We start from the raw sequence: 72,089 nt of genomic DNA, 5'->3' as shown, positions 1-72,089 counted from the left end.
ACTCACCACTGAACAAGGAAGGCACAGAGGACACATCTGGAAACGAGAGCACCGAACTAAAATCAAAAGTCAAAGTAAGGGGGCATCATTAGTTCTGAGATGAATGCTACGTGTGTATTTATAGGGTTATACTGTAAAGATAGTGTCAAAAGGATCATTTTCTTCACTGGTGTAGAATCGAGACAGAGAAAAGACTGTTCTGCTCCTGTCTTGTGTATGCACTTAATAGTATGTGGCCAGCCTGCCAGTGCACATTGGAAATATGCATTCCTTGCCAAAAAATTTTCAGTGTCATACACAAGAAGGGGCAGACGGAAACCACCTGAAATACTGTTTTTAATTATAACACAAATTTATGATCATGATTTATTAATGAAAAGAAGGGACTGGGTCACTCCTAAAACTCTCTAAAATAGGGGTGCCCACCAGTAGACCTTTAGACCTTTAGATCTCAATACACTGTCAACAAACAGTTTGTGTAAATCACCCTCCAATTTCATGCTTTTTATTCAAATATTTATTAGGTTAAGGTTTCATAAGAAATAGTTGTTTGTTAAATATAGCAATATACATTTTTTCATAAATCACTATTGTCATATTTTCTTTGGAATAGAATGCTAGCAATGTTTTTATGGATGTAGATCATAATGGTACAACATCACTAAAAGCAGACACTCCTGTTATAAAACTACATATAAATTCTTTATGTTCATGAACAAAGACTATTATTTCTACCCCACCCCAAGCAGAATCTTAACAAAAAGCAAGGCTGCAACAATCAGGAGGTTCTTGCTGTGCTGGGCCATGAACTGGGACATTGGAAACTGGGGCATACGGTCAAGAATATAGTTATTAGCCAGGTATGTATATTGAGTGAACAGAACAAAAGTTGTGTTTTATTATAGTATATGGCAGAAAATGCTAACTTTTAAGCAACTATTCAACCAATAACTGTTCAAATCATGACTCGCCTACTTTTTAGAGGTACAAGGAGCTGTCTCCAAACACAACCAACAAGCACTTTGCTTCCTGCCCCAACTTAGTAAGGGAGCTACTACAAGTTTAGTGTGACCGAGCCAATCAGAGATTCAGTTGTGCTAGCACAGAGACAATGCAAAAAGTCTACTACTAAACCTTTTTATTTAGAATTTTTTTTTAGGAAATATTTATATTGGAATCTATAATTATGTTGCCCTAGTTTATATGAAGGTGTTACTGGCTAAGCTTGCTGTAGCCATATAAGATGCCATTGTCTCTCAGGTTAACTGGCCACTGTTTGTTTTGTCATCTGCCATAGTCATTTTATTGTGTTATAATCTCTTTTTAAGAAGTAATAAGCAGGCAGGACCTGAAAGTAAGAGGGGTGGCAAGCATAATGGGGCCATAAATGGAACTCTGTAATTGGGAAAGACCCTGGGTTTTGTAATTATATTGTACTAAGTACTTCAAGCCACCACTTCAGATGCAGCTGTTATGTGAATAGTTTATTAATGCATTTTTCTTTGCCACAGGTGAACTCTTTTCTATGTTTTTTCCTTTTTGCCGTGCTCATCGGTCGTAAGGAACTGTTTGAAGCATTTGGATTTCACAACACTCAACCAACTCTTATAGGCCTAATGATAATTTTTCAGTTTATCTTCTCTCCTTACAATGAGGTAAGATACTTATTTTGGCAATAGGGGATTGACAGTGTCTTGGATTCTTGATAAAGGGTAGACATGTCTTAAACAAGTCGCAACACAAGAACAAAGTTATAACTTTAGCAGAGTAAACCCTGCTGTTTTCTGTGCTCCGTTCAAAATGGATTATTTTTGTTGCCATATATTGCTATTGTTTGAAGCAAAGCAAGGAAGTTGTTTTACCAGCTGTCTAAACAGAATAAGGAATACCTAGATTGGTTTTTGCCAAATCAGTGACATTGTTTACCTTATTTGCTAGTGACCATATGTCAATTGTGGTTACAGCTTGATCAATTTTCCTATTGCAATGACTTATGAACTAGACTTATTTCTGGACTACAATTGCCCATAAAATAATGTAATATTTAATGTAATAACATGTAATATACAGAGAAGTCATAAATATATTTATTCTATGCCTTTACTCCAATATTATGCATAAAACAAACGATTAGTGTTTTAATTGAAGGGCAATTAAAGTTCTTAGAAAACAACTTTTAGTGTATTGTTAATGTAGATTAGCTGTACTTAACAACAGTTAGGGAGATAGTCATTAAAGTCAATTTTTCTTGTTATACATTTAATGGGGAAAAACAAAATTTTATTGTAGAAAAAACCCCCCCTAAAATTTTTCCTGAAATATTAAACCACGATGGTGTTAAAATTCCGAATAAAAAAGTACTCCAACTCAGACCTGCCGAGTTCATGTAGAAGTCAATAGCAGATTTGCCATTGATATCCTGATCTGCTCTGGGTTTTGTTCAATAATCCGAAGATTTCGTCAGATCTGAAAAAGTTGCAGATTTCAAGCATCAAATCCAAAAAAGTCTAAGTTTTCAGCAACAGGGGGGGGAAGGTCTGTGCGGATTCGGTCGTAGTAGTTTTCAGAAAATAGAACTTTTTTCAGATTTTGCTAAATAACCCTTTTTAGGGTCAGGCCACACTGGGCGTTTTGGGGAGATTTGGTCGCCTGGCGACTAATCGCCTCGTTTTTGCGGCGACCAATCTCCCCAAACGCCTTCCCTGCGTCTGCGCCGGCTAAAATGAAAAAACACCGGCACTAATCACACGCGCATGTTCGGGCGACTTCGGAAAACGAACCGCGTGTGATTAGAGCTAGAAAAAAAAAATCAGAATGTAGTTGAGGTTGAATAAATACATACTTCCACCATGTTCAACCTTTTGCTCCTGTAATTCATACATACCTTCTAGATCACCTATTCCTCTATGATGGTGCATAAAAGGGGAAATTATTTCCTATATGCCAGTCTGCTGAAGCTCTGGGTGAACACTGAATTGCATTTATCAGCTGCCAGTGACCTTATATTTCTTCAGCTGGCAGTAACCTTAGGTTTCCTCAGTTGCTAGTCCTATAATATGGATGGCTTCTTGTCAGGCTTATGCTATGCTCCCATGAGCATTACCATGTATGATAAATAATCTAGCTGGCTTTCTAGCTGCTGCAGACTGGCTTTGTGTGCTTCAGCTAAGCTTTAAGTAGTCATAGACCCTGTTTTTCAGATTATACCTAATTTAGTCCAATTTAAGGGTAAAATTAAACTGCATGTTATATTATAAATTATTCTTGATATTATTATTCTGTCAGGTTGACCAATTGCAGTTATTCTAAACCCCCGTGACTAGGGTTGCCATCCGGCCGGTATTTTACCGGCCTAGCTGGTAAAACACCTGCCAAGGCCGGGGCTGGTATTACAAATTTACCGGCAATGTAGTTGCCGGTAATTTGTAATACCCTTAACAAAAGCCCTTGGCCCTCCAGTGGAAACTTACCTTTTCTTCATCATCTGGCCATCATGCGACATGTCCCTGTCCCCTTTTGTGGCATGTCCCCATGGCTCCACCCCTTTTGCATCATGGCCCGCCCCTTTATTTCCCTCCCCCATCGCTGGCCGGTAAAAATTTTTTGAAAAGATGGCAACCCTACCCCTGACACAACCTCGACACACCCTGTTGCTCTACATAGTTTTCTTCTTACCAACACATATAACTATTGCTACCCATTTTAAAGTTAAAAAACAGTATATAAAAGTGGCCTCAGAATAAATGCTATAACTAGTGATGTGCAGGTAACTAAGAGTTGACCTGACCCTAACCTGCAGCCCATAAATCCGGTGCAAATGTCTGCCTGAATCCACCCAACCTGGGACTTGAGGGTTTTGGGATGACCGGTACTTCACTAGGTATAAACCACTTAAAACCCTAAATCAGTTAGAAGATGCATTATTGACAAACCTCACATGATTCATCAGCAAAGATTGACTAATTTAAAGAAAGAAATCTTGATTTTGCATTTCAGATTGTTGATTTTTTTTTTCTTGCAGGTTCTTTCCTTCTGCCTAACAGTATTAAGTCGAAGATTTGAATTCCAGGCTGATGCATTCGCCAGGAATCTTGGAAAAGCGAAAGACTTGTATTCTGCTCTTATTAAATTAAATAAGGATAATTTAGGCTTTCCTGTATCAGACTGGCTATTTTCAATGTGGCATTATTCTCACCCCCCTTTACTTGAAAGACTGCAAGCCTTAAAAGTGGACAAACAAAACTGATAGTATTGCTGAAGGTTTACAATGTTTTCATCTGGAAGAAAATACTGCTGATTAATTTTATATTTTTTTCATTCCATGGAGTAAAATCATTTAATAAACGCTGTTATCAGCCTTTGAGAAACATTTTTAGAGACCTAGGAAGGAAAGTAAACTTGTACATGACTTTTTTCCTTAACAAAAAAGCAGAGGGTTTTAATTAAAGGAAAATGATTTTGTACCATGGAGCCATATTTTGCTTTTTTTCATACTGAAATCTTCAGTGTCTAGAAGTATGATTTGTAAACCATTGAATGAGGTTCACCTTATTGTTTCTTCCTGTGACTGTAAACAGGCATATTTTATTGTGCTTAATTTGGTGTGATAACTCTTTTATGTGTAACAGTGTGCAAGCCTTACGTGTTATCTTTAGATGAAGTGTCCTCTAAAGATGAATGGAAAAGTCAATAGATAAGGATGTTATTTTGCGTTGAACCTTAAAAGAAATCTTTGTTTTGTGCCTCTCTCTCTGTCAATAAAACATGTTTTGCTTTTGTAAAAATATGTAATATAATGATTTGAAATAATTATGGGTTCAAAGATAGTAAATTGGCAAAGCTGAAGTATTTTATGACAAAAGGAATAAAATAATTTGCAAGTATTAAGAAATTTAACAAAATATGCTGCTTTTCAGTTATTACATTCTTTAAAATTCATAAAATATAAGCCATGTAATATTAAAATTTTCCATGAGATGAATGTGTTCTAGAGACCCGGGACTCCTTAAAAATAATATAATAGCAGTGTATTTTTGAACCTTAGAAACAATGTTGCAGTGTAAATCTACCAAGAATGTTTTTCTTGGTCAATAGAAACTATTAGCAATGAAGATCTTCAAAAGAGTGGGTGATTGAAGGAGAAGGAAAGCTAAATAACTGAGGGAGGCAAGTTATTAGGCTTCCCCCTATTTTTCTATTCAGTCATCTGCTTAGGATTTGCTCTCCACTTATTCAAATAATGCACTGGCCCAGGGTACTGGTTAGTAGGTACCACAATCTTTCTTGGGCTTCCAGGCGGAGTACATTTACAGTACAGAACATATTTTGGGATTTCTGTATTGCACATGCACCCTACTAGAATGCACTCACAGGGCATGAAGAAGGAAGAAAGTGGTGGCATAGCAAGCTTTCAGAACATTTTAGTTCCTTTTTCAAGCTGATAACAATGAAGCTGTAGTGTTCTCTGGTATATATACAACATTCAGCTCAAAGGTATCACCTTTATACCACTTTATTTTTCATTTCAAAAGGGTTGCCCTGTAACATTTTGACTGGCTAACATGGTACAACAACTTTACCTAGTAGTTTGGTAACTGGCCAGGGGTATTCCCTAGTCTTTAAAAGAGGAAGCCCATGTACTGCCTTCTTTGGTCCCCACTTGCTAGAGGTGGTGCTGTATTGATGAGCCTGATGAGGAGGTAGGTCTCCTAGCAGTGAGTGCTAGAAAGTTTTGTAACCGCTAACTCTAGGAGTGAGAGACCGGATCAGGGTAGTTCATAGAGCAGCCAGAGGCTTTAATGAGTAGACCAGGAAGGGCAAGTATAGGGACACAAGTGGTTAGTTTAGGAACAGAAGAAAAGACCACTGTGACTAGTGCTGGGCAGAGCCACTATCAGGGGGGACAGTTCCGGGGCCCAGCAGTTTAATATGGGCCTGGCTTGCTGCACTTTCCGGATTAGCCCCCCCCTTAAGAGCGTACAGGACATTGCAGAAGAACGGAGCTGAAGCAGTGAAAAGACCAAAAGCCACAAAATGAACCATATTTGTCGAAGACAAACAAAGAAGCTGCCATTGCTGAGGACAAGGAAAAAGAACCTAAGGTAAATTCTACTGAACAGCAGTTTGTTTTTTTTTTTAAATTAAATCCCTGCCCACCAATGTTTTATTTTAATCCTTTATGGGCCCCTGTCCACCAATATTTTTTTTAATTTTCCTGGGGTCCCTGACCACCAATGGTATTTTACACTTATTAGGGGAGACCCTGGCCACCAATGAAGTTTTTTAAAAACTTTTATGGGGCACCCCTGACCACCAAATTTTTTTTTTACCTTGTAGGGGGACCCTGGACACCAAGAGGTTTTTTTTTAACTTTTATGGGGGCCCCTGAACACCAATTTTTTTTAACTTTTATGGGGGGCTCTAGCCACCAATGAAGTTGTTTTAGCTTTTATGAGGAGCCCCTGACCACCATTTTTTTACTTGTAGGGTGGACCCTAGCCACCAATGAGATCTTTAACATGTAGGGGGCAACCCTAGCCAGCAGGCAGTTTTTGTCTATCTTTTATGGAGGGCTCCTGACCACCAATTGTAATTTTTTAACTTAAAGGGTTTCCTGAAGATTGCTAGTCAAAGAAAAATATGACTGAAAAGGGTAACAGCTCAATAAAGCATGTCATTACAAACAACAGTCTGTCTTTATAGAGAACCATAACTAGACTGCCTCTTGCTGACTGGGAGAGGCCTTTAGGGCAGGACTACATGGTCGATTCCGCCTCGATCCGCCACGCTGCACAAAATTGCAGGCGTCACGTCGGATGCGACAGAAATAAGGTAAGTAATGCCAGTGTCGGATCGTGTCGCATTGTTGATGCAGCGTCTGCATCCGACAGTCGCGTCCCATCAGCGCTGCAACACAATCCGACAATTGAATTACTTACCTTATTTCCGTCCCATCCGACGTGACGCCTGCGAATTTGCGCATTGCGGCGGAATCGCCCGTGTAGTCCTGCCCTTATACTTAAAGCTCCCAGCATGCTTTGCATTCAAGTGGCATCACACATTTTAAAATGAAGCAAATATTACTTTTCACAATAATTATACATTTTTACAGATAGCTGTTCATAATAACTTATGAGTTTGTGCAAATTATACAAAAACTACATTTAAACCCAAAAACTAAATTAAAAAACCCCAAAACACTAATTTAAAGAAAGTTTACCAGCTATGCTAATACCAGTGCACAGCTGCCAATCATTAGGACACACCTTTGTGTTTTACCAAACTGAACAATTTGTATGGAAAAATCAAGCAAACATTTTTGACAATTGTGTTGGACAGATGAAAAGCACTGGAAGGAGATTTTTTTGTTGATGCTCCCCAGCAAGAGGTAGAAAAGACAGAAAAAAAAGTCTTGTCCTCCACATATACCTAAGAAGGTAATGTTTAAATAACATGACTGTCATAGGACTCCTTTCACTGATCTGTAAACACTCTTGAAACAGCAAGAATGCTATCAGAAGCATGTTAGTGTCTGAACCTTTGTGAAATAATTGATGTAATCAGCACCCACAAAGAGATTGAGAACCATTCGGTCAATAAAGAGTTATTTCGTTTTAAAAAACACTGGTGCCTGTTATTTGAAAGATCACGTTTTCTATATGTAAAACAGTGTGGTTAACTCTTTCTCCAACTGTACAGCAAGGGCCTACCTGAAATGAAAGAGTTGCATGTAATCTGTGCTCTACTGGTATTTGCAGGGAGTTGTACTTGTTCAGCCAAGTTCAAAGTAATCCCTCTGGGTAATTCAGAGTGTAAACAGTGGCATAACTTCAACAGAGCAGTTCTGCTAGCTGTGGGGGCTTGGAATGCAGGCCTGCTGTATTTTAGTGTCCCTAACAAGTGCACTGCATTACAAGTAAGCAAGCAAAAATATCTTTAAGGGGTGGTTCAAATGGAGCTCACTGACCCCATCTAAAAACAAATACTCTATAAAGCTACATATTTATTGTTATTGCTGCTTTTTATGTATGTATAACTTTATTTGTAAAGCGCTGTTAAGGAGCCGCAGCGCTGTACAATATATATATGTATATATATATTTATATAAGTATACATGGGGGAGACAAATCACATAATAAATATATACAGAATCATAGGACAAAGAGCTTAGGTGCTATGTTTTATCACTCAACTTTCTATTCAGGCTCTCTCCTATTTATATTCCAGTCTCTTATTTAAATCAATGCATGGTTGCCAGGGTAATTTTGACCCTAGCAACCAGATTACTGAAATTGCAAACTGGAGAACTGCCTAATAAAAAAGAAATAGCTCAAAAACTACAAATAAAAAAATGAGAACCAATTGCAAATTGTCTCAGAATATCACTCTCTACATCAAACTGAAAGTTAACTCAAAGGAGAACAACCAGCCCCAAAACATTATTTTTGCTGGGGAGCCCATTGGTTAAAGTTATGCCACTGAGTTTAAGATACATAATTTCCTAAATAATGTTTAATAAATATTATGCAACGTTATTAGAAACAGGCAGATGCATAACTCAATGGTGTAATTATAGGGGGAGCCAGGCCTGGACTAAGCTATGGAAAAGGCAAGTGCCATATACAGTGGAAGTAGACCCTGCGGCTGCAAGGGGGCCCAGGCCTGGACTTGCAATCTGTGGGTTCTGGCAAATGCCAGAGGGGCTGCAGTAAGTTGCCATAGACAGTCACTATTTATTGCGCTTGTCGGGGGCTGCTTGGGCCTCTGTGTACTTGGAATGCCAGGGCCTATTGTGAATTCCAGTCCGGACCAGAGGGAGCACCACGAGGCCTAAATAATGAGCGATTTCAACATAGATCAGGATCTCTGGATATGTTGGTTAGTAACATCGAGTTACTCCACTGAAATAGTACTGGAACAAGATAGAGCAGGCGCACAGGCACGGCAACCTCCTGAAGATAACGCCTGGTGCTCAGTAATAGAGGGTACGGCAACCTCCAAATTGAGTCAAGAACGGCACACAAGGCTTGCTTGCAGGGAAACCCTTGCTTTAATTTAAAAGTGCGGAAGTGCAACGTTTCGGGGACACGCCCCTTTCTCAAGCATGAAATAGGCCCTGGCATAGCAAGTACAAAGCGGCCCAAACAGCCCCCCACAGCCCACTAAATAGTGACTGGCTATGTAATTTTATAGTCCCTCTGGCTGCCCCGAGGGGAACAGATCCATTGACTGCAGTGAGTGAGGCACAGAGGAAAAGGGGGTCTGTATATAGAAAGATGATGGTTTAAAGTGTGTTACATAAATTTAAATATTTCGTAAAGAAGTTTAAACTATGTAATTACAACCAAATGTTGAATTGGAGTAAAAAAAGTGAAGGGATGCTATGCGGCCACATGTGCAGTGTGCTAAAATCAGCCCCTCCCACACTTATAAGACGCTTTATACACACTCTGAGCTGGATTACCCACTAGGCTTCATAGGCATGGGTCCCAGTGGCACAAAGTAGGCCACTGAAATGGTTGGGAAAACCCCACGTCCTGAAGGGCTTCTGAGGTCTGAAGGGACTGTGAGCCAACACTGCTGTAGCTCCCCAGTAGGATGGCAGGCCTGGGGTTAATGAAGTTCTCATTGCCATTTCTGTAGTGATCATACTGGCATGCCTGAAGTTAATTGAGTTCTCATGGCCAGCTTCTGCAGTGATCTTACTGGCAGGTCTAGGGTTAATGGAGTTCTCAAGGCAACGTCTGCAGTGATCTACTGGCATTTCTGGGGTTAATAATGTTCTCATGTCAATTTATGCAGTGCTGTTACTGGCAGGTCTGATGTTAATGGAGTTCTCGTTCATTTCTGCAGTGATCTTACTGGAAGGTCTGGGGTTAATGGGGTTCTGATGGCCAATTCTGCAGTGATCTTACATGCAAGTCTGGGGGCTAATGGAGTTCTCATTGTCAGTTTCTGCAGCAATCTTACTGGTAAGTTTGGGGTTCATGGAATGCTAATTGACCATTTCTGCAGTGGTCTTACTGGCAGGTCTGGGGTTAAAGTAGTTCTCGTGCCCATTGCAGCAGTGATCACTCTGGCAAGTCTGAAGTTAATGGAACTCTCATGGCCATTTCTGTAGTGCCCAGTAGAAGGGGGTTAGGGCTCTTACAGACGAGCGTTTGAAGCTGCGCTCCCCTGCGTTCCGTTTCTATGTGTTCAGCCGCAGGGGAGCGCAGGAGTAGACGCATTCAGTTTAGAAAAATGCAGCATGTTGCGTCTCAACCTGTGTTCGGCACCTACATGCGCCTGTGTGAGTACAGCCCCATTGAAAAAAACTGAATGCGTCTACTCCTGCGCTCCCCTGCGGCTGAACGCATAAAAACGGAACGCAGGGGAGCGCAGCTTCAAACGCTCGTCTGTAAGAGCCCTAAAGATTACCTTGCCTAGGGCCTCTATTTACATTTAATCTGGCTCTGTCCCTACTTTGATAAACCTCAACTGACACCACTTTCTGGTTTTTGCAATTTTATCAGAGCAAATGAAAGCTCCAGTACTACAATAAAATGGGATGCTATGTTACAGTAATAAAGAAGTGAAAGAATGTCATCCCTGTGCATCCTCAATTCCAGCACTAACAATAACAGTAAGCGATTGGGGGGGGGGAAAAAAAAAATAAAGTCCTCCCCGTCGGGGAATCGAACCCCGGTCTCCCGCGTGACAGGCGGGGATACTTACCACTATACTAACGAGGATTGGACAAAGTCGCTTTTATTTTCATGGCCTCCCATAGCCATTCAACAATAAAATGACTAATCGTCGGGTTCCCCTGTGTCATGAATTACGCAGTCTTCTATAAAGATGGGACATATTACTAACCCGCACAAAATAAGAAGGCTGCCGAAGCTTTACAGCGCTCTTTGTGCGCCCCCTAAGGACCTTTTATTTAAGACGCATCTCTTGCTGAAACTGTATCAGTAAATGTGTATTAGGAGTTCGCATGTTAGGAATGATTGCGCGTGGGATTTCCGCTTCGCTGCGCGGACGATCCGAATCATTAACATACAATAAGGTTCAAGATTCATACATATTTCAGCAACATCTTTATGAGAACAGTAGGAGAACTGACTGACGTGATAGGTAGCTATGTGGCCAATCAGGAGACGCGGGCTCATTGTTTCGTCATCTTAGTTCAGCCCCCTCGGGAACAGGAAGTAAAAGTGTAAAAGGAGGCGGAGGAATCGCATGCGTACAAAGCGTGTGTGGATCCAATGACATTGCTGTAGGTGAGTGTACGTTCTGGGGTACACCAAGTTGTGTATGTGTATGAAGCAGATACGTCTAGTTACAAAGTGGCCTCATAGCAGAATAACAGCTGAGCTTCAGCTGAAGGACTATATGGTATGGGCCAGGGAATTGTCATGAATTGGAGGGAGAGGGGGGTCTAAAAAGCAATGTATTGCGTGTGATATCAATTGTATGTATGTATGTATGTATGTATGTATGTATGTATGTATACATGTGTAGTGGTTGCCTTTACCTTCCTCTTGTTCAAGTTATGCAATGTTTAACGTTAATCCTGGTAAGGTCCATATCTCCAATAAGGAGCAGGTAACTTCATTTATACTTCAACTCAATTTATACTTCACTCAATAATTTCAAGGGCAGCAAAAGGCCCTAATAAATTTGATTCTTTTTGTCAGTTTTTATGCCTAAGTGCTGCTGTGGGAGCTTGCAAGATGGGTCACCAGGCAGTTACCCAGTTTTTGGACCTCCTTCTACCAGTTTCCCATCCCCATACATATACATACCGGTAATTCTCCTGGGGTTTTCCAGATTCTTCGTTGAATGTAATGTACATTAATCATTCAGTGACGTTAGATGAGCTTGAGCATTTAGTGACTTCCGAACATTGTGTGTATGCACAATTACATCATTTCTGACAATGAGCCTCCTGCAGTGACATTACTTCCTGTTACATCATTAGGGAATGCCAACATTTTCCAAATGATATTAAAATGATGTCATATACAAAGATGAACAGGCTGGTTACAAAAAAAAAACAAACGCTGCATCGGTGGCATAAAGTAGTAGTTTATTTTACTGCTTTAGGACAGAGTACCAGTTGTCTTGCGTATAGAGTAACATTTACCCAATGAGAACACCAGGCCATGACTGTGAAACTAGCAGTTTTGGCTTATATTCCATAAAGCTTTTAGGGACTCTGTTACTCAATATATTTATTCTTGGCATCAGGAACCACAGTGCTGAAGCAGAATAGAAGTGACGTATCATGTGATTTAGTATGTGACAAACACACCAAAGCCCCACAGACCTCTTGTTTTAATTGGTTGGTGTAACTGTAACTGGTGGCCCACTAGTTTTTTTCTAAGATCACTTCTGCGGAGCGCTCACCTCCCCAAACTTCACTTTTATTTTGTCAGGTGCTGTACTGTGAAACCCACTCTGTCCCCGGGTCACATCAATATCCAAATAATACCAGCAGCACACTGAATAGGGAATACAGTAACTGATGGCCTACTAGGTTTTTCCTATGACATATATAATAATATAATATAATTAGACTAATTAGAAGATAAAGCTCACCTAATGGTTGCACACAACAAGGATAGATCATCTATCCAGCCATTTCTCAGTGTGAAGGGCTCATTCATTCATGAGGTGAGATTGAACTCCCTGGTAACTTTTAATATCTTTCTAAATTAACACAATTGGTACATTATCCTGTATGTACAGTACTGTATGCAAACACAGAGATCTGAGTGATTTAAACAAGTTTCACTGGCCTTTAAAGTACAGCCAGTATACCTGCTGTACAGATCTAATGGATGAGCCTCACCTGATAAGGTATTTCATAAAAATAGATATTTTAGGAGTGAGACCTGACTGTCATAAACATTTCTGACAGTTCCAAAAGTATCTTTTTATCAATAGCCATGTTTATCACTGCATTTCTTTATCAAATGCTCTGTAATACTGAAATATAACCCTCTTTGATTTCACACTTCACCTTTTAAAAGCCATTGTTTTGACATTAATTTTTCCACAGTAATTTTGACTGAAAATAAGTTTGCAAATCTGAAGGTATCTGTGTGCTTTTAAACAGAAGTGCTAGCCATCCTTATTTCTTGGTAAACAAATTAATGTAACTGAAAAGTTATCCCAAGTTTCCTTTTTAGGATATCTACTGTTTGTAGTGTACAAATGAGGGTCTTCCTTATCTAAATGTGCTGCTTGTATATTTTTAAGAAAACTAGTTACTGATAGTGAAATGCATTTGTGCCTGTGTGCAAGTTCAAAAAAACATATATAAAGTTGAACTTTTATTTATATATATATATATATATATATATATATATATATATATATATATAAAATAAGTTTTATCTTGACAAATCCCAGTGTGCTTCAGCTTTCTACATGGATATACAGGTATATATATATATATATATATATATATATATATATATATATATATATATATATATATATATATATATATATATATATATATATACCTGTATATCCATGTAGAAAGCTGAAGCACACTGGGATTTGTCAAGATAAAACTTATTATATATATATATATAAAAGTTGTGCTCACCACTATTTTTTAAAACCATTAGGCGGGGGTGCAATGAGGCTGTGACCACAAAATACATATAGTCAAATACAAGAGTCCTCTGCACTCAACCCATTATCAATATATTTAAGACAGCGACATTTTGTGCATACTGCTACTAAAAAATGCCTTACCCTTTAAACAAAACAGGGATTGTTTGTCCATATATTGCAATATATTTAAGCTGGCCAACTACGTCAAAGTCATACCATATCTGGCCAGTCCTATGCTCAATTTTATCTGATTCATTAAGAATTCTATTGCTTCATTATACATTTTACAAAGGGACTAGGTTTTACCTGCAACTTACTTGCTGCTTTCAAAGTAAACCCCCATACTTGGCTGCCCTTTTATTAGACACCAGTGGGATCACCTGACTATAGCTGGGAGGGGTGGGAGCTACAACATGGAGCTGGTCACTGCTCCTGTATAACTATAACAAACAAGGGAAAGTTGTGCTCACCACTATTTTTTAAAACCATTAGGCGGGGGTGCAATGAGGGTGTGACCACAAAATACATATAGTCAAATACAAGAGTCCTCTGCACTCAACCCATTATCAATATATTTAAGACAGCGACATTTTGTGCATACTGCTACTAAAAAATGCCTTACCCTTTAAACAAAACAGGGATTGTTTGTCCATATATTGCAATATATATCGCTGTCTTAAATATATTGATAATGGGTTGAGTGCAGAGGACTCTTGTATTTGACTATATATATATATATATATATATATATATATATATATATATATATATATATATATATATATATATATATATATATATATATATATATATATATATATATATATATACATATACATAGAATGGATGCACAGTGTGTATTGAATAAACACGTTTGATTGAAGAAAACGGTGTGCTGGTCCATTCTATGCATATATAAAGACTTTGACCGAGCACCCGGCCTGGAGAAAAAAGTGGACAGAGTGCAGGTGTTTGTACTATAATATATATATATATATATATATATATATATATATATATATATAGTCCAGTAGATGAAAGCACTCACAGCTCCATTGTAAAGTTAAAGTTTAAAAGGTTTCTTTATTGAACCCACATCAGATCGTGATCTGATGTGGGTTCAATAAAGAAACCTTTTAAACTTTAACTTTACAATGGAGCTGTGAGTGCTTTCATCTACTGGACTTTATAACTTTTTGGTTAGCACCCAGCCTTGACGCAAATGAGTGGTGAGTGCAGTGACGGCAAGTATTTCTCTATATATATATATATATATATATATATATATATATATTTTTTTTTTTGCAATTTGAATTAATAACGAGATCTTTCATTAGAACTATTCATCTACTTTTTCCTGTGCAGTTATGTAGCCTGTTCCTTGCTTTTAATTACAGTCTCCATTTTTAATTGTATGCAGGGTCATTGTATAGAGCTGGCATAGTGCTGGGAGCAAACTTCAAGTAGCAAATTATTTTGGAGGTAACCCTCCAATAAACTGTTTGCCATGTGGCCTGTCCTGTGGGCAGCAGCGAGGACCTATGCTCCTTACATTACTTTTCCTGTGGCATTTGTAGTTGGAGCAGTTGGTTACCAACTAGAATGGTTCATTCGTGGGACCCCAGAGCATCCGGTGGAAGAACAGAGTATTCAAGAAAAAAGAGAGGAGAGGACTCTGCAAGAGACTATGGGAAAGGATGTTACACAGGTTATAAGTCTAAAGGAGAAGCTGGAATTCACACCAAAAGCTGTACTGAACCGCAATCGACAAGAGAAGAGTTAGGAATAGGTTTTTGGACCCTGCGAACCCATTTCTGCTTTTACTTGCAGCATGAAATGCATTATCTCTTGGGATGGATATAGTTTTGGAAAATATGAAACTGAAAAAATATAATTGCTGTGTGTGCAAGCCACTGTTCTTCTCTGTTTTGTTCAGCCTCGAACACTCTGCATGGATTTTTTTAGAGACTAATGCAGATTTTTATGGGTAGTGTGGATAGATTTTGGACCATATTAAACATTTAAAGTTAAAAAAAATATCCTGTTATGTTTCCATAGGAATTATTACACTTGGACTGACCCGAACAATATTTAACGTATCATACATATTCATCTATTAAACATGTAATTGCAGTAATGATTAGTTTTGCTTTATAGGGCATGCAAATACTGCAGTTACTGTAAAGTGGGATTGTATTATCACAGGTGTCTATATTTTTCCCTGAAAGCAATTTGATGTTGAATAGTGCAAATGTTGTAATTAAATTGGATGAAGGTTAAAGCATTGAAAATTGACTGCAAATACTTTAACACACACCCTGAGATAGATAAAGGGGACCTGTCGCCCACACACAATAAGCTGTGTAATAAAAGTCATTTGAAAATTAAACATGGAACTCAATTCTTTTCATTTATTATAATAACTATACCTGTTATAAATGTATTTAAAAATCTGAGCTGTCAGTCAGCTGTCAAATTCTAGATGTCACTGCACTTTTCTGGTCTATAATTGTCTAGCTGGTGCACAGGTATAGGAATTAGGTCCCCCGTTGTGGCTCATACACAGGATTTTGGGGAGATACAAAACTTGTCTTAACGGCAAAATGGTGCCTGCAAGCTTACTGTGACTGTGAACATGATAGAAAACAATTTGAAATAATTTCTTGAGTTGACAGGTCCCGTCAATAGATAAGTTAATATAGCCATCACAAAATTTGCATTTCTATAGGACACTTATTTGGTGTTTTTTTTGTTGCCTTATATTTAAGGCTATTGATTGCTTGGTGTGCTTTTTGTATCCTTTAAGGAGAACTCAAGCCCCCCCCCCTCCACTGGCCTCTATTGACCTGACACACTCCACTACCTGTTACAGGGATCCCCAACCTTTTTCACCAGTGAGCCACAGTCAAATGTAAGAAGGGTTGGGGAGCAACATAAGCATGAAAATAGTTCCTGAGGATGCCAACGAAGGGCTGTGATTGGCTATTTGGTAGCCCCTATGTGAACTGGCAGCCTACAGAAAGCTCTATTTGGCAATACAACTGTTTTTACGCAACCAAAAGTTTCCTCCAAGCCTGGAATTAAAAAGTAAGCAACTGCTTTGAAGCCACTGGGAGCAATATCCAAGGGGTTGGGGAGCAACATGTTGCTCACGAGCTACTGGTTGGGGATCACTGTGTTACAGTGTGCCTGTTTCTGAACTTGCCTTAGAATACAGAGTTACACAGCAGAGTTCACAGACACCATTTTCTGTCTGTTCTCTGTCAGTTAGTGGTTATGGAGTCAGCAAGAACATCTGCAGTTGAAGCTGATCCTAGACTTACCAAGCGCCTACAGGCTCTGTGTCTGCAAGGTGACATAAAAGAATCGGTAGATAAAGAAGAGGATATCTGTAAACTCTGCTGAGCTACCTTACATTTGTATGTAAGGTTCACACATAGGAGACTAATTGAGTGAAGATGTTGCATTTGTGGGGATTGAGTTCTCCTTTACCAATACAACAAAAATACCACATTAATCACTCGGCATGTTGTTCATGAGCATCTGGTTGGGGATCACTGCTCTAGAGTAGAACTGCTCTAGAGTTAGTTTTAAGTTAAGCATCTCTTTTGAAATCCTAACTAATAAGTCATATGCAGAGCAAGTATTTGCTTAGCTGGCTCATCATTTGGTTTCAAATGAGTAATTTTTGTCTCAAGCTCTACAAATTTTTTTTTCTCTCCCAAAAAAACACGGTTGTCTTTAGGATAATGTTAAGCAATTTCAGGCTTTATATTGTCATGTCAGTTCTGGGGAGTACGTCAGCCAAAATTAGTTTTGAAGTAGACAACTTAGATTTTTTTCCTGTTCTAATGAAAGTGAAAAAATGATTTATTTTCTTGCATAGTCTGCATATTAATGATCTTGGAACAACACTGTCAGTATGTGAGAAGTCTGCAAATTGTAGCACCTGCTTCTAAGCTTGTTTATATGATTGGGGGGGCGCATTAAAGGCATATTACACAACAGCAGTAAGTAGCCCATAGAATATCTATAGAAATCAGTCAAATCACCTGGACCAACTGGCTTTCTCAATTCAGTCACTCTCCCGGTCTAGAATCTGGACTTGGCAGTCTTCAAACGTGTGTCCTTTTTCTTTTGGTTGTAGGTAAACGGCTGAGTCCTGGCCAGAGGAGCTGGCTCTTCTGTGCTGCGCCATACGCTGGTGTAACTGTTGTTTGGTTTCCTCCACATACAAATCAGAGCACTCCTTACTGCACTGCATATACAATATTACTACTATAATATTCTTGTGCTTTGGGATTGGGTCTTTTGGGTGAACTAGTTGCTGGGTTTAAAGCAGATAGGGATGTGGTGTTTATTAAAAATACTTCTAATTTTTTCCGACACCCCAGCTACATATGGGAGGACTAAGTTCTTACTCCTGTCCTGTTTTCCACTTTCACCCGTAGTCTTGGTGTTATTGCATCTTTTTCTACCAGTTTTCACAAAGGCCCAATCTGGATACCCACACGTCTTCAGGGCCCCTCTGAGATGTTCCATCTCTTTCAACTTCGCCTCTGTGCTGGTGGGTATCTTGTCTGCTCTGTGATGTCGAATTTTGATAACCCCCAGTTTGTGATCTAGTGGCTGGTCGGAGTCAAACAGCAGGTACTGGTCTGTATGGGTAGGCTTCCTGTTGACCTCTATTTCCAGCTTTCCACCCTCTCTGACTAGTAACCAAAGAGTCCAAAAAAGCCAGTGTGTTATCTTGCACATCTTCTCGTGTAAACCTGATGTTGTGGTCCACTGTGTTTATGTATTCAGTGAAAGTCTGTTTGTGTACTTGAAATAGGTACTTAGGCATAGGTTCAGTAAGGGACATACTTGCTCTGGGTTAAGCTTTGTTCTGTTGTCAAGGTTGTTGTCTTTTAGCAACCGTTTTCTCACTATTTTAACTGTCTCTGCGATGGGAATGCACCTAAAAAGAGAAGTAACATCATAGTATACCATTGTTTCTTCTGTGCCTAAGAGTTCTGTATGGGATGCTCTGTATTTCCAACCAAAGGGGCTAGGATGTTGGCTAGGTATTTTGCCAAGTTGTTGGTCACAGAGTTAATGCTGCTGAAAATAGGTCTGAGAGGGGCCCCTTCCTTGTGTATCTTAGGGAGTCCATATATACATGGAGGGGTTTCCCCAAGGTAGAGGCGATGATATGTGGCCCATATCAATAGTTTTGTCTTCATTCAGCTTTTAAGAGGTCTATTACGGTTTTCTTGTAACTGTTGGTTGGGTCCCTTTATTAGGGCTTCATACGTGTTTTTGTCGCTTAGAAGTGAGGTCACCTTTGCATGGTAGTCTGATGTATTAAGTACAACTGTGCATCTTCCTTTATCTGCAGGCAGATTCTATTGTCTGCCACGTACAATGCTGTTTTGGAACCTTTCCATGGAAGGTTTAATAACACATCAAAGATCCAATCTTGCTAATACAATCAACACCTAATTTAATGACATCATTGTGGATTATGATAAACAGATTATGCCGATTGGAGCAACATTCCAGAGAATATATATCGAAGAAAGATCCTATTTACAAGTTATTCTGAATTGAGAAAGCCAGTTGGATGACTCGTGAAACGTCTTCAAGGAAAACTCAGCAAGTCCAGTTAATTTGACTTATTTCTACAGATATACCATGACCTGGATAAATGAGAATCTTCACAAATATATAGCCCATAGAAAAAAGTAATAACCATTCCACCACAGGGTTTCATGAGGATTAATTGAAGCTGTGAGGTGGCAAATTTAGAGGATCATTTTAGTTGCACTTGGTGTCAGGCATTTGCCTATTCTATAGTTTTTTAACCAAGGTTAGAATGGAGAGATAAGGATCCCTCTGAACACAGTATAAGTTTCCCAGGTTTTTACCTCCAGTAGTAAAAGTACTTTGCTGTTCAAAAAAACGTTATGAGAAATTACAATGTTTTCTATCCTATGGAAATATATTTAGACCACCAGATGGAACTATTGTAACAACATTTCATAATTTTTTGTCTTTTAATAGCAAGTAATACAAAATATTGTACAGTGAAATATAATAGATGTGACACACCTCCAGGCATACATATTAAATACATATGCTGGTATGGGACCTGTTATCCAGAATACTCAGGACCTGGGATTTTCTGGATAAAGGTTCTTTCCATAATTTGGATTGTCATACCTTTAGTCTACTCGAAAATCGTGTAAACATTAACTAAATCCAAAGATACAGGAAACATGTTACATATCTGGTGGGTCTGTGGAGAAATACAAAACTCCTGAAAGTCGACCCTTTCAGTGATTGTTGAATCCACCCAAAATAAGTTTGTTATGAAGCAATGCTACTAAACATAAACAATAATTTACCAACAAAGTCAATGGAAATGCAAACCTTTCAAATCTTAAATGCTTGCAGACTTCTGATTGCTAGAAACTGGAAAAAGCAAGAAATGCCAAGTATAATCCATTTTATAAACAAGTTAGAATATGAATTAGCAACACCAAGAGACATATTCAAAATGCATACCAACTTTAGAAAGTGCACATGAATATGCAATAATGCCAAATTAATCTGGAAACTAATCTGGAAAAGAGGCTATTTTACAAAGTTATTTATATTCTTTTATGTAATAACTTAGGGGGTTATTTAAAGTCTGTGCCAAAAACCTTTTTATTTTTTTACTATAAAATCTGAAAATCCGTTATTTCAGACCTGCCTAGGATGTATATAAGTCGATGGAAGAAGTCCCGAAGATATCCTGATCTGTGTTTTGTGTAATAATCCGAAGATCTTGTGGTCTTCAGGCAAAAATCCCCAAAAAAAAAATCAATAAATTTTTCGGGCGGAAAATACGAAAAATTCATATAATTAGAATTTGGGAAACTGTAAATAAGGGGAAATAACCCGTGCAGATTTGGTTGGAGTGTATTTCAAAAAATGAGATAAATTCGGGTTTTGAAAAATAACCTCCTAAATGTCATAGTTATTGTTCAAAATAACTTTTGGTCATTAAATATTTGTTTTGAAAAACGAATTAAAATGACAGTACAAAAAAAAAAGAATTTTGGGAGAAAAATCTGTATCTGATTTCCCTACACACAGATCCAGTGATGACCAACAATACTTTTGAACTTACATGTCAGATGGAAAGTATAGCGCGTCTGTAATAAAGTTTTCCTAAAACTACTACCTAAGAGAATATACCTGTACAGTGCTTTGTAATTATATACACAGTTAAGTGTGGAGTTGGTAGTGGCAGTATTCCATGGGTATCATTCAACAAACCTGAACAACTTGAAACAAAAAATCAAAATATTGGTCAAATACTTTTGCAAAGCACTGCATAATGAAGTGCTTTTCACTGCAGAATTGAAACAAGGACCGTGGTTCCAGGTTCCCAAGTTCTAATAGACTTTATTACTGCATAGCAAGCGTAATCTATAGTCTTTAATGTTCAGAGCAATTTGGTCACTGCAGTTTGCGTTACACAAAAGTAATGGGTTTGACCTCCGCATTTAAATTTTCTACTGGGCCTCGCACTGTGTTAATTTGCCATCATGCAAGCAATGTCTTCTCTTAGTGATATGTTTGACCTTGGCTCTTTGTGCGGTGAATTCAGTGTAGTGAGGAAACACTTGTTGCTTTCATCTGATAAGAACTGTAATAGGATTCTTGAGGAAACAACAAGCTGCTGACTCCTGCTTCCATTGTTACTTGCTGTTCTGAGACTAAACAGAGCCAGATGCTACTTACTAGTTACACAAGGATATATGAACACTTATTTAAATGAAATAGGCTTGTGTGTGTATATATATATATATATATATATATATATATATGTGTGTGTGTATATATTATATAATATATATATATATATATATATATATATATATATATATATATATATATATATATGGATTTTTTTCAGTATAGCTCAATATTATATAAATGATTGCAGTGTTTTTGATAATACTTCTAAAGATTTAGTAATAATATATGTTCAGCTTGACTATAACACTGAAGTATCATTTGCAACTTAGAAAACTAATCAGGTAGTTAGGCAACTGGCTACCTATTAGCAGATGTGTTGAATAAGAATTCTGTATCTGTACTTTTAGATAACATGTTTTATGCTGCTATGCTTGAAATTTGCAAAAAAAAAAAAAAAAAAAATCTGCTAGTGACCTTGTGGATATCACGTTGCCCTTCATATATAATAACTTTGAGGCAAAATAAAAAACAAATAAATAGCTCTTGATACTAGTAACAGTCTAGCTCCCAAAAAATCTTGCTTTAATTACAGTGCTTTCTATGGGAAAAGCTGCCCATTACACTGCAAAATCTACTTGTCTGTAGGGGCCAGTGATTGGCCACCCCTGCACTAACAACTAGTTGGGAGGCCCTTGCAGAACCATAAGAGAACTGCATTTTACTCCTGATGAGTTTTTGAAGCCAGTGCAATGCATATACATTATATGGCCAAGCCCCACGAGTGTTTTGTACAATGGCTAAATAAGTTCAGTTTCCTATTTGATCAGGCCACTATATTTGCTGTGTCTCCCACATGCCTTCTGGCAAACTTCAAGTGGTTTTGTACGTTTTTTTTCCCCAACAATAGCTTTCTTCTCTCCACTTTTCCATAAAGCTCAGCTTTGTGGTGCATCAGGGTTATACTTATGAATAGTTGTGGGTGGTCTTACCCCTCTCTGGATCTCTCCAGTTCCTTTAGAATTACCATTGGGCTGTCCGTTGCTTCTCTGACTAATGCGAAAATATTTACTAAATTTGACTTTTGCACTTTATAAAATAAAAATATATCAAACTCCCAAACCCAAATGCCCTTAATTTACAACTCCAAAAATTCAAATTTATTGAGTTGTTGCCAGAAAAACTGGAATTTTGGGGGTGGGGGGGGTGGGCTTAGACGTGCACTAACAGACTATAGAAGTAATTTACGACTGCGCAATTGCATTGTTTTTTCTCCCCAGAATTCCAGTGTTGCTGCAGTTGTAGCTGATGCTTTAATGTAATTGTGCTCACACTTCACAGTACGTAGGACAGAAAGTTTTCTGGTTGACATAATTTCTATTGTTCAGCACAAGAGTGATACGTGTGCCTCATTCCTTGGATGCAAGTGCACTGGACCCATTGCTGTATGGTGCTCAGGGAACCTTGGAGCTACCACCTGGTCTGGGGGTGTCAGTAGATGCAACTATGCTTGAATAGGAGGCAGGAAGGACTGTGTGTGTGCATAGAGTGCATTTTGATGCAAGTCCCTGTGTAACTGACTGAAAGGAAATTTGCACAACTGCTCTTGTGGACATTGACTCTTATGCATGTTTTCTGCTCGTATATTGTTCAAAGTTGGTGTATGAGACTTCGTAAAAGTTTTGGTTAAGAATATGCTTCTCAGTTTTTGACTAATTTTCAATTTAGACGTAGACATAACAGAATAACTTTGCAGACAGGCTGGAATTCTGAAATTCTTTTCCACTATTTATAGGGGGAAACTGATAGGCTACATAGAAGTATGTTAACCTACTGCATTTTTGTCAAAACAAAAGTGGTATCGCTTTTATGCCACTCTTGTTTTTTAGAATACAAGATTGTATTTCTCATTACACTTCTTGAAAGCAGTTTGTTTTGTTGCAGAGTATAGACAATGTTTGTTTTTGGAAAAGAGTACTTTAGCGGTTAACCTTTAAGTTAACTTTTAGTATGTTATAATGGCTAATTCTAAGCAACATTTCAACTGACCTTCATTTTTATAGTCTTTTAATTATTTGCCTTCTAACTGTTTCCAACTTTCAAATGGGGGGCCACTGACCCTTCTAAAAATGAATGCTCTGCAATGCTAGTTATTGCTACTTCTTATTATTCTTCTTTCTTTTCAGCCCTTCTCCTGTTCATATTCCAGTTTCGTATTCATAACAGTGCATGGTTGCTAGGATAGGATGATTTGGACCTAGCAACCAGATTGCTGAAATTGCAAATCGCAGAGCTACTAAATAAAAGGCTAAGTAACTTAAAAAACACAAGTAATAAAAACCAAATTGTCTCACTCTAATCATATTAAATGTTGATTTAAAAGAGGACAGCACATTCAGTCTGAAAATTGGAGAAAGGGCACAGGGTACACAGCAGGTAACAGGTAAGCTTCTTAATTTAAAAACAAGTTTTACCAGTGGAGGGCAATAGTATGTTACATTGTCATTACTTTAAAACACTTTACTTTTTTTAGTATTACTGTTCGTTTAACTTCAAAAACCACCCCCCCAAGCTGGATGAGAACTGAGGCTGGGAGGCTCCAGCTACAAACCTTCCTGTGTTGTGTTGATTTTTACATGTTGCATAATGATGCACATTTATTTCAGGTGTTCAGGTAATGTTGACAGTATAGCCATTTAAATGAGAACTAAACCCTAAAAACTAATATATTTTATATACTATCAAACAAAAACGGTGATCCCTTATCTAATTTTTTTATCCTGCGGTAGAAGCAGAGGTCTGACCTTAGTCAGTAAGAACTGTTAAATTAATAATAAGAAAAAGTACCCCACTTGCTTCAAACTCGCTCAGCAGTCTCAAGTTAAACTCCAACTACCTAATGAATATAACCTTGGATGCGTGCAAAGTTACTGATTACTTAGTGATAATCGTATAACTTAAGAAAAAAGTGCTTGTGCTATAATTTAACCTATTAAAATACCTATTGATTTAAAAAATTGATTTAATTTAATAATTTTACAAATGTAATATAGTTCATTCAATTGTATATAAGGATTTTTAAAAAAAATATTTTGTGATGATATGATCTTCGCTACAATCAATTATATTTCACACTAATTTGTATCCTTATGCAACAAGGTATCTAAATCTACAAGTTACAAATAAACCCCCCTCCAGTCAATTTAATTTACAATACTTTTAAAGTGCTTAAGTACTTTAAACAGTTAATAATGACTGGTAATCAGCATAAATTAATTCAAAACTTGACAATTAATTCATAAAGTTTAAAGTGCTTAATAGGGCTTTTCAATAAATTATAGTTGAGGTGATTAATTAAACAGAGACCGCAATAATTAGAATAAATATTAAAAAAACACACAATGCTTGAAAAGAGCTATATCCTCACAAGAGCCCGTGGATTTGTGGTTTTTAGGCTTATATAGCTCTTTTCAAGTCTAGGACTTAAGGTGGCCATAGATGCAAAGATCCGCTCGTTTGGCGATGTTGCCAAACGAGCAGATCTTTCCCCGATATGCCATTAACAGGCATGGCTATATCGGGGGTAATCTGATTGTTCGGCCGTATGGCCGGACGATCAGATTACGATGTGCCATGAGCTCCGGCGGGATCGGTCGGGTCAAAATCAAACCTGACCGATCGACCAAACGACTGATCTCCGCCAGGCGAAAGATGTCGGCACACGCCACACACGATCCGAAAATCGTACGAATCCTCGAATCGTACGATCCGATCTGTGTGTCTATGGCCACCTTTAGATTAAACAATCGAGACCACAGTCCCGGGTACTCTGCCTTTTTTGCCTTTGTGGTGTCCTAGGGATAGAAAAAACTTAGGTAGTAGATTTGGGACAACTCCACCTCCTCTTCTTTTCCATTTCTGACTTAATTTCTGAACCTGAGCATTATGTGTTTTTTAATATTTATTCTAATTATTGAGGTCTCTGTTTAATTACCTCAACTGTAATATATTGCAAAGCACTAATAAGCACTTTAAACTATATGAATTAATTGTCAAGTTTTGAATTAATGTACACCACTACATTGCAATTAGATACAAAGCTGGTTTATTCTACTCATGGTTCTTTTCTACAGTTGAGACAATATTTTACTGTATGGGTAATTGTAACACCCTGTTCTCCAGCTGTTGTATGCCAACATTATATTTTTTTTAATTATTTTATGTGCACCTAAAATAGCATCCCATCAAGCTGAAACTGCATTGTTTAACTATATGAAACAATTTAGTTTATCCTCCTATTGTTGGGAGAGTTGGCTATGCATGCTTTAGACATAAAAAAGGAATTTTATTAAAACACAGAAAATACAGTAGCATAAACAGCAGCATTGTGATGCTGGGAACAAAACATCAAGTCTTACACGGAAATAAAGTTTCTTGTTATTGTTGTGAATACAATTGGAAGCTGAGGGAACGGGTGCAGTTTCTGTGTAGCAGAGCTGGGCGTCTTCCTGGGTATAGGGAAACTGGCCCTTGGAAAGATATACTGTGAATGTGAGCAGCTGATTAACAAAGGAGAACTTTCTTATCTCTATTTCTGTTCTATAATGTCTTGACTTTTTCTTGTAAGGGCACAGGAAGAGCTTGTAAAGAAAGGTGCTTAGCAGAGGGAAGTTCTCTTGATTCAATTAGAAAATGGGATTCGGGAGGGAGGAAATGTCTCATATAACAGTATTGTGTGCTAGTTCAGGAAAAGAAGTGTTGTAGTATAGAATGGGGTTTGGTATAAATCATTTTAATTACACTACAATTTATTTCACTAGATCTTGGTAGGAAACAACCAAGGCCATTTTAATAAATAGGCTAAAGGGCCAATTTGTACAGGAACACAATCAGGGTTAGTCTGGGCCGGCGGGACATCGGGAAAAAAGATCCCCTCTCCCAATCCCCTGGCCCTACCAAAAAAAACAATTTACAGTGCCGCGCGGCTCCATCCTGCGCATGCGCGCCGTACGGCTCAGTTCGTTCATGCACATGGAGCTCCGGGGTTTGTAACCCAGTGGGTGGTGCGTGTGGCGACGCAGTTCCTAGGGCACCTTGTGGCTAATCTTGCCCTGGAAACCTGTTATATTTTCGGAGACTTTTTTTATGATGCCTTTGCGCAAATTACAGATTAACTTGTAGAAGTACTGTTGCCATTATCAAGGTTTGCTTCTTCAATTTATTGTAGACTGTTCAAAACAAATTTGGGATTGGTTTCTATTGGCAACTAATATACTGTTCTGTAAAATGGGAGTTCTACTGTATGTTTATTACTTTTTCAAAGAAACAATCAATTAGTATAGTACATCAACATAGATATCAAGACAATTCTATAACAAACATTCAACATAAACGAGGTAACTTACAACTTATCTCTCTTATCCAGAAAGCCCCCAAATTACGGAAAGGCTGTCTCCCATAGACTCCATTTTATCCAAATAATCCACATTTTTAAAAAGATTTCCTTTTTCTCTGTAGTAATGAAACAGTACCTTGTAGCTCAGGGGTGCCCAAAAGGTAGATTGTGATCTACCAGTAGACCTTTAGCTCGTGATCAGTAGATCTTAAGACACTTTCAACAAACAGCTTGTCTAAATCACTGTCCTTTTTCATGCTTTTCATTCAGATATTTATTATGTTACGGTTACGTAGAAATAGTTGTTTGTTAAATATAGCTATATAAATTCTCTCTAATCAATAAACTATTTAAGTAATATTTTCCATGGAACAGAATGCTAACAATGCTTTTATGGATGTAGATCATAATGGGACATCACTAAAAGTAGACCTCGCATTAGTAAAGTATGGGCACTCCTGTTGTAACTGATCCAAACTAAGATATAGTTAATCCTTATTGGAAGAAAAACCAGCCTATTGGGTTTATTTAATGTTTACATGATTTTCTAGTAGACTTAAAGTATGAAGATCCAAATTACGGAAATATCCTTAATCCCAAAAGCCCCAGGTCCCGAGCATTTTGGATAACAGTTCCCATACCTGTATAAAGAAGGGATAATTATAATAAAATTAAATACAATGTGAATGTTACCATTTTGTATTCCAGAGAATAGCAAATTGTTCCTTGAATTTATATACTAGTTGCCTCTCTTTATCCTGCAATAAGGCTTAAAGGGGAAGGAAACCTAGTCGGCGCAAACCCCCCATCCCGTTTGTTGCCCACCCTCCCTCCTCACCCCTGGCCTACCCGTCCCGCTGGGCAAATGCCCCTAACTTGTTACTTACCCTTCTGCGCATGTCCAGTCCAGGGAGTTCACAGACACTCCTGCTGTGAACGGCGTTTTGGCGCATGCGCAGTAGGATCATTTCGCCGGTACGGATCTACTGCGCATGCGCCAAAAGTCACGCACATGCGCAGTAGATCGTACCGGCGAAATGATCCTACTGCACATGCGCCGTTCAAAGCAGGAAGAAGATCGCGTGGAAGAAGATGGGACGGGTAGGCCTGGGGGGAGGAGGGAGGGTGGGCAACACACTGGAGGGGGGGTGGGGGGGTTTGCGCCGACTAGGTTTCCTTCCCCTTTAATAAACTGACCAGATTTTCATAAAGGTTTTTCTCATTTTCTGCTCTCTATTTCTATAATTAATTTATTCTTGCAAACAAAATTTATTCAAGTTAGTCAATATATTATCTAAAGGAAGAACCACTTTCTTTGACCCAGTATAGATATATTGATTCACAAGCAGAACCCATAATTACATGAAGGAATTTTTTTAATTTTTCAGAAATAAAGGTGTCCTTGTGCAATCTGAAGGTGGCCATAGATGTAACAATTACAATCTTTCTTGGAAAGGATCTTTCCAAGGAAGATCATTCATTTCAATACACACATCGTCAGATATACAGGTAGAAACATTCGAATTCTACCTGTATCTGACAACTCAGCACTAGCAATGGCCGAAGTGATGTTCTGTATCTTCAAAGGCACCTGATAAAAAATTTTCCGTCCAGCCTGATCGACAAACCAACCGATATCCAAATCTTCTGCCGATATTGGCTCATTTCCCACCATACACGCACCGAATATTGTACGAAAATTAGTTTCGTACGATATTATCTGTGCGTCTACGGCCAATTTAACACTCATGTATGCAATCCCTGATCTATAAAGACTTATCAATATTCACTGGATTATTTCAATACACTTAAACAAATAACCTGATACTCTTGTGACACTTATCGCTTGAGTCGTTATCAGCAGTATACAACAGTTCTTGCCTCCATAGTAAACATTACTCTTGGGGAGATGTATTGCAGGAATTGTAATTTGTTAATAAGAATGCCTGGGAGTGGGAGTTTTCAAGATAAGGGATCTTTCCTTAAATTTTGTTTTACTAAAAAATCATTTAAACGTTAATTAAAGTCAATGGGTTACTTTGTCTCTAAAAAGGATTAATTATATATTAGTATGGATCAAGTACAAGGTACTGTTTTATTATAACAGAGAAAAGGAAATCATGTTAAACCTATAAAAAGACATCTAACTTTATTGAACATAGATAGACTTTTTTTTTATTTGGATGAATTCTGAATCCGATACGAAGGATTTACTCCAATAACAAACCACAATGCACATATTAAATGGGTGGTTGACCTTTAAGTTAACTGTTACTACGTTATAGAATGAGTAATTCTTAGCAACTTTTCAATTTTTTCTTTATTATGATTTTTTATAGTTTTTTAACATTATTTGCCTCTTTCTTCTGATTCTTTCAACTAAAAGAAATTGCAAACTGGAGAGCTGCCGATTAAAAAAAGCGAAATAACCCAAAAAACACAAAAAATAAAATATGAAAACCAATTGCAAATCATCTCAGAATATCAGTATATTCTCCCTTTTAATAAAACTCAAAACCCCACCACATAGTCAAACCTATGGGCCTTATAAATGTCAGGTTGAAATTTATTTTAAATTGGAATTACATCAGGTTTCCTTGATCCACGGATAGTGTACATGCTACAAAAAACAATAAGTATTGCTCATGGGTATATCTCATGAGTTACTGCAATGCAAACACCTGTGTGCCATGGGCATAAGTGTAGGACAGAAGCTGCCAGAAGCAAAAATAATTTCCCTGGGACAGAGATCGTAGGTAAACCTCTGTCAGCTCCATTGTGATGTGGTAGGTTAATTGACAATAAGGAATTGGAGACACCCTCACAATGTTAAAGACAGTGTATTTCTCAAACACCAAAGATGGTTTTGTTTTGTTAAAAGCAGGGCTGCCATCACTAATCATAGGGATCCCATGTTACTTAGTTAGCAGTTCCATCCTCCCAGCAGCCCCCGTTATTAGCCCAGTGGTCTCCTGGGATCCCTGAGTGGTGGGCCTTTTCAACAAGTAAAATAGGGCCACAATGAAAATTAAAATTATGTTACCATGCACAACCACATTCCTGATCTACCCTGGTCACACCCCAGTTATCACCCTGGGGCTTTGTATTAGGACAAAGTAAGTCGTTTGAAGGGGAGAGAATCAGAATTACACGGATAAATTCATCGAGACTGCCCAAAGAGAGTGTGATTTGGGTCACTGAAGGGAACTAAAGAACATGACTTTCTATCAAGCCTGCTTGGCTGAAAAGCAGATTTACATACATAATTTTGCTTGTTCGTTATTTTGTGCTGACAAGTGAACACAGATTTATGTAGTGTTGGAAAAGTGAGAAACATTTATTTTACAAACTCTGACAAACTGGACATTGTGTTAATCTCTGCTAAAATTTGAAATTGTTTAACATTAATAAACTAGAAACAGATACAAAGTATAAGTACCAGCAGATACACTGGTATGCACTTTTCAGTCCATGAGAAGAACAGAAACTGGCTGTCAGATCATTCTCATCAAGCCTACAATAACATTTTATTTCTGCCATCTGTGTGACCTTTCCCAGGACATAAATGCGACAGGAACCTTTTTCTGTCTCATTTTACTGGCTTCCATTTCCCAGGGGAATGGCTTCTATTCTGCTGTCTACCAGATAATTGTATCCTGAAATATCCCATCAGTGTTTCAAGGCTGCAAAGATAGAATCATAGCATGTTGGGGAGAATATAATATTAGAAATGTTGGAAGTAGATGACAAGATGTTGGTCCAACCTGATGGTTAATCCATACCCATGTTGGAGCATCAGACTCACTTGGCAAACAAATGTTTTCTACAAAATGTTCTTACGCATAAAACCGAGCAACATTGTGTGGCCAGGCCCAGTGAAGTACTTACCTCCACTCTCAAGGCACCCCCAATATTAGGTAAGTCCCTTCTGCAGATATTAACCCTGCCTTCTCCACATAATAACTATTATCTTATAAGTCATTTTGGCACACATCAGTTCTGCTCATTTGTTTTTCCAGTTCCTTTTCATGAATGCAATATGAAGGACAGACAAATGTCTACACAGCACTTTATTATTATGTGTTATCTTTCAAATCAATGCTCTGACATATGAAACTAACAATGTAGCATACACTGAAAATAGAATCGCTTCAGGAAACAGCCACACAATGATAGAAGCAAACAATTTTTAATGGGCTGTTAAATTATTTGTGGATCTAAAGGCCCATGCACTTTAGTGTAAGATTTATTTTCCCCGCCCTGTATGTGGAATTGCATGTTGGCCCTTTGACTACAGTTTTTCTTTCTTCTTGTGGTAAAAGATCAATTTTTCTATTCACAGGGTGGTAGGGCCCCTCAGGTGTTGGGACCCAGTTGCACTGTCTGTGTCACTCCAGCATCTTCTGTAACCATGGTCCTGTGCATGAATTCTGGATCTACAAATGGAAATGATGTTTAACGTTTATTCATTTGAATACATACAGGTTCATTACAAGAGGGGTAACAGACCAGGGAAAGAGATGTGGAATGTTCTGTAGGGTCTTGACTGAAGCCCAGTCTTAATATATGTTTGATAGTTGTTCCACAGGTTTTCACTGACTCATTTACATTAGGTAAGGGTGCTGGAGAGCTAAAAGATGCAGCATTCCACCCCTTTGAGCCCATCCAGTTAGCAGCTGCAGCCCACTGGACATCATTTCCATAAGAAACAGGGTCAGATTGGCCATTATCTTTTCATATAAAGTCTCAAAACACAAATTACCATAATAAAAAATACCAATCACTAAGTATGAAAGTTGACATATTGTAGTAAGCTTTGTAGCAAAGTGTTTATTGAGAGACCACTACTACCTTTTAGGTTTATGGTGGACTTTCAGTGTACTGCTTTGCACAGGGTACTGTTTGCCCCTTACCATGGGAGAAGAATGTTAATTTAAGTTATGACTTTGTTTACATTGTCCCTTTAAGCTTTTATACTCTTTTTTTTCTTTTCTAATAATGATAGACATGACAGCTTTAGCTGCAACATTCACCTTGCCAGGTGACTGGACCCTATACATTACAAGTAAATACTGCCTGCAAGATCATCACAGCTAGGCAAAAGTGCATGTGTTGTGGGTAAGGAGGCAGTTACTGCCCCACCGTGTTTGGAAACTTTCCTCTGTTTTTCTTATCAGTTGTCAGCTTTTACAGTTGGTAGCTTGGAACAACTTTTAAGAAGAAAAAAGGCTGGCAGAAAGGACCCAGCAGGAAACAGCCTACCAGTTGTGAAAATAAAATAGAGCGCAGGGCATCACCTTAGCAAGAACAGACAACAAGGATCCTTATCTTTTGTGTTTGAAAAATGTTTCCAAGTCTCCCTTTGCACTTGTTATGAGCTGAACTGACCCATTTCCTGTATTATTGATTTGTTTTTCAGACTGTCTGTGCCAGAATAATCATGCAACTCATCTTCTTGCATACAGCACAGTGCCCTTCCTCCCTTGTAGGATCAATGGGCTTTATCACCCTCAAACTAGCTTCCACTCTAAGAAAACAAGGACGTACTTTTTTGCTTGTCTTGCAATTTTTAGGACTCACAAAGGAGGGGCAGGAGCCTAGATGAGAACTAATTCTACAACCAGAACACAGATCCTCCTCCTCTGTCCAGTGACCTGGGAAATCGCAATGATGATGTTTTGTGTTGCTTTTGGAAAGCCTGATGGTCCCATTTTCCCCCAGCTGTCTACACTTTTGAGGAAGCGCCAAAGTAGTTATAGGAAGTGTTTCATAGGTTCTGGTTGTATGTGTTTGTAGTGGGAGAGCCTCAAAGTCTTTAAAAACAAAAACAGTTTTAAACGATAGCATCCTATGCTTTGTAAAATACTGGCATACACTTGCTTTAAGGTTGATAATTCTGTATAATGTGCAATCTTTCTTTTAGGTAATCTCGATTTATGCACTATTCCTCAGCAGGGTGTATAATGATTTCCCCATGGATATTAAAGTGTATTCTCTGGGAATTTTTTCTTTGCACAATCAAGCTAATATCAATGTGGGTTCCCATCAGAGGAGTACCTTGTTTCCTCTGGGCCCCTCCGTAAAAAATCTTCTGGGGACCTGGCGTGCATGATGTAGCTGAAACCCCCTTCTACCCACCTAGCCACTTGTATGCTGTGCACCACAAAAGAGCGTGCAAGTGGTGAAAAAAGATTTTGGAGGGGCCCGGTGAATTTTAAAGTAGGTGAGGATTTCTATACAGCAGATCCCCTGTCCCCTAGACCCTCCTGCAACCATGGGGTCTGCTACCTCTATAGTTACACCAATGATTGCCATGTTGCTTGCCTAAGCTACATTATCCAAATGTATGATCACAGTGCAAATGATTTAGATCCACTTGGGGTCCTCTTTTACCCTAGACAAAAAACAATGCCTCTGCTAGGTCAGAAGTATGACAGCTCTCAAATATGTCAGCAAATATGCTGAGAAGGAATGTTTTGGGCTTACAGTAAGGGGCACATTTACTAAGCTCGAGTGAAGGATTCGAATGAAAAAAACTTCGAATTTCGAAGTATTTTTTTGGGTACTTTGACCATCAAATAGGCTACTACGACCTTCGATTCGAATGATTCGAACTAAACATTGTTCGACTATTTGACAATTCGATAGTCGAAGTACTGTCTCCTTAAAAAAAACTTTGACTACATACTTCAGTAGTTAAAACCTACCGAGGTACAATGTTAGCCTATGGGGACCTTCCCCATTACTTTTCTAAGCTTTTTTTGATCGAGGAAAAATCATTCGATCGATCGCTTAAAATCGTTCGAATTGTTATATTCGAAGGATTTTATCATTCCCCAACCCGGCAAACCTTAGTAACTGCGACCCTCCGACACCATTAAAGTTGTAGCCTTAACAAGCTGCTGGGGTCAGTGACCCCCATTTGAAAGCCGGAAAGAGTTAGAAGAAGATAAATCATCAAAAATAAACAATGAAGACCAATTGAAACATTGCTTAGAAATGGTCATTCCATAACATATGGAAGTTAACTTAAAGGTGAACCACCTCTTTAATTTTCCACTAATGTGGTCTATTGTGCTTTATGTTTTCCATAACTGATGTTTATTATAGAGAAACAGCTATATATGTCTTTAAAATAGTTATAGGTAATTTGGCAACTACAAGGTAAAATGGAGCATAAAATGTTCTGCTCCCTAGATAAAGATAGTTGTAATGAATAGTTGATGTGAAGTTCAAATGAAGTACAAATCAGGAAGCAAAAGGAAAGGCATGGAAGAACGAGATCAGAAGCTTTCTGGCCAAGGTAAATAATGTCAGTATAGGTAAGAAAACAAGGGTTGTTGCCTGCAGCATTATCTCTCACTCAGGGGAAAGCTGAAACTTTCCATCTAATCCCTGGCAACAAAAGGGAACTCAAGGCCACTTGGCAGTGGAGTTTGTGTTTACAGGACTGTATACTGTATGTGCTTTTGGATAGTACTTTTTAGAAGCTGGCACTGTATCTGTTTTGTCTATAGAAAACGAACATGAAACACTCTCACAAGTCGAGAAATGAGCTCAGCGCCCAAACTAGAAATACTTAAACACACAAAGATACCTACAATGTATGTGGCTGTAATTCATTAATATTCAAATATACCATTATATATATAAGGTATTTGGGGGCTTCAGTAGTGGACCACACTGAAGGGGCAATATAATGCAGGTCATTTAAAATATTTTACCTTAAAATTTCAGCTGTTTAACACAGTTGTGGGATCATTTTTACCTTTTATATTTCTGTTTCTTCTGTTTTTATTGCACTATTTTTAACTTTAATTACATTTTTCTGTTTGAACATTTTCTTTTCAGCTTGTCATTGTTTCTTTTGTCTGATTCCTCACATTTCTCACACTTTGTTTTCATTTCCAGTATACCATTTTCATATTTCTTGGTATGCCTTTTTCTGCTGCTTGTACCATGCCATTCTCAGTTCCCCATATTCCATGACATAGGCAGGGACAAATACCTGCCTTTTTCCCCCAAACTGGCCTAGGAATAACCAACTCGCTCACCATACATTTTATTTGTTGGAGTCTTTTTGTCCACAGCTTTATTGCACAACAGATTATTTAACAATAGATAACACATATATCAATAACAATTATATTAACAACATTATAAACATACAAATATGAACAGTGATATACCATTAACTTTTTAATCCTCTGCAAGGCCCCTGGCAATGGACCCAATTAGGTGCATGCAATCGTTAAGCCACCAGCCGCTTGTGCCTTCTAGCATGATGGGTACACAGGACTGCATGCTACCACCAATACAACATACCCTCCCAGAGACCACCGCTCTTAGAGAGGAACACCACCAACCAAGTTCCATTAACCAACTTGGTACTTGGTAAAAACTCCACTTAATTAACTCTCCCCATTGCCATGGACCCGCCGCCCGGCTGTGACAACGGGCTATTCCCTCTCATCACCTCTTGGTTAGTCCGCCCCATACTCACCATTCCACATCAACTTATCCTGTGCCCCACTAACCCAGGCCACAATTGTGACAACTAGCACAAAGGGTTAATACAAGGGAGGGAGGGTGGGACTCCTTTTCTTCTTCCAAAATGGATGCCCTCCTTAGCAGTTAGTGCTACACATCCCTTTACAATCCACCCCCCAACTACGTCACTAAACCCATTGCTAATCCCCTGCCAGGCAGCTTTGTCCCGTCCCTGTCATGCACCCTTTGCCAGCATGCACTGTCCTGGGTTTCACTTTCCTTTCCCTGTGCCACTCTCATTTTCCCTTTTTCACCATGTGCATAGCCTGTTTTTGTTACCCACTCCCTACCTGCTATTCTTTTCTTCCTGCCCCTCTCACTATGTATGTGTCAATCATTCCTCCCTCTATCCCCTACCCCATGTTCTACTATTTCTCCCTTATCCTTCCATTTGCCAGTCTTTTCTCCTTCTATGCCACAAGGCAAAATAACCCCCGATCTATCATATGCCCCAGCACCGGATTTAACTTTTGCAACTCCCGACCACCTCATTCAGTGTTTCTACACTGAATCAGTATTCACTGGATGTACGGTGGGTACTGATCAGATGCACATCCAGCGAGGGAAGATTTCTCTCTACTTAGCCATTTCAGTGTAGGTATGCTGATGTAGGTGTCAGGAAAGCAGCACTCCCAAAGAGGGCGGGCAGAAGAATGTTTGGGTATCTTTGCATTTTAGATTGAAGAGGCTTTATACATTTGTGTGTGCATGGTCCTTGCATAGTTGCACATATTAACAATGACACCCCATTTGACAAAGCCTTGGCCTATGTTTGGCAGTACTGTAAATTACATTTGTACCCCATAATGCTTCTGCACTTCTTGTTTGGAGTTTCATTAAATGATCCTCTATGTCCCTAAATATTTATGTTTTTCTTTATCCTGCCACCTCTCTTCCACTTCAGACTAGAACCTACGTTTTTTTCATTTGGTGGAAGATTAAATTATTCGGGCCCTTTGGGTCTCTGCCTATAGTTATGCTAGAAACATATTTTTCTCCCTGGCATGCACAGACCAGTGCGCCCAAGTACAAGATTCCTAGAATGGATCATTTGTCTAATCTTCGTACACTAGAGTCACTCATTTGTCTCATTTGTTTGGAGTTCCCAGGAAGTGGATAGAGTTTGGATAGATAATGGGTCTAGGAGGATATAATTCAGTGTGGCACAGACTACTGTCACATTTGTCTTCAACTGTTTTCAACTAACACAACAAGTAACATATGTACATTTGTCCTTTTCTTTAAATTGACAATAATTAAGAAACAATATTTGAAAAACATTTTATTGAAAAATGCTTAATAGACACAGAAGACATATAATATAACATTGACATTGCCTTATTCTGGATCAGTTAGCAGTTTATCAGGTTTTACTTGGGTAAAAGGCTGGGTATGTTTCCTTTTTTCAACCTCATCTACTGTGTAACAACAGTGGCAAAAATCTACACAGACCTTGAAAGAACAAATAGCTGTAAAATCTTTAAGCAGACAAGACGTACCTCTCACACATAGCAACTAACAAATTTGTGTAGAAATTATTATTATTATTAACTTCTACCTAAAGGAGAGTGTAAGCCTGAGGACCAAGGAGGCAACTTTCTTGCCAGTCTTGTAGAATGTACACTCAAAATAATGTATTTATTTATGGCTGAAAATTCACATTTTCCCACAAGGAATATTTCTCATCGACTGAGCTATTTTTGTTGTTCCACGCCTGTCTTTTAGCGAGAGCAAATGTCAACTACTGGATAATACTGTTAGGGATGTAACAGAAAAATGAGGGGCCAGATATTTTTTATAACTGTTAAGGCTAATTTGTTAAACGGAATGAAAAATATATCTTTATTTCATTTTTGAATGTTCAGTGTACAGGGAACAATGCACAAAGCTTATTCAAAATACATTAAATGAAAACTAAAATATATTGAATAAAATAGCTCATGTGTAAAACCCTGCTTCATGTAAATAAACCATTTTCATAAAAATATACTATTTTAGTAGTATGTGCTATTGGGTAATCATAAATAGAAAATTGCCATTTTAAAAAATAAGGGCCTTCCCCTGGGATCCTACAATTCACGGTGCACACAAAGAAACCAAACAAACCATACATGTTAGGTCACATGAGCCAATTAACAGACAAATTTCTGGCTTTTGCTCCCACACTTCTTCCTGTTACAGTTAGAGCTGCAGTATTTCTGGTCAGGCGATCTCTGAGGCAGCACACAGACCATCACAAAATGGTGGTTCAAGGCAAGAGATGTAAAGGGCAATATTTACTTAAATATATATACAGGTATGAGACCTATTATCCAGAATGCTAAAGGGCAATATTTACTTAAATATATATACAGGTATGAGACCTATTATCCAGAATGCTTGGGACCTGGGGTTTTCCAGATAACAGGTATTTCCATAATTTGGATCTTCATACCTTGTCTACTAGAAAATCATGTAATCATGAATTAAATCAATAGGCTTGGTTTGCTTCCAAAAAGGGTTAATTATTTTTATAAAAATTTGGATTATTTGATTATAATGGAGTCGATGGTAGACAGCCTTTGCATTATTCTGAACTTTCTGGATAGCGGGTTTCCGGATAATGGATCCCATACCTGTACCAGTTTGGCAATATGCTTTAATATGCCATTTAATTTGATATTAATCTTTGATATTTGATCTGTTGCTTAAGTATTCATTTTGTGGGTATAGTTTACCTTAAAGGACACATATTATCCAGAAAATTGTTGAACACGTGCCTAGGTTTAACAAAGAATAACTTCTGTAGCTTCTTTCAGAACCCGAGTTACATTTGTACAGAAAACATTGCCAAATATGTATTGATTTATAAATCCTTAATCCATAATATACATAAGTATTATACAGGTAAAGTACTTAATGCAGGGCCAAATTTGCTACCATGAATATACTTGGATTTTTTTTATAAAGCAAGTGCAATGTCTATAGTGTAAAATTGTGACTGCAAACTGCAGATTTTTCACCCAAAATGTGTGTAATTGTGGGCACCAACTAAACAGCTTGCATCATAAAGTCCACTGTGGCAAATAAATAAAGCACAAGTTGGGGCATTTATGTATGAATTGCATCACTTCCTACATGTGCTCCCAATAACAGCATTTGCATCTGATTTACTGAAATTGTCAGATACCTGTATAGATGTCACCCACTATGGGAGAACTGGTAACTGAAGGCTGGTGTCAGCTCCAGGTCTCTGTTGCATCATTTGGGACCTGTACTTTGCCCTTGTGCGGAATAACTAAGATGCATTTTGTATGAATGCAGTGAAATGTGCACAGTGTAAACACCTGACATTAAGGGGCCGATTCACTAACTTCGAGTGAAGGAAGTTAGTGCTACTCGACTATCGAATTGGCGTAAATTCGCCTGAGTAGAATGATTCGAATAGATCGAGCGCAAAAATGATGCGACTATTCGCCATTCGATAGTCGAAGTACTGGATCGAGCGCAAAAACGCTGCGACTATTCGCCCATTCGATAGTCGAAGTACTGTCTCTTTTAAAAATACTTCGACTGCCTACTTCGCCACCTAAAACCTACCGAATTGCTTTAAAAGCCTATGGGAAAGTCCCATAGGCTTGTTTTCCAAGTTTTTGATCGAATAAAAAGGCATTCAATCGAATGAAAATCCTTTGAGCGAATATTCGATCGAGCGCCTATTCGCCTGGCGAATATTCGCCAATTCGACTATTCACCAGCGCGTAAATTCACCCGCATTGTCTATTCGATTCTATTCCCCAGTCGAATTTCGAGGGATTTAACCCCTCGAAATTCGACCCTTGATGAATTTGCCCCTAAAGCACAATGCTTTTTTTTTTTTTCCTCCCAAATTTCAGGATAATTATATACGTGCCCACATGTCACTGTGCACCCTATTTCCTCAGCTTCGGGGGTCATTTACTCACTAAGGATCACTGTACAAAGTACAGTTTCAGGTGCCAATTGCCAAGTAAATTTGCCAAGTAAATTAACCACAATGCAGTGCTTCGTCATAATTCGAGCATAACTGCAATGTGTACTATGCAAGTGCCTTTAATGAATGGCTTTGTTCACACACAATCAGCCAACTTTGTGCAATCGCAACTGCGATTTTCTATTGGAATGGTGTCACTTCATGTGTGTGGCATTAATAACTGCATTAGCAGTTATTCACTTACTGTAAGTCACCTGCTGCGATTGACACAACCCATAAAGGAAACAGCGGAATTACCAGCATGTGCAGGTTGATATTAATTCCAGGTTTCCTAATGCCAATGGTCATAATTTATTAGTAGAGTTGGCTGAAGGGGTGCATTGGCGTTCACTGCAATTTAAAGCAGCGTCACAAGTACCTTTATTAATCGCATCAATGCATGCTCAATATTCTATAATAACCTAATCATGTCACAACTTTTTGTGTGAACCCTAATGTATGGGGGATGGGAGCAGGACATCTTAAGATAAAATCTTACGAATGAAATCTCTTTGACTGTACTCAAACAGTAAATGTAAATGGACAGTGTTATCTGTCTAGTTTGTTAGACATAAGAGCTCTCCATGCCCAATAAACACACACACAGCATATGCAAGAAAAGTTTGTAGTCAGGAGAAAGTAACAGTAACTGAATGTATAATAAACCTAAAATAGGTTTCAAAATGATCCTAAAAACTATTTGCTGAGCAACGTAGTGACACAATATAACAATAAAGATGTAGCTGGTCCTTTTTTTTAATCACTGAATATAAATTACAACTTATAAGCAACCTGTAAATGAAGAAAGGTTCAATAGAAAACCTGCCCCATATTTAGACTGAGAAAATAAATAGTGCAAACAGCTGCCTCAAACATATTGCTTCTTGGAAGCAGAACTACTGGCTCTGGTGGTGGGCTTTTCCACTGTTGAATGAGTTTTTGGAGATACAGGCATGAAGGCACTGAGGCTGTAATGTCCTAGAGCAGACTGGTCATTTAGTGCTAGCTGCTGCTCTGTGTTAAAGTTTGCCCAATTCTGCTCATTTGGCATCTTGTACTGTGGGTATGAGATATTCTCATTCATGGGAAGGTAAATATAGGTTTTGTCTTGGAATGGTGCTGTGGCCGTTTCTGATGTCTTTTCTGGATATGCATCTTCATTCTTGGTATATCGGTTGGCAGGGTTGTATGGTGAATATTTCTTCAAGGTATTGATCATGCTCTTACAAATTAGATGAATAAGCTCCAGTATATTGAGAAATAATGATATGAGAGACACCACTAACATGAAAACTATGAAAATAGTTTTTTCCATGGGCCGGGATACAAAACAGTCTACTTTGTGGGGACATGGTACTCTTTCACAGACATAAATTGGAATCATAACAAACCCATAAAGGTACCACTGGCCAAGAAGGAACCCAGCTTCAAATATGCTTTTGAAGATAACACTAGTTAGATAGGTACACATTAGGGCTCCTTTGATCTTGACTGTTCCATCTTCTTGGATATACAGTTTCAGTTTTTTCTTTTCTATAATAGCTATAGCCTGTTGAACTTGTTCTTTGTCATCCAAAGCCCTCAGTTGACTTTCCTTTTGCTTTAATTTTTCTTCTTTCCTTGAAAGATAGATTATATGGCCCAAGTAGAACAATGTGGGTGTACTGACAAATAGAAACTGAAGTACCCAATAACGAACATGAGATATGGGGAAGGCTTTGTCATAGCAAACATTGGTGCATCCAGGCTGTTCTGTATTACAGGTAAAATCAGACTGTTCATCTCCCCAAACAGACTCCCCCGCCAGACCTAAAATCAAGATTCGGAAGATGAAAAGCACCATAAGCCAGATCTTCCCAATCGATGTGGAGTGCTCTTGCACCTGATCCAACAGTTTTTCAAGAAACTCCCAGTCTCCCATACTGCTGTGATCTTAATATTTGATCTGTAAAACAGAATAAAATTATTTGTTAATCAGTATTACTTTCAGCTGTGTAATTGGTCCTTTACCTTCCATATGCTTCTTGATTAAAGAAGAACTAAAAAATTATATATCTTGTGCAAAACTACTAGCAGGAGCTAAATAAGCTTAATTTATCTGTACCTAAAGTGACTCTCAATGTTTTGCCTGCTGGGTTTTAAGGTGAACAGCTATTACACCCACATGCTGCAAGGCTCATTACAAAACAGCTCTGATTAATAGTCGTTACTATCTGTATGAATAATTGTACCTTGACTTTTATACTGTTTGCTACATTTACAGAGGTGCACCCGGGCCCACATCTCCTTGGGCCCTGCCAGAGCCAGGGGAAGTATTATTGTGGGCAACAACGCAAGGGGGAATTGGTCAGAGCATGTGCCAGGAGCAAGCTGCCGTGCGATCCTGCACCCAGGCCTGCTGATTGCTAGTTATGCCACTGTACCTTTATCTTAAAGGGGACCCGTCGCCCAAACCAAATTATTCCAAATCCTATTTTATCATGTTAGTCAAGCAAAATTAACTTTAATTACACTGTATACATTATTTGAATATTGTTTCCATCAGTCTGGGAACTCATAATTATAGCAACCAGGAAGGAGCCATTTTGTGGACATTGTTATTAAGACAAGCCTTGTATCATCTCAGAATCTTGTTTGTGCACCAGGGGACAGGGACCCAATGTCCATCCCCATGCCCTGGTTACACAATTAAATCGTTAAGAGAGCTGGGGGAATGCAGGGAGAGCAGTGACATCTAGGAAGTGCTGAATGGAAAGTGAAAGTAATTGTCTGCCCCGCCTCTATGCCACTGGCATAGAGGAGGGGCAGACAATATTTGATTGACAGCTGATATTTTTAAATGAGTTTACAACAGCTATGAATGCTTTAATAAAAAAAAGAAATTGGATTTCATATTTAATTTAAAAAGGACTTTTATTATACAGATTTTTATGTCTGGGTGACGGGTCCACTTTAAGTAAGATGAATTATTTTCTGTTCATTAAGGTCCCTGAATTGGGGTCTGTGCACAGCCAAAGTCACACAGGAGAATAGATTGCTCTCTGTCTGATACAGCTATCTAGGCTCTGGTGCTGGAAGAGGACAAAACAGTCCAGTGGGTGTACAGATAAGCTCTCTGCTGAAGTACAGACCGGCTCTTAGGCTAGGGACAGATGGGGCCAAAATCAGCCTGCTGAAATCTGCAAGCGAATTCCATGCCCCAGATTTTGGCAAAGAAGCATTTCGAGTCAAAATCCCCCAAGTGTGTTCATATCAGAGCCGTCATAAGGCTTCTGGGCGTGAACACAGAAAAGGATTCTGCTAGCGGTCAGGACTGAAATCATCCCCTATCTTGCCCTAGCCTTAAACGGGTCCTCCACCCAAAAACTGTTTTTTGCATCTTTCAATATACACTATACAAAATGTGTAATAATATTCTTGCCAGCGGCATTTCAGGAGCTGCTGCTGCACCCCCCTCCTGCTCCACACTTTTAGCGTCGGAGCGGGTTCTGGGAGGGGCAGCATCGCTAGTGTAGCGAGCGCTATTGCGCTTGCTGCACTAGCAAAGCAGAATTTCCGTATTAAAAAATGGACATTCGGCTCTTAAAGTTACCAGAGGTGGCTTTTTGCCGCCCCTGGTAACTGGCCGCTCCATGCCGCCTGAGGCAATATTCTCACCTTGTCTCATGGCACGAGCTTCCTGATTCTAGCTATTCCATTTACAAATAATTTGAATTTACTGGAAATGTTTATGTTATGTATTGTGTATTGTAAAGTTACTTTGAATTACATTTTCCTTCATTATTGTAAACAAAAATGGTTTTATCATCATTCTTGTAATGACACTAAACTATATCGCTCCTATATAGCTCCCCTTGAATAGTTATTTTGAATAAGTTCATTGTTCCACAGTTGTACTAAAGTAATTAATGCTGTTACATCAAATTTTCACCACATATTAAGAGAAAGGAGACAAAAACTCAAATCACTCTTAGATAAATCTAAGATAAGACTATGCCAAAGTAAATAAATAAATAAACATCACAAAAAAAATATCACTCTATCCTACAAAACATTTTATGGACTCCAACTCTTGCTCCTATATATATATATATATATATATATATATATATATATATATATATATATATATATATATATATATATATATATATATATATATATATATATTCGGAATTGAACCATATTATTTTGGAACATGTTCTGCCCAAGTCAGTTTATAATACTCAATATTTATCATACTGGGTGTATATTTATGTTTCACCATGTTTGTTTGAAATCCTATTTAATAAAAAAGACAAATCATAAAAAATAGGTTCATTTTAACCCATAGACATAAAAGAAACAACCAATACTGATGCTGACTTTACAGAAGAACTTTTTTTGCACTTGAACAAAATGTATTCCTTTTTAATACAAGCAACTTTTAAAGCGTCATGCTCACTGTATGCAGAACTGTCTTCTTTTTATACCAACTGCTGCTATTCTCATTAAAATGATCTACTTTCTCCCCTTCAATGTTCTGTATTAACATCTCCCTTTTTAGTTACTGTTACTGGTTGCAGCAAATAACAAGCAAATATTAATATATTTTACCGTACTCTTCCTGGGACAAGAAATGTGGGCAAAGGGGTTTCCTAATTATCAAGTCAGGTCAAAGTTTTTCTAGGCACTGCAGAAAAAGTGATCCAATTGTTTAAAGTTATTTCTCCAGTGGCTATCCATGCTATTTTAGATCCCACTCTTTATTCATAGATCATTGTTGGAGGAAGCAGATTATTGTGAGTGCAATAATACTAGATTATAATGGAGGGTTTATAACCCTTTAAAGTATTGGTTCCCAAACTGTGGGAATGGCTCCCATAGTTGAGACCAGATTTTTTGCTGTGTGGGTGCAAAGACCAGTTAGAATGAGATTTGTACATTCTCTGTTAGCTTTCCTATGTACCTACACTATATACTGTACCCCTAGAAGCCCAAGCCCCAATTGTCCAATATTTTATTGAAACAATTCTGTTTCATACATCTTTACATTTTTTAAGAGCTAAATGGGAGCCTGGCTAAGTATTAATCCCATAACTATGGCTTGGACTGAAAAATATTTTTTTAAAAAGATAACTGCATAGAGTCTGTTTCTGCTGGGCATGATAAACAAGTGTAGCTGGATAACTAGTATTTTGTAACAATTTAAGTGTCAAATTCATGGCTTTTTTTAATGCACTAGTGTTTCCAGGAAAAAAATTTATTTGACGAGTTACTGCATCCATTTGCCCCAACAAATTGTAGGAGTACTGCCCTCGCTCTACATAATAGACACAAATTTGTAAAATTGCGGGAGGCTGCATATATTATTCCCATTTTTGTGAAACTACAGGTGTGATAACAGAACCTGATTAAGCAGAAACAAAGTTTATTTCAGAATCAGCATATTTATATTATTGTTCTATAATGTATTAAGCAATAGGATGTCTGTGGCAAAAGAAGATAAAACATCCTGAAAAATAATTAAGACAAACGAAACATCCATTAATTAATTGATCTATCCATACAGTACTTTGTGTATTTATTAAAAATGTGTTAAATGTACCTGGCCTGTGCCCTGCAGATGCTGTCAAGATAATTAAGGCAGGGGTCCCCAGCTCAATCAAGGTTTCTTGTTTTTCATTTATGACATATGGAATTTGTTAAGCAGTGCTATTAAAGTATTGTTTTGCCTTTTTTATTAAGAAAAAAGTTTCCAGAGCATGAAGGGAAAGCAACACACAGATCTTCTTAACTTCTCCTCAGTGCTGGAAAAGGAGAATCTCAGAAGCCAATTCTACAAGGGATACCAGGCAATTAAGAACATTTCTGCCAGTAGAAATTAACCTAAAATAGTTAAATAAAAAGTTCAGTTGTAGGCTATTAGCATATGATGTGAGAAAAAACCCTGCGGCCTCTGCCAACCTGTGTTAGAGATTGCCACAGTCGTCTAGAGTGAAATCTTGCCACTCTGCATTAATTTCTATGGGATTTTTAAAGTATTAATCAATGGGTAAAAGTGAAAGTTCATCCTCTGATAACTATGTGTTTCAAAATCCCATAGAAATGAATGGAGACTGGCAGAATTTCACTCTAGAGGACTGCGGCGATGTCTAACTTCACTCTTTGATAAATACAGTATACCCCATTGTCTTCATTGACCACAGAGCTTATCCAGCTGATTAAAAATGTTTGCCAATGCAGGAAGATACTTCATATAAATGTTATTGCAGATGAAATGGTTGATGGTGGGCTTCTTTGTCCTGGTTTGCTCTAGGCAAATCCCTTTTTTGCCCATTTATTGCCCAGGGCAAGTGTTCTTATTACCTATTACTATAGATGTGTTTATATCTGCATATTTTCTAGCTGGGGCTTGTTTCTTAAATAATTTCATTATTCATCTAGGTTTTATGTTGTAACTTATTTACTGCATAATGACTATTTACAATTTTAATTAGATATTTTGTATTTTAGCGTAAAAAATATCGAAATACTGTGTATATATATGTGTGTGTGCGAATAAAACTTTATTTGACCAATCAACAATTCAACCCTCACAGGGGGTCTTTATCAAGATCTTGATCTGTTAGCACCAGGGCATTTTTCCCCATTAAGTGAGTGCATAAGGCAACCAATGGTATCCTTTATACAAACACACACACACATATATATATATATCTATATATATATATATATATATCTATATATATATCTATATATATATATATATATATAAAATTAACATTAAAAATATTCTAAAAAAAATATATTATATATCTTCAGGAAGCACTTTGATTAAAGCAATAGGTAGGGTGATCAAGGATTAATTTCAATTATGGAGAAAGCTTCACGAGTAACTTGAGATGCTTGATTTACTGCTCGGACATAGTTTTGAGCATCAATTGTGGGGTACAACCCACTTCTTTCTTTCAAATGGAACGTGATCCGTGTATGGATCATGATGAAAGGAACAATTACTGGTCCTAAAATTTCCATTTTCCCCAATGAAAAGTAGTCCATTGCAATTCTCAGCATTTTTGCACCCAAAAGACCTCTGATAAGATAATTCTTAAATTTAAGATTTGTTAAGAATTAGACACTCTGCAATTTTATACTCCACATTTAAAAAGCATTACATATTCAATAATCTCTTGTTTCTGCGGCTTGTTAGGTATGGATGTGCTGCGAATGACACCCTGAGGAGGTACCCCTTTGTAGTTACATTTCTTCTTCTAAAAAAAAAAAAAAAGTGCCTATTTCTGTATAAATACCAAACAGCCAAAGCCACAAGGAACCATAACTAATGCTGTGGCTGTGCCTTTAAAAATTCCTGCCAGTTGAAATGAGTTCTTTTCATACTGAATATTGTATTTTTCCCTTAACTATTTCTATACTAGCATCATTGTAATTGTTTCATATTACTATCCTTAAATGTACAACTCCTTGGTGAGTATTATCACTGCCTTGTTCGGTCAAAACAGTCATTTCAACAGCACTATTATTATGACTAAAGGACTGTTAATGTCTCTATAAAACTCCTACTAATGTTGTGGCATGAATATATATATATGAACATTTCTAAGAACAGATTGTAGTATAAATACTCACCCACAATAATCAAAGTCAGTCTTCTAGCTATTGGACCCCCCTAACCTGCATTGGCATTCCCCAAGAAATGTGTGTAGAGCTAGCTGTAATGCCAATCTTCGCTGGTAAAGCCATATAAATTCCGTATGTGCCAAGAGCTTTGTGATAAGAGATGCATTCAGATGTTGCCCTTTGCCTTTTCAAAAATATCCCACGGGGGAAAGAGGAAACAATGGGGCGGACTATGGGAGGTGCAGGATATTGGGGGTGTGCTTGGCTTGGAGAAACGTTTAACTTGTTTAGTGCCAGAATATTGAGCTGTGTACAGTAATACTTAACATAGATACTTAACATAGATGGGTGCAGATGTTGCTAAATCCTTTTTTTGAGAAGACACAGAATTTTACATACAACAAATATCCAGTGTTAAGCATAGCATTTTTATTGTGATTTGGATATACTTAATACACCAGTATAGAGGCACACAGTTACCAGATGTGAAAAAACAGGGACCTGCGCACTTGAAAAAAGGCTTTAGTTCCTCACATTTTTAGGAAATCTTTTTGTTCAACCCACTGAATTAAAGCTGAAAGTCTGCAGTTCTACTGCATCTGAGTTGTTTCATTTAAAATTCATTGCGGTAATGTACAGAACCAAAATTAGAAAACAGTTGCCTCTGTCCAAAGATTTATGGACCTAATTGTAAGTGCCTCTGAATCAGTGCAGGACAGCAACTCGCTCTCAGCGCCACTGACGTTTAACGTGATTTAATCACTGGATTTACTGCTGCTAATCCTAGAGATAATGACATGATTGGTGCAGTGTCGAAGTATCAGGTGTCTCTAACCACCTCCAAAGACCTGTCACCCAAAACACCTCAGACCCATGCCCTGAAATAAACACACTAGGAATCAAGGATGGATTTGAAAGGCAACAGCTTTATTAACACCATGGTAAAGAGGAACTGCTTTCCCGATATAATTGCCCATTATGTGTGAATGATGATGTGTAATCCTATGTAATAATCTATGTAAAGCACTGCAGGATAAACCAGAGTTATATACATAGGTAATAAAATAACATCATGGTATCCTTTGAGTGTGTTGGATCCTTACATGAGCTTGGAATTAAAGTATATTCCTTGTACCGGAGTGCCGTCCCCTTTTTCTTGGTGTTTAAATTGTAATCAGATGTCTGTGTTTAAAAAAACATTTATATTTATTTTTGGAAGTTTAGTGTGTGTCTGTTTGTTCATTTCTTTGAACCATTTTTAAATAAGTTCAGCTGAATGAGCTTATGTCAAAAAGAGGGGTATTTTTCCCTTCAACCTATCTTTCTACTACGCTGTAAGGTATGTGCAATACAACGTAATACTAGCTATCAGATGGTAAATAAAAAATTGCCCCCAAATTTACTGTACAAGAAAATGATCCTTAACATAATGCATCAGAACATGATACTTACCAACATTTGCCATAACAGTACTGGCAAATGGAATGGGTGGGGCTATCACCAAAATGACTTGGGGCAAATTCACTAAGCGCCGAAAATGCACTAGCAACGGCTTCGCCGGAAATATGCTGCACTGCACAAGGGTGAGCATTGTCAGCTTTTAAGTCCCAGCCAACAAACATACACCTGGGAATAATTACCTTCCTACACTGTCTTTTAGCATTTTAATTTTGTAGTGCATTTAAAATCAAGTCCCCTAGTAAACAATGTGACTGAGTAATAAGACCACGGTGCACTTCCTATTAACTCAGGGGCTATAGTGAAGGAGCATTTTAACCCCAGCCAATTAACATACATCTATAACTAATTCCCTGTTTTAAAGTTTGAATGTCAGCTATATACAATATTTGACTATGCACACAGGTAGCATAGGACAGGCAGAGTATAGCAGACAGGTAGCATAGGACAGGCAGAGAATGGCACACACAGGTAACTGTGCTACATACAGTGACACAATGCAGGTGCCCCTCCAGCAGTTCATATAAGGTGTGAAGAGGTGAACAATGTGGGCAATTTCAGGGTCTGAGGTGTGAACAGTACAGGATTTAAGGGATGTGAACAATGCAGGAGTTAGACAGTCCTGATATAAAGAATGGGGATCTAGCAAAGTATGATCACGCATACAACACATTTGTGGATGTGTATCATGGCTTGAATAAAGAAGGTGTCTGAGGACCTCAGAAAAAGAGCTTTTGATGCAGGACCGGGCCAAGTCGACCAGGCGCCCTAGGCAACCCATCGGCCACTGCACTACCCCCCAGATGAAGCCAAAATAGAACTTTTTGTCTTAAATGAGGAGCATTACATTTAGAGAAAGAAAAAAAACTGCATTCCAGCATAAGAATCCATTTGTGAAACATGGTGAGTTTTCTAGCTCAACAATGAATTGTGAACTATATCAGAGAATTCTAAAGGAAAATATCAAGACATCTGTTCGTGAACTGAATCTCAAGAGACAATGGGTCACGCAGCAAGACAAAGATCCTAAACACACAATTGGTTCTACCAATGAATAGTTGAAGAATAAAGTGAATGTTCTGGGATGGGCAAGTCAAAGTCCTGACCTTAATCCAACTGAAATGTTGTGAAAAGACCTAAAGCGAGTGGTAGCCCCCAATATGTAGGACTGATGAACAGTTACTGCAAACGCTTAGTTGCATTATTGCTACACAAAAAGGTCACACCATACACAGATATGTTATTGGATAATTTTTTTCAATAAATACAAGACCAAATATAATTTGTGTTTAGTTTTCTTTACTAGGTTCATGTACTTTTAGGACTTGTTTGAAAATCAGATGATGTTTTAAGTCACATTCATATAAAAATATCGGAAATTTTAAAGTGTTCACAAACTTTGAAGCACCACTAATTTTTAACTGTTGTGCAACTCCTCCCAGCCTCCTTTTTCACTGCATGCTCTAGATCAGGGGTCCCCAACCTTTTTTTACCTGTGAGCCATATTCAAGTGTAAAATAATGTTGGAGAGCAACATAAGCATGCAAAAGATCCCGGGGCTTCCAAATAAGGGCTGTGATTAGGTATTGGCAGCTCCTATGTGGACTTGCAGCCTACAGGAGGTTCTGTTTGGCAGTAGACATAGTTTATATGCAACTAAACCTTGCCTTTAAGGCAAGAATTCAAAAATAAGCACCTGCTTTGAGGCCACTGGGAGCAACATCCAAGGGATTGGAGAGCAACATGTTGCTCCTGAGCCACTGATTGGAGATCACTGCTCTAGATAATGTGATGTTGAGATGCTGTCTATGGAATGCTGAAGTATACTATTCTTGGTGACAAGCACAGCTAAGCTATTTGATGATTTAATTCCTTAACCAACAAATACAGGTCTGGGCCTGTTATTCAGATATTTCCGTAATTTGGATCTTCACACCTGAAGTCTTCTAGAAAATCATGTAATCATAATCATTAAATAACCCCAATAGGCTGGTTTTGCTTTCAGTAAGGATTAATTATATCTCAGTTGGAGTCTATGGTAGACGGCCTTTCCATAATTCAGAACTTTTTGGATAATGAGTTAATGGATCCCATACCTGCATATTGAAAGCACACTACAGCCCTAAGTTCTGGGTAAAACAAGGTCTGCATTTCATAAAACAATGTTAAACATTTATATCATTGGCAACAAAAGTTGTTTTTGGTCAGGGGGCAGTAACAGAAGAGCCAGTAAGAGAGGGGGCCACACCTACTTTTTGAAGCCACACACATTTTCACACTCTATTCCATGTGCTTTTTCACACAATTTTCAGGAAAAACAAACCATAGCAGTTGGGTCAAGTCGGATAACCAAGAACAACATATTAGTATTAGTGTATTATGCCAATGGATGGCTGTTTGTTATATATAGGTTATGAGACCTGCCGCAAACATCCAACATTGAGTGCTGAAAAGCAGAAATTGATAGAACCAGCAATCAAAACCAGATAAATAACATTTAAAGAGCATTTCATAACTGAATGAACTTACACTCCCCCATTAGTTCCTGGTCATGATGTTCTAAGAAGGCAAGTCACAGGAAGACAGCTTATCAATAGGAAATGCAGAGCTGCTCATTTCCTTGTCTGTGGTATTGCTATTCATCATATTTTTTATGCATTCTGCGGTTGCATTGTTACACTGTTATGTTCTTATTAAACCCATCAGTGTATGAGGCCTTCGAGAGGGATAGATTTGATCTTAAATGGGTGATTCACAACGTTAAGTATGTTATAGAATGGCCAATTCTAAGCAACTTTCAGTTGGTCTTCATTATTTAATAGTTTTTTTATTTATTTGCCTTCTTCTTCTTACTCTTTCCAGCTTTCAAATGAGTGCCACTGACCTAAAAAACAAATGCTATGTGAGGCTACAAATGTATTGTTATTGCTGCTTTTTATTACTCATCTTTCTATTCAGGCCTCTCCTATTCATATTCCAGTCTCTTATTCAAATCAATGGATGGTTGCTAAGGTAGCTTGGACCCTAGCAACCAGATTTCTGAAATTGCAAACTGGAGAGCTGCTGAATAAAATGCTAAATAACAAAAAACACAAATAAAAAATTAGAGCCACTCACAAATTGTCTCAGAATATCACTCTACATCATACTCAGCGCTGCGAAATATGTTGGCGCTATATAAATACATAATAATAATACTAAAATACATAATCATCATACTTATACTTATCATACATAAATGTTCCCCATTTATGGGAATTCTGCTGTCACATAATGTTGTAAGGCAACAGCTCCTAGCATAAGCTACTCCAACACATTATGAATGTTTTTCAGAGCAGGACTGGATTTTGAAAGCTTCACTGGTTTATAAAACAATCTGTGCAGCTTTTAGTATATATATCGGTAAAGTACTTGCACTCTTGCTGTCATAGTCTGCCGTGTGCACGGTCAATGTGTGTATAAATAAAAAACAATGGAATCACGAAGGGAAGTGCTGGTCCAGGAATTGTTTGTTTCAGAGATTATATATATATATATATATATATATATATAAATAAATAAATGTCTATATATCAATAATCCTGGTAATGGTACTCAATCATAAGCAACCATGGGTATGAATTTCTATACATCTGCCCTGAATGCTTTGAATACATACAAAAGAAATTAAACCCCCGACACCATACTAGACTGTAAATAATTTGCTCATTTTATTTATTTTATTAATACATACCAAATTAGTGTTTAGACATTTATCAGCCTAGAGTGCGAAAAAACAATATACCTTCTTCCCCCCCAAAAAAATCAAAATATGCACTTTGATCATTAAGACAAGCCTATTCATCTTGTGGATAAAGAGGGATTCAACACATGGATTCATGGACTTACTGAAATCCTTGGAGGTCCATCTACAATTCACTACTCAACACACAAAGTTGGACTATCACCTGCATATTTGAAAGGTAACCATCATACTATTCTATTAAACATACTGCTGCTTGGAAGAGGTCTGGTGATTACTTTTGACTGCATCCATGTTTGAGATTATACCTGGTGCTCCAGAAACCACCACAGAAATAGCACTTTGGGACCAACAGTCACACTGACACTTGGGTTTCACAAGACCATTAACTTGCTGCTCCATCTGGATACGTGACCAATTGTGCCCCCCAGACATTTTGTTATAAGATGGCAGATCAATGTCCTGGTTGCTAGAGGGAGGATTGGTGTATTCCTGTGGGGGCATTCGGTTTCCGGCCCCATTGAATGGAATCCCTGTTGGAGAACAAGTTGCACCTTCTTTTATACCATGTTGGAAACACTTAAAGCTTAGATGAATAAGTTCCATCAAATTTAACAACAGAGAGATGAGAGAAACGACTAGCATGAATATGATAAATATTGTTTTTTCCATGGGCCTTGATACAAAACACTCAACTTTATGTTTGCATGGGATTCGCTCACACACAAATATTGGAGACATCACAAAGCCGTATATGTACCACTGGCCTAGCAGGAACCCAGCTTCAAAAATACTTTTGAAGACTACACTGGTGGTGTATGTGCACATCAAGGGCCCTTGAATCCTTATTTTCTTAGTAGCAGAAGAGTGTACTTCTGTTTGTGCTTCATTTGCCACCAGAATCCTTGATTCATTCTCCTTCTGTCTTTCCTTCTCCTCTTTCTTAGACAGGTAAACCATGTGGCCCAAGTAGATCAAGGTAGGTGTACTGACAAAGAGAAACTGCAGCACCCAATAGCGAACATGTGAAATAGGGAAGGCCTGATCATAGCAGACATTGGTACAGCCAGGCTGCTGAGTGTTACAGATGAAATCTGACTGCTCGTCTGTCCACACAGACTCACCTGCAACACTCAGAATAAATATTCTGAAGATAAAAAGTACGGTTAGCCAGACTTTCCCAATAAGTGTGGAATGTTCCTGGACATCATCCAGTAAGAGCTTTAGTAATTCCCATCCTGCCATGTTTCACAGCATCTGTCAATAGGGAAAAAAGATACAATCAAATAATTAAAAAGTATATAAAAAGGGATATAGGCAAGTTAAGAATCACGCCTCAGGTGGCAGCAGCCCTCAAGTTAACAGGGGCAGCAAAAGATCCTGGTATAGTAACCTCAAAAGCTGTGTGTCTCTCTGTGTGTGTCTCTCTCTCTCTTTTTTTTTTCTCTGTGTGTGTGTGTGTGTGTGTGTGTCTCTCTGTGTGTGTGTGTCTCTCTGTGTGTGTGTGTCTCTGTGTGTCTGTGTGTCTCTCTGTGTGTGTGTGTCTCTCTCTGTGTGTGTGTCTCTCTGTGTGTGTGTGTGTGTGTCTCTCTGTGTGTGTGTCTCTGTGTGTGTGTGTGTCTCTGTGTGTGTGTGTGTGTCTCTCTGTGTGTGTGTGTGTCTCTCTGTGTGTATGTGTCTCTCTGTATGTGTCTCTCTGTGTGTGTCTGTGTTCCAAAAAGCAGAAGATTTAGTTTTCTTAAATGAGAACTAAAGAAGTTGGCTACAAATGTTGTACATTATGTTTGGGTACCAGCCCAAGGCAACCACAGCCCTTTAGCATTAAAGATGTGTGCCACCAAAGATGCCCCAGTAGCTCATCTTCTTTTCTGCCGATTCCCTGCACATGCTCTGTGCTGCCGTCACTTACTAAGCTTAGGGGCCCACTCACAATATACAGTACACATAGAATATAAATGTCTCAGTATAAGGCTGATTAGTAATTAATACAGATAATTACTACATGGCAGCACAGAAACCAGTGCAACTTGCATAAGAATTTAATAATCAGTCCTGTAGCATCAGCTAATATTATAGGCCAACCTCATTTTCTGCTTGATAATTTGCTACGACCCCTAAGCTTATCTTCTCAACAGCTGCTCAGAGCCCACTGAGCATGTGAGTGTCGCAGACACTTTTCAAGATGGTGACCCCCTGTAATAAGTTTGAAGTCCTGGATCATTGCTGCTATGGAGAAGCTGAACATTTAATTGGGGGCAATAAGTTCAGTATATAAAATATGGCATTTTTAGTTCTCCTTTAAGTAGACATAATTTACATATCAGTAGGTCTCAGTTCCCTCACACATAGAAACAGTAAAGATGGCCATACATGGGCCAACTCAGCAATTTATTAACCTGTGTGTAGAGGCTGTTCCTTACTATTCCCTGTCCTACTGGCTGTGACTTTAGAAGCAAGATGACAAAAGCCAGCAATAACAAACCTTCCTTTGCTGCCGTGGGCCCTATGCTGCAAGGGGACAGCTAGTCGATAATCCTGTAAAGCACGAGTGTTCTGTGATGGGGTAATAACTCAGGATCCCTTTATCAGTTTAGAGTGATTGCCCTTTAAAGTGGCCAATTGGCCAGCTGCTAGATTACAGGATTTACATTAAACCTGTTTGCTGACACTTTTTTGCCACCACTTACATTCAGTACACCAGTTAGTACAATGTAGAACAGGCAGTATTAGTTACTTAGACAAGAAAGTGCAGGATAATTAATGTTCTTGTTGCAACAACTGTTGTGAGCAGGGCTCCTTCAATAACCTGCGCCCCCCTGTGGCGAACAACTTTAAAACTGACTGCAGGGGAGTGTACTGAGAAACACTAGTATGTAAACGCTCTTAAGGTACCATGGCATTAGTTAGTCCTCAAAACTGTGTGGAAGTACCACCCCCTCAATCACAAGAACTTGAATTTAATAAGGCAGATGTGAGGTTCACAACCCAGGACTAACAAGCATGAGATAACCATAATCACATAATATGGGAGAAGACAAGAAAAAAAACTAAAAATAGCTTTAAAAAAAAAAAAAAAACATAAAAACAAATTTGCTTACATAGAGCTGTTCCAGATTTATAGTATAAATTGCAATACATTTATTTATTCTGTGTGCTTACAATGTTTTACTTGATATTTACATTCAAAAAACAGTTTGCTAGAACATCGCAACCATTTTTTAGGCCCTCAGCACAGCTATGAAATCTACAATGCATATTGTTTCATAATTGTTAGCGGTTTTCAGCATATACATTACATACAAGAAGGTTCCGTCTGCAGTGCTTCATTTTTTGTTGAACTACAACTCCCAGAGGTCTTTGCAACAGGCTTTCAGAGAGTGTTGGGAGTTGTAGGTCACCAAAGCTTGAGGGGAGGTTATATCATTGTACTCCTCTCATATCTGGGCCTAAGATTGCTTCTTCTCTATCTTTAGCCCAGATTGGAGCAAATATTTATATGGCAAAGAAAGCAAGTGATAAAGTCAAGAACCTATATAAAAGACAGATTTTATTCTTAATTTTAATGTAAAAAGTCAGTTATCTATACCTGAACCACAGAGCGAATAAATCAACAACTCTTACCTGGCAGTAAGTCTGACAGTATCAATACTTTCCTCCACTAATGGTACTGCAACTTCATCTGATCCTAATGAGCAAAGCCCACTCACCTGTTCTGATCCCATCTATTAACCTGTGTTTAGCTATGAATGCCAAAACCTTGGGAAAATGGTTTAAAGGGAAAGTTCAACCAGAGGTAGAATAAAAACCATATACAAGTATTGTAGCTCAGATTACTTCAGTCTATCAGATTATAGCTTCAGCTAAAGCTTTCCATATACATTCTCAGAGGATAAGAATATGCCTGGCTTCACAGAATTTGACTCAGAACTGTACATCTGTGTTAGGAACATTAATGAGAATCTCTAAAAACTCTTACATGCAGGTGTGTGAAAGAACATCTACTGAAATACATGCGGATGCCTCAAAATGTGAATATTGAATGTGCTTAGAATGTGAATAGTGAATGTGCTTTTTAATGCATTGTAATGCAATTGTGTTTTCCGAGTTTAAAATATATATTTTTTAAACAATATGCAGCAAGTTTGGGAAAACACACAATAGAATACAACTGTGCTAAAACACAGATTTGAACGCTGGTGGGTACAACCAGACAGAATATGATGGAATGAACTAACTAATGCACTTTGGTAAATTCAAACCTGTGTCAAGCAAAAAAAAAAACTCTTGTGTGTAACGGCCTTAATGGTAAGTAGCATTTATGTGAGACCTCATTTAGGGCTCTTTTTGCCTGCATTCCCCTGTGGTGGAACAAAGTGAGGAGCAGGCAGTGCTGAATGTAGGGAATGTAACTTGATGTTCTCCACCTGGGGTTGACTCTTGCCTGCACTTTGGTGAGTACAGAGTGATTGGAAAGAACGGGCTGTTAATCAGGAATGTGTGCTGGGGCTTAAACCTGTGCTTCCCTGCATTTCACTTTCATTCAAGAAGAATTGGCTGTGTACCTTCCTGTGCTCCCCTGCAGAGTTGGGGGTTCTGGCCGCCCCAAGGCAGCCTTTCTGATGCCGTCCCCTCTCGCACCTGGTGTATACCATTTAGAGTGCTGGAGTGGGTGCATGGGGGTTGCATCACTAGTGCAGAGAGTGCAATTGTGCTCTCTGCACTAACATTGCCGAAATTCAAATTTAAAAATTGGAATTTCAGCTCTTAAAGTTACCAGGACCTGCTTTTTTGCCAACCCTGGCAACCTGCGGGCTCCTGCTGTCTGGGTCATTTTTGTTCTCAGCATGGGTAGTGCATTTCAACAAAAATAGATGTATTTTTCAGCTGTTCGATTTTATGAGCTATGGAACCTGAATGACTATTTGAACAGCATCTTAGTTTTGGTTTTAAACTTGCAGTTTATTGTAGAAACACATGATGGCAACATTTCCTTGTCTATGACAGTATTTAAAGTCCACATTTATGTTTGGTGTTTTCAGTAACAAAGCCTTCACTAGACCATGCATTTTACTTTTCAAGGCAAAAAGTAATCATTGTTGGTGGGTGTCCCCACATGTGCCTTAGCCCCTGCTACCTGTTAGATTCTGTAATTTGCATGCATAGCGCCAAGTAGGATTGCCACATTACCCCTTTCATTTCTAATTAGCCATGCAGGCTGTGTATTCCATATGTTTTGTGTCTTACAGGGGTGAGGTGGCAACCCTAGTACCAAGAGTGGTCAATCAGGAGTTTACCAGATCTGCCAAGTTGCTGCCTCCATTTGGTAAGAGATAGCAGCAGAGGTGCAAGGGCAGGCAAGCAGCAGATATTGACTAGGCAGTTTTCACATTCCTTCTCATATTAGAAGAAAACATGGGGTGTAGTTAAGTTTAGCAAAAACAGAGATGGATTCTTAAAGCAATATTATACATTGAAACATTTCACCCTGCTCTGTAGGGCATGTGACCCACTTGAATGGAAGATCTCCAGTATCAACTCTGCCTGCTCTGGCTACACTCATGCAACCACACCTGAATTATTTAAACATATTTCTTCTATCCACAAACACCTTAACAGCACTGTATAATAACTGTGTAATAATGGCAAGAAAAATAACTGGGTATTCCCAATTAATAATAGATTGCTGAAACAGCACTGCTAGGGAGGATTTCCTCTCAAGAATTTCTTTATATAATTTAAGACGTATTGCTGAGTTGCCAGTTTGTTATGCACTCTGTGTGACCATAATAGCTAAACTAATACCCCTGGCAAGTGTTCCTTTTTTAAAAAGCGAACCAGCCTGTTGTACTTTGCTGCAGAATGCCTTGTGAAGGCTTGGGCTGGACACACATGCAGTATAGTAATTCTTGGAAATGGTATTGTACTGTTTGTGCTCAGTGCCCTCCCCAAGCCCCTACAAGGACACAAGGAGCAGAGGAAAAATGGTGTCACTGTGGACTTTAGTAATGTGCCCCAGGCTGGTTCATTTTTTTAAAGTGAGCGCTGGCTGGAGTAAAAGGTTATTAGTGACTGACTGTAACACAATACAATACAGACTGCAACCTCCAATTATTTTTTGGGAAGGCGTTTGTGACAATGTTATGACAGAGAATGTAATCTAAGCCTGGCAAATACTCAGTAAAAATAAACAGTACAGTAAATTGTCTGATGTTTCATCCTTGGCTTGTTATTCTTTGCTTATAATACTGAGACATTACATGGCACCTATCATCAGTGGTGTAACTTGGGGGGCCTGGACCTCCCAGCAAAAATGTTTTTGCCCCCCCACCAGCAAAATGACTGCAATTTTGGGCCTGTCACTTGTATCAACACACCCCTCTTGGGTCCCCTTCTTGCTGCATGCTCTGCTTCATCTATAATTACACATAAAATTATTTCCTCCACCAGAGGTGAGGGCTAATGGTATTTTTCAAAGAAAAGCACCCTAGCAAGAACTCGTGGGGTGGGCAGCCATGCTGGGGAACATGCATGCACATAATAAGGAAATGCAGAGGCTCTCTCATTATGAGTATGAAATAGGATCAGGCAACGTGTTGACCATTCCTGATCTAATAAATAATGTTTGTCACTATTTATTCTTTTTTGTTCATTACCATGAACATGTATTTCTACATTGACATAAAGACAAACATCTCTTGTAAAAAAAACTTTAATAAAATATGTGCTTATATAAATAATAAATACAATGTTTGTAAGTGAAAGGTGTTTTTGATCACAACTTAAGAGCACAGAATATTGTTAAGCACCCTTAACCCCCCTACTGTGTATGGCAGTGATTAAGTTAAAATTCAAAAAGTCCTCTCCATCTGGAGTTACAATTGCAGCCATATTATGCTATGACTTATGAACATCTGATATTGTGCCACAATTCTTCTGTTCATATAACTGACTAGTGCCAGTTAAGCCAGGATTTCTGCTTTGTTGTAAACTAATTTATTCACTAATTGTATTCATTGGATGTTAAAATTATATTAAAAGATACCAGATGTTGTAGCTCATAGCAAGTGAAGTACTTTAATATGGAGATCCAGTGCTCAGCTGTTAGGATGGGGTTTGGCAATGATTTGCAGACAAATAAAAGTTGATGTCTGTCCATGATCAAGCTTCAGGGGTCTTGATTATAAAGTATTGGTATTATATTCTTATTCACCTATTCACCTATGATTAAGGGATTTACTCCCGAAACGCGTAAGGTTCTACAGCAGTAACCCCAATAAAACCCTTTCCAGAAGTGCCGTCTGCCTGTTTCGAGTTCATTGGATATTATATTCTTATATATCTTTTCCTGGTATACTGTACATTTATCCTGTTTTCTTTACAAAACACAAATCTTAGGTGTTAGGTTCGAAAAGTGCTACGACAAGCTGATATTATATGCAAAATATAATAATTACATATAATATTACCCAAAGTTGTGTATGGTGGCGGCATATAGACCATTTGCTTCAAGTCTTCGTAGACTGCTATCAGTAAACAAGAGTCAATATTTGAAATGCAGAACAATGGACTTTTACAAAATTTAAACTGTGAAAGGATCGATTACATTCGTAAAGAAAATTGCTCATTTAGTACAAGATCCCACGTAAAAGTCTAAAAAAAAAGTAGGCAGTGGCAGCCTTGTGAAAATAATGTTTCCAAGCATTAACTTTCATGTCTTTTTTGATATAAAAATAAATGTCCCTCTAATTCTTTCTATTGTGCTTTGGAAGAACCAGATTATTAAAAAAAAATATCCCAACCTATTTTTATAATACAGGTGCTTATAATGTTTCATCCAACTGTTTCTGGATTAGATGGTTGTCAGGTTAGGTGCAGATGCCCGTATAGACTCCAGTGTTTTGTTCATGAGTTTGTTTTCAGTGGTATCCAGATGAATGTGGCATTGGCAGGTGGAAGCTTTGTTGTAGGTCACAGAGCGTTTGCTAGACGTCTTGTATTTGTTCATGCAATTCAGTATCCTTTTAAATAAAAGGTAGAATATTTCACAGATGTTGAGGATGATGCAGAGAGCAGAAGCTGCAACCATAAAATATGTGAACACCTTTTTCTCTGTGGGACGGGCTATGTAACAGTCTACTATATTAGGGCAGGGGTCAATATTTGAACATTTTACAAGGGGTGGCAGATCAAAGCTATCCCACATTTTATGCAATATGTAAAGGAAAGCAATTTCAATACCAGTTTTAAAGAACAAGCTCAAAAGGTAGGTCCACCACAGACCACCATGCTTTTTTCCTGTGTTGGAGTATAGCTTGGAGCAGTTTTCTCCATTCTTTAGGCGGTTCTTTTTCTCTCGTTCCTCTCTATAGGCTACATGCATTATAACCAAAAGAGACGGGCAGGTAACAAAGATAAGCTGGAGGGCCCAGAGCCTGATATGTGAGATGGGAAAGTAATGGTCATAGCAGACATTGTTGCACCCTGGTTGCCGAATATTACAATCAAAGTCTTTTTGTTCATCACCCCAAACTTTCTCTGCTGCAACCACATAAACAAGTACTCGGAACACAAAGACCACCGATAACCAGATGCGACCGAATGCTGTTGAGTATTTATTTACACCACTCAGGATACCCTGAAATGTCTTCCAATCCATTACGACAACCTAGAAAGAAAAAACAAAGACATCTTATCAATTATATTATATATTATTATATTATATAAGAAAATAGTTATATACAGAGAGAAAAATAGGCAGTCACAGAAATGGGCCTCACTTTAACATGGATCTGGGTGTAAGAACAGAGACAATAGATCCAGTGGATGCTAGTGGGCACAGCAATATGGATGGTCAGGTGTGAGGCCTGATTTATGTTCAGTTGCGATATATCTGTAAAAAACAACTCTCCTTCCTTACTGAATGTGTGATAGGATGGGACCTAAAGATTGCTGAAAGATGCTCCCTTTGGATTGTAAGAATAATGGTGAATAAGGTAAATTGACATTGTCATCCTGACCTTTATTTTCAGTTATATCCAACATGTCTTTGACCTGTGATGCCTTTTATCATCACAATGGTACTGTATATTTGACCCAATGCTATATGACATTAGTAGCACTATATATGATATTAGAATCTGTAAGTACCTTCCATCTTACCTATAAAATTTTCACGTTTGGAATTTGGGTAAAAAAGAAATAGGAAAAACAGACACTTTCATTTCTAATTTAAGCTTTCATGTAGTATATGTGTGTGTAAATGTATATCTTTATATAAAAATGGGTTGTTCACCTTTATTTTAACCTTTAGTATGTTTTAGAATGTCCTATTCTTGGCAAGTTTTCAATTGTTTTTTCATCCAAAAAATGATTGCAGAGTAATGCTCCTATTTTATCATTATTGTTACTTTTCATTACTTATCTTTCTATTCAGGGTGTCTCCTGCTCATCTTTTACTCTCTCATTCAACCCACTGCTGGGTTGCTAGGGTAATTTGGACCCTAGGAACCAAATAGCTGCACAATTTCCAAATTAGAAAGCTGCTGAACAGAGCTAAACAATAAAAAAAACATAAAAATGAAGACCAATTGCAAATGACCTCAATCATCTATGTCATACTAAAAGTTAAGGCTAAATTACCTGTTTAATCACTATAGTGGAATGTGTGATGTGCTGGAGAGTTGATGAGGGGTTTTATGGTCTAAATTCAATGAAATATTTACAAGTGTCTTTTTTTTTTCTCAAACTTCTACTCTGTGGGAGATCTTAACAACTAAGAATGTAGTGTATAATATCCCGACATTTCTAACATGCCAAAATGTTAATGGCATGTATGCAATGTTCCAAAATTGTCCAGACAAATTAGATGTTGAAATCAAATTCCTGAAGGACTACACAGACAGTACCATAATTATTAATCCTACAAATTCTCATGTGAGCTAACAACAAACCAAGTTGTACTAAAGATCCTTTTGTTTGGGTATAGTGCTGGTCTGTATTTGACCTCAGCATTCAAAAAGTAATTTTACTCACTGCTCACCAGTAGAAAATATACAAATTCTTCAAAAATAAAACTTTGTGCCCTAGGCACGTCCCTCTTCTCTTCTGCCTACCCCTAGTTCTGGCCCTGCTTGACTGGTGGGCCTGTATAAAGAAACTCTTATCAGGATAAAAAGTATATCCATATTTAAAAACATTTTATTGGTTGCTGTTAGTTATTGTATCTGGGCAAATGTTGTGCCTGTTATTACAAATGCGGGAGCTTTGTGTTAAAGATAAACCACTGTGAAGATATATTTTTAAATTGCTTCATTTACTTAATGTATTGTATGTCACAATTAAGCATAGTCATGAAGCTGCTCACATTCCACAAGCTGGGGTGAGGCTTCTTATTATACTTGTTTCCGTGAAGTCAGTTTAGATGTCAGAGCTAGAGTATGTGTGTCTTTGTGACACCTTAATGAAATGCCACTGAAAGCAATGAAAATAAAAATGTTTTGTATTTCTCCCTCTTAAAGTAAGAGGCCATACATGCTATAATTTGTCAAATTAAGCCAAATCTGATTTGTTTTTTACTGTCAAAAACAGAAAATGATTATCAATCTAGGTGCATAGAGCATTTGCAGAAGTGGTAGTGAGAGGAGCCACAGAGCCCTTTCCTTGTCCAGAACATTGACCTGAATTAATTAATCATCTACGCCAGGGCAGTCTGTGGCCCCCCACATGCTGGGGCAAATTCACTAAGCGCCGAACGCTAGCGTTACTTCGCTAGCGTTTGTCATTTTCGTTACTGCGCAAATTCACTAACGAACGCTGGTGTAGTTTTGCTAGTGTTACTTCGCACCCTTACGCCTGGCGAAGTTTCGCTAGCGACGTAACTACGCAAATTCACTAACGAGCGCAGTGTACTGAACGCTACCTTTTATGCTAGACTTCCTTCGCCACCTCAGACCTGACGAAGCGCAATAGAGTAGATAGGGATTGTTTAAAAAAAAGTCAAAAATTTTTCTAAGTCCCAAAAAACGCTGGCGTGTTTTCTACATTATGGGTGATAGGCTGAAAAAGATCGAAAAAATTTTTGGGGCTCCCCTCCTTCCCCCCTACATTTCCTGACTCATGGCAACTTACCTATACAGTGGGCACATGTGTAGGGCAAAATAAAATTTTTATTCGATGATTTGAAGGTTTTATAGCCATTTGTAGTGCTGATACGTATTCCTGCATTGAAATTTGAATTTCGCGCCGTATGCAAATTAGCCTTCACTAGCGTAACTTCGCTTTACTTAGCGAATCAACGCTAGTGCAACTTCGCAACTTACGCTACCCCTGAGCGCAACTTCGGATTTTAGTGAATTTGCGAAGCGCTGGCGAAACTACGCCTGGCGAAGTGTGGCGAAGTGCGGCGAAGTTACGCCTGACGCAACTACGAATCTTAGTGAATTTGCCCCGCTGTGTCTGTTTACCATATGTAAAATTTAATAGGTATCACTACAGAGATTAACTGGCCCCTGTATTGTTTAAACCTCAAATTCAGACTAATGCCCTGTATTGTTCACACCTGTGATCCTCCTGAATTGTTCACACTTGTGACACCTCTATTGTTCACATCCTAAAGGCCTGTACTGTTCACACCTGAGACCCAGACTGAAACTGCCCACATTGTTCACATTGTGCTAATGGGGCACCAGCACTGTGTCACTGTATGCAGTACATATTAGAATGGTAGCTTTCCCTGTATCCTGCTCTGTTCTGCCTTCCCTCCCTGTGTTTGCTATTCTCTGCTTGCCTAGTGCTGCTTGTGTGTGCCATTCTCTGCTTGCCCAGTGCTGCTTATGTGTGCCATTCTCTGCTTACTCAGTGCTGTTTGTGTGTGCCATTCTCTGTTTGCCCAGTGCTGCTTGTGTGTGCCATTCTCTGCTTGCCCAGTGCTGCTTGTGTGTGCCATTCTCTGCTTGCCCAGTGCTGCCTGTGTGTGCCATTCTCTAATTGCCCAGTGCTGCTTGTGTGTGCCACTCTCTGCTTGCCCAGTGCTGCTTGTGTATGCCACTCTCTGCTTGCCCAGTGCTGCTTGTGTGTGCCATTCTCTGCTTGCCCAGTGCTGCTTGTGTATGCCATTCTCTGCTTGCCCAGTGCTGCCTGTGTGTGCCATTCTCTGTTTGCCCATTGCTGCTTGTGTGTGCCATTCTCTGCTTGCCCAGTGCTGCTTGTGTGTGCCATTCTCTTCTTGCCCAGTGCTGCTTGTTTGTGCCATTCTCTGCTTTTCCAGTGCTGCTTGTGTGTGCCATTCTCTGCTTGTCCAGTGCTGCTTGTGTGTGCCATTCTCTGCTTGCCCAGTGCTGCTTGTGTGTGCCATTCTCTGCTTGCCCAGTGCTGCTTGGGTGTGCCATTCTCTGCTTGCCCTATGCTACCTGTGGAATGTAAGCCTGTTAGGGGTTTGTTCTTGGGGTTTGTTAGCATTTGGAAATTGTTGTTAAGGGCCCCTTAGGTGTTTAATCATGTGTTGGGGGGTTGTTGTATTATCCACAGGGGAGGAGGAGGCATATGGATTTAAGGGTATGTTTTAACATGACTTAAATTTTTCACATATGAGTGATGAGGGATTTCCCTGCAGTGAGCACCAACCATTTGGTTTTTTGGTGTGCTACCACCATTAATGTGAATATGATCTTAAAAGTTCTTGTGGTAACATGGGTGTGGTTTACAGTGGGTGTGGTTTAAAAGGGAGAGTGGCCAACACTGACTTCTATTATCGGCCCTCCACCACTTAGGCCAGTAAAATTTTTGGCCTTCTGTACCACAGAAGTTGGACAGCACTGATCTACGCCATCTATCTATCCATGCGAATGACCTATTTGTGGAATAGGTCTGGTTCCTGGGCCCATCAGTCTAACATTAAGCAACCAGTTTATGGCCACCTATGGAAGTTTACAATGTTTGGAATGTGGCCACTGGCCAGCATTGGAGTAGCTAACCTCTCATTATAATAACACAGATTGTGATAATAAAAGGTAGGAACATTTGGCAAGAAGAAGAGGTTAAGGAGAAAGATTATTGTAACAGAAAACCAGAGAAGAACTACCAGCAGTAGAAGTTTCTATAATGAGCTGTACACAGGTTTGTGAATAGTTAGCCTTAATTTAGTCTATATAATTAGGGATTGGCGAATTGGACCGTTTTCTTTTTGCCAATAATTTTGCCAACGCCCATTAACAAGGCGAAAAAAAATCGCCCATCCCTATTTATAATCTCCCAAGACCTTAAATGCGTGTATAACTCATATTTACTAGTAGTATGTGCCACTGTATTAACCCAAAAAGAAAAACTGCCATTTAAATACAAAGCGCCATAATTTGGCTCATATGAGGCACTGTGCTCACACACAAACCGAAGGCGCATATAAAGTGCATACTAGGTAACATCAGCCAATAAATGGATGGAGCTGTGTCTTTTACTCCCACACCTTCTTCCTGTTACAGTTCCATTGTTTCCTATTAGGAAACAGAGAGATAATCACAAAATAGTGGCTCACAGAAAAGATGTATAAGGTAATATTTACTGATATGTATGTGGCTGTTTGATGAGTTTAGTAGGGCACTTATTATAAGATACATTATCTGTTGGTTTAGTATTCATTCTGAAGGTACAGTTTTCCTTGTGAAATTTTAGTACATCTGATTTATTTGCTACTGAGTCAGATTAAATAAAATGCTGTTTTGAGCAAGTCTTTACAAAGGTATGTGCTAATAAATCTGCTGATGAGGCGTATGTGTGTTTGATGTCACTTTTCTCAGTTTCCTATTTCTTAAATGTAATCTAGGCGTTCTTGTAAGAACTCGTTGGAAAGTACAAGGTGAACAATTACAGAAAATAAATTAAAAATGGATGCCGGTCACCAGATCAGTTTTTGTAGGTATAGGGGGCTACTTAAATTTTTGCTTGAGTTAGCCCAATATGTTAAATAACAGCAAGATGGCTGGACAAGGATGAGATAGATTTATTACTGAAGAGTTTTTTTAAATTAAGCTTTTAGAGCTAAGTCTGCCAATGGATAGTTCTGTGGAAAGTAAGGTTTTGTACTGGATTGTTGTTTTGTACCCTGTTTTGGTTGAGAGACATACACTTGACAGAGCGAGAAGCTGGATGTTTGTCTCTCTGCACATTAATGTGCATAAATTGCATGAAAGCACAATGAAATGTTTTAGCAAACTTGTAGAGCCAGTTCCTGAAGAGGGAAACAACTTTTTTTTATTCCAAATAGAGAGCCTCAAAATGAAAGTGAATCAAATACTTAAGTCATGCCTGGCTGATTTAAAGAGTATTTCTTGACTGACAAACCAACTGACGATGTTCGGTGCAGGGTCGGGCCAAGGGGTAGGCAGAGTAGGCACGTGCCTAGGGCGCAAAGCTGGGGGGGGGCACCAGGTACCTACCTCTTCTGTCGCCTACCCCCTGTCTGGTCCCCTCTGTGCCAGACTCTCTGTGCTTTTTACTTCTTTTTGCGCTCCAGTGCACGTAAGCACGCCTGCGCCAATTCGCACATGAGCATGTGAGTGCCACCTTGTGAATGTGCACTCGCGCTAAGCCAGCATTGTGTCCGGCAGGCTTGCCTAGGGCGCCTGTGCGGCCCGGCACTTGGTGTTCCTATTCTCATGCGTCTATAAAATAAACTATAATTTAAACATAACTCATTGTGTCTGGTTCTTTTGCAATAGTTAAATCGGGTTGAAAAAAAACCAAAGTCCATCAAGTTCAACCCCTCCAAATGAATCCCAACATCCATACATACACACACTGACATTGACCCTCCATACACTCACATACGCTATACATACCCATATCTATACTAAGGGGCAGATTTATCAAGGGTCGAAGTGAAAAATCTAATTAAAAAAATTTGAATTTCGAGCTATTTTTTGTGTACTTCGACTAGGGAATAGTTTGAATTGGATTTGAATTTGAACAAAATTCGAATATCGAAATTTATCATGTACTGTCTGTTTAAAAATTTTACTTCAACCATTCACCATCTAAAACCTGATACATGTTTTAGCCTATGGGGGGACCTCCTGAACCTATTTGGAGTCAATTGATGGACTTTGAAAAATCTAAGTTTTTTTTTGGAAAAACTTTGAATCGAATTTGATCAAATTTGAATTCGATCGAAAACAAACCCGATTCACTCAAAAAAAAAAAACTTTGATTTTTTGTTGAATATCATGGTCTTTTTTAATTTGAATTTCATAGTTATGGGAGTTCCTAAATGCACCCTGTACCTCTAGTAGAAAAAAATCCTTGATTGTAGCCATTAAATTGATGGAAAGAAAGCCAAATTGCCATGGTGGAAAGGGGTATGTATTTTGGAGGCCAGGGAAAATACCCAGCATAGGTAGGGTTAATATTCCCTCCCAGCCAAGTAATTAAGTGGCAGATGAGAGAATAGCTACCTGGAAATGTAAAAGTGCTGTGTTACCACACCTCAGGGCTCTCCTGACACCTCCTAGAGTGGAGGGAAGTGGCTGCTGCTGGGATAGACAGTGCCTGGCAGAAGGGGTCTTGCTGCCAGCAAGAGATTTGCAGAGGCTGGTGAGCCTAAATCCCTGGTGGGGGAAGAAAGGTTAAGAGGCTGGTGAGTTTGAATCCCTGGAGGGGAGAAGGGACTGGCAGAGGCTAGTGAGCCTGAGTCCCAGGAGGACTGAGTGAGAACCCTGAAAGATCGGAAGTTCTGGAGGGTGAGAGCTCAGGACCTCTGGGTAAGGAGTCTTTCCATAATTTGGATCTCCGTACCTTAAGTCTACGAAAACATAATTTAAGCATTTATTAAACCCAATAGGATTGCTTTGGCTCCAGTAAGGATTATATATATCTTTGTTGGGATCACATACAAGGAATTAATTAAATCAACTATAACAAGATGTGTCATGCACTGGAAAGTACCACACAAAGACCACTGTACTAAGCACTCAACACGACATGGACATCATCATGCCTCTTTAAATAACAGTGGACACATTCCTGCCAATGCCAAAGCTAAAAGTCAATATGCGCAGGTTGCTATACTCAAGAGAATCAACATCTCTGCGACATTACATGGCACATGGCATTCTCCAACAAACCCAAGAATTGTACTGATGCTTTACAAGGGACAATACACAGTATAGCCAACTTTCTATTGCTCAGGCAGAAAGCTGTGTCTCCACTTCATTAAATCTTTTAACTTTCCATAGTATGCAAATCATTTGGGATCGGCAGGCCTCCATATATATACCAACTATCATATTCAGTTTGTCGTATTGATATATATATATATATATATATATATATATATATATATATATATATATTTGCCAAGATTTCAAGGACTACAGTATTATGGTCATTGCATCCATCTAGTAAAATAGTGTATTTATGTATGTATAAGGATATTTATGTGTGGGGGCTCTTGTAAGAACTGAATATGGGTGCTAGGGAATATTCTAGATAGATAATAAATAGTCACACAAGAAGAATGATGAAATTGAATCTTTAAAGGAAAACGATACCCCCAAAATGAATACTTAAGCAACAGTTTATATCATATTAAGTGGCATATTAAAGAATATTACCAAACTGGAATATATATTTAAGTAAATCTTGCCCTTTTAAATCTCTTGCCTTAAACCACCATTTCATGATGGTCTGTGTGCTGCCTCAGAGATCGAGGAAGAAGAAATCACCGGCACAACAGGCTATTTCTAGCAGGGAAACCCTTGCTCGTTTATATGCGGACTATATAAATCCGGCCCTGTTTACATATGAGCTGTTTTATGCAATATATTTTTATAGAGACCTACATTGTTTGAGGGGTATAGTTTTCTTTTAAGTTTGTTCAAAGCCTACTAGTGGCATTTCCATGAAGGTTATAACAAAATACAATGTAGTGTTGTTACTTCATACATTTTTAGTTATATTTTTCATAGCTATTTTCAACCAGCATCTTTGAACTGAAATTCTCACCACCTTCACATAGTAACAAAAGACATTCAGGGAATGCTGGGAGCTGTAGTTTAAAAGGAGATGTAGAGCTGCACAGGTTGGACTGAAACTGTAATGACGTCCTATGAACTATTTATAAACTCTTGTCTGTTAGTGCCTCACATTGGTAGAAACCATTGCTTATATATGAGTTGCCTTTCATAGTTGCTCTTGGTGTGAACATTGGGTTTGGCAATGGTTCTCATCTGCTTCTGTGATTTTTTCCATATTCAAAGATGCACCACAGTATTAATCAAATGTGCTACACCTATGATACAGTTTTAATCCCAGTACCACATTAATGCCAGTAGACATAGAACAACAAATTTAAAGATCATTCTTCTTAACACAAACTTGTAAGGAATTATCAATAAAGAAAGAAAGCACACAGTATTACCATAATATATATGGAACAAATGAAGCAATATCCAAATAGTATTTGAATTAGTATTTCCTTGCATTAAAGGTACAGAATTGTTGAGAAACTGAAATGTTATGTTAAAATTTAAGAAGAAACAGACTTTACTAATAAACAAAGAAGGATCATGCAATGTTTAAAGAACTAACCTAGTAATATTCTCTTCTATCTCTGTTCTGCTTCAGTTCTGTAATGGTAAGCGTTAAAAAGAGAGGGTCCTACCTGTATTTTAGCATGGGACGGAGGAGATCAGGAAGCAGTCTGATGGATCTGTGGCAGTGTTCTTGCTCTCCTGTCATGCTTAGGTGTGTCTAAGAAAATACCTGACGGTTTTAGAGGCGGCTACTGGCACTGCCTCAGTGGGGGAGGGGGATCAGGAAAATCTAAAAGGTATCTTCTCTGTTGCAAGCTTTGTAGAGACATACGTGGTTCTACTCTATCATACGTTTGTCAGTTCTTCTGGAAAACTGGACACCTTGAAAATCCAGCTAAAGGGCTAACTCAAAGAGGCAAAAGGTTTGCAGTAAGCGCAGCTCAACAGCTTGCAGTTATTTGATGTATAACTTTTTAAATCATCAGGTGAACAAAATGTATCCCAGTCGGGGTGCTGCACCAATGAAGCGAGTTGAGAAACTCGCCTTAGGTGGCAGCGCCTCACAGGTTACAAGGGGTGGAAAAAATGTAGCTCCTGGTAACTTCAAGAGCCGGATTTCTGGTTTTCAAGCCAGAAATTCAGCTCTTCTAGTGCAGAGAATGCAGTTGTGCTTCTCTGTGCTAGCATAAGGCTCTAGTGATGTGCGGGTTGGGGTTTTCCTGACCCGCACCTGCCCCTAACCCGCCCTCCCTTGGCCCGCACTTCCGGGTTCCTTTTATAGACCCGCGCCACCCTGCCGATGACGCCACAAAAGGGGCGGGGAGAGCAGGCGCAGCGTCTATAAAAGACGAAGTTGGAAGCCGGCATTTGATTGTGACCCACACCCGCCCGTCACCTGCGATGAAGCATGCGAGGGTAAACCTGTGGGTCCCACGGGTATCGGGTTGGCCCGCACATCACTATAAGGCTTCCCTGACCCTCCCTCCAGCACCAAAAGGTTGAGGGCGGGGGACAGAGGAGGTCAGCACAGGATCCAGGATTGCCCCTGATCCCAATAAACTAAGAGCAGTTTAATCTATACTAGTAAATCTGTTTACTGCTATTAGCACTGGATGCCTTTATACAGAACAGTGTGTTTTCTAAAGGACAAGGAAACTGCAACCACCGGGGTTTGCCAATATGTTAAGCACCCCCCCACTGAATAAATCTGCTATTTTTTTCCCAGGGCCGGGCTTCCATTTAGGAAAAAATTCATTGGCCCAGGGAAAAACTAGCAAAAAGTAGTGCAGCACAGATATTTTGTTTACCCCTCTCAAATGTCAGTGGTGCAAACTTACACTTCCTTATCCTTAAACTTATTCTCAAGAGACCCAGATTTTTTCTGAGAGTCACCTTCACCCAGGAATAGGTTTAGAATAAATAAGACCCCCTGATTTTAGTTTCTAATGTCTATTGTAGAATTAATGGCAGAAAGCTTAAATTTAATTGGAAATTGTACAGGTGGTTTGCCATTTCATCTTTGGTTGAATTTTTATTACGTTAAACCAAAAACAATATTAAAGGTGCCCAAGCTTTATATGAATTCAGTACCTCAGACCACCAATAATACATCAACTGATCTTACATACTGAACCCAATAGCATTGTGGTTTTTCTCCAGTGGATTTGATCTTTATAATAAAGAAGAAAAATAATTATCAAAACAATATCAATATCGATCAAATCTACTTTCAGGGTGGCTGTTAAAAGATCAAATTATTATTTTTATTACTATTGATTGTTATTAGTGATGGGTGAATAAATTTGCCTGTCACGAATTTGCGGCATATTTCCACGTTTCGCCACAAGCGAATTAATTTGCGAAACTGTGGCGACAATTTGCTAGTGGAAAATCCGGTGTGTCAAAAAAAAAAAAAAAATAATAGATGTGTGTTATAATTGGTGCATGTGTAAAAATTGACGCGCGTCAAAATTATTTTGATGCCCATTGATTTCAATGCGTTTTGCGAATTTTAGCGGCACAGATTCGTCCATCGCTAATTGTTATGGATAGACTGAAATAGATTGCTCCATAAGGATCAGTAGTATATCAGCCCCTTTTTTCTGCAGTGTATTAAAGGGATTATGGAGACTCACCCTAAATAACATGAGGACCAATATTTGGGTCTATTCACATAGGTTAGGAATACAAAGGAATATACAGTATATATTACATTTTAGCTTTAAAGAAATATGTAAAAGAGCAAACAGATTTTTTTATATTCAATTTTGAAATCTGACATGGAGCTAGACATATTGTCAATTTCACAGCTGCGCCAAGTCATGTGACTTGTGCTCTGATAAACTTCAATCACTCTTATTGCTGTACTGCAAGTTGGAGTGATATCACCCCAGCAGCCAAACAAAAGAACAATGGGAAGGTAACCAGATAACAGCTCCATAACACAAGATAACAACCCATGTCTCA

The 72,089-nt window shown here is 38.5% G+C and overlaps 5 protein-coding genes and 1 non-coding gene across 9 annotated transcripts in view; 2 read left to right on the top strand and 4 right to left on the bottom strand.

Annotated features, from left to right (window-relative positions):
* The window catches only part of zmpste24.S (zinc metallopeptidase STE24 S homeolog), a 15,650-nt gene extending 10,866 nt beyond the window's left edge, over positions 1-4,784 (top strand). The window contains exons 7-10 of one of the 2 annotated variants that reach the window (XM_041584030.1): positions 1-74; positions 747-860; positions 1,512-1,655; positions 4,022-4,784. The exon at positions 1-74 is cut by the window's left edge and continues 90 nt beyond it. In XM_041584030.1, coding sequence (XP_041439964.1) covers positions 1-74; positions 747-860; positions 1,512-1,655; positions 4,022-4,246 — 557 coding nt within the window. In that variant the 3' untranslated portion in view covers positions 4,247-4,784. The remainder of the gene's footprint in view (positions 75-746; positions 861-1,511; positions 1,656-4,021) is intronic. The other variant, XM_041584031.1, reaches the window with a different exon arrangement.
* A 5,877-nt stretch (positions 4,785-10,661) lies between these two features.
* Positions 10,662-10,733, bottom strand: trnad-guc. Its single transcript has one exon. It is a non-coding gene; the product is annotated as a tRNA-Asp (tRNA).
* A 504-nt stretch (positions 10,734-11,237) lies between these two features.
* smim12.S (small integral membrane protein 12 S homeolog) lies at positions 11,238-16,003 on the top strand. Of its 3 annotated transcripts, none has more exons than XM_018247895.2 (2): positions 11,238-11,260; positions 15,035-15,988. In XM_018247895.2, exon 2 carries the CDS (start codon positions 15,122-15,124, stop codon positions 15,395-15,397), a length of 276 nt encoding a protein of 91 aa, XP_018103384.1. In that variant the 5' UTR covers positions 11,238-11,260; positions 15,035-15,121; the 3' UTR covers positions 15,398-15,988.
* Positions 16,004-40,019: 24,016 nt separating this feature from the next.
* On the bottom strand, positions 40,020-47,034 carry gja4.S (gap junction protein alpha 4 S homeolog). The gene is given in 2 exon segments (NM_001092320.1): positions 40,020-41,226; positions 46,911-47,034. A coding segment is annotated over 1 exon segment (1,053 nt). The 5' UTR covers positions 41,203-41,226; positions 46,911-47,034; the 3' UTR covers positions 40,020-40,149.
* Positions 47,035-52,045: 5,011 nt separating this feature from the next.
* cx38.S (connexin 38) lies at positions 52,046-55,780 on the bottom strand. The gene is given in 2 exon segments (NM_001088018.1): positions 52,046-53,358; positions 55,723-55,780. A coding segment is annotated over 1 exon segment (1,005 nt). The 5' UTR covers positions 53,347-53,358; positions 55,723-55,780; the 3' UTR covers positions 52,046-52,341.
* Positions 55,781-59,890: 4,110 nt separating this feature from the next.
* On the bottom strand, positions 59,891-60,766 carry gjb3.S (gap junction protein beta 3 S homeolog; the record flags this gene model as incomplete). The annotated part of the gene is given in 1 exon segment (NM_001085858.1): positions 59,891-60,766. A coding segment is annotated over 1 exon segment (807 nt). The 3' UTR covers positions 59,891-59,950.
* Between the last annotated feature and the right edge of the window lie 11,323 nt (positions 60,767-72,089).

The sequence above is a fragment of the Xenopus laevis genome, chromosome 2S, assembly GCF_017654675.1.
Source record: "Xenopus laevis strain J_2021 chromosome 2S, Xenopus_laevis_v10.1, whole genome shotgun sequence".
NCBI classification, from domain to species: Eukaryota; Metazoa; Chordata; class Amphibia; order Anura; family Pipidae; genus Xenopus; species Xenopus laevis.
Note: the sequence above shows the minus strand (reverse complement) of the source record. Positions and strands in the feature narration are given on the sequence as shown.

Coding starts and splice junctions, on each gene's coding strand:
- smim12.S (XM_018247895.2), top strand. CDS start 15,122: ATGTGGCCTGTCCTGTGGGCAGCAGCGAGGACCTATGCTCCTTACATT.